The following is a 72,089-nucleotide window of genomic DNA, read 5'->3' as shown; positions in this document are numbered from 1 at the left end:
CTTGAAGTCCGAGATTGAGTTTCCTTGGAATTTTCTCCGTAGAAGAGGGTCGTACGCTTTGGCTGACAAAGAAAGTTAAGTTCTCGTTACCTTAGTTTCTACAGGGTTATTGGAAGAATTGGTTTTGTGGCATGCAAGTTAGTATTTTCGGGAAAGCAAACATGAGTATACAGCATAATTCACGTACTGTTGCTACGAAAGGACATCAAAGACCTGTCATGTGTGGAACAACCAATATAGATCTTAGGTCACGAAGGATACGTATTGGTCGATGAGATTATTTCTCAAGTTAAAGTCTTATGGCGGATTTTAATCTGGTCGAGAAAGTGACGTGGAAGCTCGAGGCATAAATCTGCAACCAATATTCTTATGCATTTCTATGACGTATAAAATTTCGAGGATGAAATTTTTGTAAGAGGGGAAGATTGTAACACCCCATCCCGAAGTACACCGAAAATTTCTCAAATTTGACCAAGGTTGACCGGGTTTGACCGTCGTTGACCGAGAAGGGGTCAAATGTTGACTTTTTGCTCCCTGTGGAATTGCACATTGGCCGAGATCCCATTAAAAAGTACACATTGTCACGAGTTCATAGGCTGGTAGCACGTCGAAAACGGAGCTATAAATTGAAAGTTATAAGCAAAACAAGTTGAAGTCAAAACTGTCAAAGGGGTGCCCGAGTTGACTTTCTGTACGTGCAAAGTTGAGCTTTGACTCATATATGGTTGTGAAGTACTCATCGATACGAGTTCATAGACTAGCGGTACGTCCGATTTGGACATGTTGTTTGAAAGTTATGGACCTATAAAGTTTTTTAAATACAGTATTATTTTAATATTATTTTTTAAATATATGAATAGTATGTCACGTGTGACCTATAAAGGATGCCATGTGTCACAATGAGGAGATGCCACATGTCAACCATATTAAATAATATTATCTTAATATTATTTATTTATTTTATTATTTTATTATTTTTATTATTTAAAAAAAAAATTCTTTTTTCCTTTCGTGGGGAATTACCCACGAAAAATGGCTTTCTTTTTCTTTTTCTTTTCTTTTCTTCTTCCTCTTCTTCTTCTTCTTCCTTCTTCCTTCTTCCTTCCTTCTCCCTCTCGGCTTCACCCCGTTTCTCTTTTTTTCGACCATATGAAGCCACACGCGCCTGAGGGGGAGAAAGAGGGGGAAGATTCCGGGCAGTAGTCAACCATCACCGGATGCGGCCGGATCGGGCTTCGTTGCCGACGACTGCAAGATTTGGCTCCATCGGCGATCCGGCCACCACCCGGCCAAATTGATACTCCTTTCCACCTATTTTGGACCTCCTGAGCTCAATTTTGAGGTCCATTCAGCTCGATTCCCTGTCGTTTGAGAGATACAACAAGTTGAAATTCGGGCGAAATTTCGTGTGCATTCTACCGGTCCCTGCCAATCAAATTGGGTCCTGACATCTGTTGGATCATCTGTGGACAAATCTGTGGCATAATAGATTGGGCCATATTACTGAAAAAGGCTTACATTATTTGAATAAACAGGGTGTATTTGGTAAGGATATGATCAGCAAACTTGATTTTTGTGAAAATTGTGTTTTAGGAAAACAACACAGGTTGAGTTTTAACTTGACTACAAGTAAAGCTAAATTTGTGTTAGATTATGTACATGCTGATTTATGGGGCCCTGCCAAAGTACAAACTCAAAGTGAAAATAGATATTTTTTATCCATTATTGATGATCATTCTAGAAAAGTGTGGATTTATTTGTTGAAATCCAAGGATGAAGCTTTTACAAAGTTTAAAGAATGGAAGCTACTTGTTGAAAATCAAACTAGTAAACTTGTTAAAGCTTTAAAGACTGATAATGGTTTGGAATTTTGTAATAATGAGTTTGATATTTTTTGTAAAAACCATGGTATTTTAAGGCATAGAACAGTGAAGCACACACCACAACAAAATGGTGTAGCTGAAAGGATGAATAGGACACTGCTTAACAAAGTAAGATGTATGCTTGTGTCTTCTGGATTACCAAAATTATTTAGGGGTGAAGCTATTATGACTGCCATGCACTTGGTTAATTTGTCTCCATCTACTGTTTTAAAGTTTAAATCCCCTGAACATGTTGATACAAACCTAGGACGACCTGCTCCTAAACCCGTATTATATTAGCCCGGATCTTAATTAAGTTCAAGTTCTAATGGAATGGACCTCAAACCCTAACCAACATGTGGTTAGAAACCTTGGTATAATGTAGACGCCACAATAGGGGATGGAAAACCTATTGATAAGTCAAGCTAAAACAACCAATTCTCTAATGGTGTTTTAGGTGTTCTCAAAGAACAAAGAGATAATTAATCTCATAAGTATTTTCTTAATCAAATCAAAGTTGTATTCTTATTGAAAAATAAGCCTTTAAATAGGCTACAAAGCCACGAAATAAAACTCTAAAAACAATGGGAAAACCAGCCACCACACATAAAGAAACCTAGTTGGCTGAAACTATACTTCCTTTCCTAATCTAAGTTTGATTAATTAATTCCTTTATATTAAATTAGGAATTAATTAATTTACAATGGAAAGAATAAAATAAAAACCTTCCTAAAGTTATTTTTCCAGAAAATAAATAAATAAAAGCCAAAAAGTAATGGTAGTTTCCTAAAACAAAAAGTAAAAACAAATTAGGAAACTAAAAATGCTAGCCTTTTTGATCAACTTGACTTTGATCAATCTTTGACCTCTTTGAGCTTCAAATCAGCTTCTAAATGCTTTGTAGGATGCCAAATAAGCTGAATATGAAGTCCCACACGTTGCCCATGCTTGGAAGAATAAGAAAAGGCTAATACAGTAAAATACAGTAAAGCCAGCAAGCAATACAGCAAATTCGGCCAAATTGTTGATGCTGTTCGTACAAGCCCTTTTTGATTGCATTTGAGGCTGATTTAACTTGATTCCATGACCTCTTAGGCATATGTATTGAACCCATAAATCATTGGAACCATTTCATGCTTCCCGGACTCCAAAAATGTACCAAAACCGTCACCCGGGTCCGTATAGGCTTCCACCACTTGGATGCTTAGAGTAGGCTTTGTATCTTCAAGTATGGAAAAGCTTTGTTGAGATTGATTACCCTCTGTATAAATACTCCCAGGTTGCCCTTAAATCTCTTAATTTGAGCTCTTATGATTGGCCTAGTCTTCATCCGTGTCGAGTCAGCACCCCAGCGGGTTATCGGTGGAGCGGACTCGGGCGGAATCACATCACATGTTTGGTCTGGGAAGCAACCAGATTATAACAATCTTAGAGTGTTTGGTTGTGCTGCTTATGCACACCAATCTGAAGGAAAGCTTGAACCTAGAAGTGTGAAGTGTGTTTTCTTAGTTTATGCTCAAGGTGTCAAGGAATTTAGGCTGTGGATTAGAGAAAATTCAAGTTTTAAAGTCATAATAAGCAGGGATGTGATATTTGATGAAAATACAATGCCTTGTAAAGTTATTAACCCTGCAGGTACCCAATCTGAGCACAAATTGGATAAGAAATAGCTTGAGTTAACTAATGAGGTGGAGAACCAAGATGGTGATAATAATGATCAAGGTGCTGATGAGTTTGAAAGGCAGCCAGCTGATGAAGAGAGTGAATTAATTGGATCAAAGACACCAGCCACATCACTTTCTGATGAAGACATAATTGAAGAGCAAATGGTACAGCAGTCTCCAAGGTCGAATCAAAGATTAGTAGCATCACCTGATTATTTGTTAACAAGAGATAGAGCAAAGAGTCAAATTAAACCCAACAGGAGGTACAGCTATGCAGATTATATAGCCTATGCTTTGGTTGCATATTAAGATTTGGTAGACAATGAACCAAGGTCTTATTTGGAGGCTGTGAGGTCCAAGCAAGCAACTCAGTGGATTGAAGCTATGAAAGAAAAAATGAAGTCACTTCATGAGAATAAAACATGGGACTTAATACCAGCTCCTAGAGATGAGAAAATAGTGGATTGTAAGTGGATTTATAAGGTTAAAGAAGGGATTACAAGTGCTGAACCAGTGAGGTTTAAAGCCAGACTTGTGGCTAAGGGTTTTACACAAGTGGAGGGGATAGATTATAATGAAATTTTCTCTCCAGTTGTGAAGTATACCACAATAAGAACCATTTTGGCTCTGGTAACTGAATTCAATTGGGAATTGGAGTAGCTTGATGTAAAAACAGCCTTTTTACATGGAAGTTTGGAAGAAACTATCTATATGAGACAACCTGAAGGCTTTAAAGTTAAGAAAAAAGGTGGAGAGCTTGTGTGCTTACTTAAGAAGTCATTATATGGTCTCCAACAATCACCAAGGCAGTGGTACAAGAGATTTGATTCTTTTGTGGTAGAAGCTGGATTTACAAGAAGTGGTTTTGATAGTTGCCTATATTTTAAAGATACTATGAGTGATAGAGCTGTCTATCTTCTCCTGTATGTTGATGATATATTAGTGGCTGGTCCAAATTTGAAGATAATGCAATCGGTCAAGGAATTGCTGAAATCTGAATTTGATATGAAGGATTTAGGGACAGCAAAGAAGATTTTAGGAATATCAATTTCCAGAGATAGGAGAAAATCAGAGATGAAGTTGTTGCAAACTTCTTACTTGCAGAAAGTTATTTCAAGGTTTGCTATGGATAATGCTAAGGTGGTAAATGTTCCATTTGGAGGGCATTTCAAACTTTCAGCTGATCAATGTCCTACTACAGAGCAAGAAAAAGAGGACATGGTAAGAATTCCATACTCCAATGTTGTTGGTTCAGTTATGTATACAATGATTTGTACAAGGCCGGATCTTGCGTATGCTATTAGTGTTCTTAGCAGATATATGGCCAATCCGGATAAAGCTCATTGGGAGGCTATGAAACGGTTGCTTAGATATGTGAAGAAGACTTTGTATGGGGATTGATCTATAGAGGTAATCAAGAGAGTGTTGAGCTCAATGGTTATTTAGATTCAGATTATGCAGGAGATAGGGACAAGAGAAGGTCCATTTCATCTTATGCATTTACTTTGTGTGGGAATTGCATAAGCTGGAAATCACAATTACAACCAATTGTGGCATTGTCAACAACAGAGGCTGAGTATATAGCAGCTACTGAAGCTGCCAAGGAAGCAATTTGGCTTAAAGGATTGCTAATGGAGTTGAAGGTGCTTGACGCAGAGGTTGTGTTATATTCAGATAGCCAAAGTACGATTCATTCTTGCAAGAATCCTGTTTTCCATGAGAGGTCTAAACATATTCAAGTCAAATACCACTTCATTCATGACATGGTAACTCAGAAAGTCTTTACGTTGGAGAAGATACCAATTGAATTTAATCCCTCTGATATGGGAACTAAAGTCCTGCCTATGAATAAGTTTAATGCCTGCAAAAGCTTGCTCAGAATAGGAGCAGGCTAAACTTGGTGAAAGTTAAAGATTGCTAGGATGGTGTTGTTAGTTTCTGCATCTGGTAATGATTTGAGGATTAGGTGGAGATATGTAAGATAATAATCCTCAAATCAAGCCATTTATTTATGTGTTTACAAGCTGCTGGTCAGAGAAGAAAGAAGAGGAAATTTCCAGGTTCCAAAATGGCAACACTTTGCTGCACAATAGTTAATGAAGGATAGAAAAGTCATCTCATGTTTTTTTTTTTTCAGTTACAACAATTTGCTTGCCACGTAAGAGCTGTTGGAAATTAGTTGAATGCACCGTTTCTTGTTTCTGGAAATACATATATGTATTTTTTGGTCTTCTTCTTTATCTATCAAATATAGAATAGAAAAACAAAAAGTGGAAAAAGTTGCAGACCCGAGAGAAAGCTTTGTGCGAAGTGAGTCCCTTTGAGTTTTGGAAAACATTCTTTCTTGTTTCTTTGTATTCTCAACATGGGTTTGAGAGAGATCTCTATGGAGATTGAAGAGTGAATGGGTGTATTGGGATCTTGGGTTCTTGGTTTGGGTTTTCTTGTGTGAATCCACCATTGATGGTGTGTGAGTAAGCTTGTAAACACTACATTTACATAGTGCAGAAAGCTCAACACCTGAGCAATGAGGACGTAGGTCGTTTTTGGCCGAACCTCGGTAAATTTTTTGTGTTCTTGTTAGTATTTTTCATTTTGAAATTAGTTCCAGAATTTTACAACATTTCTATTAGTATTAAGCCTCGTATTTTTGCCACCACTTTCGGTAGAGAACAATTTCTGATTTTATTTTCTTTAAAATTTTGATTTTTTACTCTTCTAGAAAGATGAACATTTTAGATTTTGCTGGTACATCTATTCTACATCCCTCCTCAAGTCCAATAAACCAACCAGAATAAATATACTTTTTTCTCTTTAGAATAATAATAATAAGAATAAGAATAAAAGGAGAGTAGCTACGAGACATGATACAAGATAAGTAGGAGCACTAGTTACTTCTATGGTTACCAGTTGACATGCCAAACAGGATACTTTTAGCCAAAGTCCTTTGAAATTTTATTATATTCTTAATTAAATGACCTACCAACCCTTAGATCTAAAGATTTGAAAACTACCGCTCATCGCCACTATAAGATTATATCCCATACGTTAAGTCGGTAAGAACATACCTGCATAGAAGAACCCAGGAAGGTTTTTCTTCATTTTCTCGATTCCTGCTATCACTGAATCATAATTATACTCATACAGAGGAAATGCTTTCTTCTAATAAAAATGACTACATTCATATACTTCAAACATTCTAGATAAATCGCTTCTAATGTATTTTGTTTCCAATATTAATAGCCAGAACGGAAAGAGAAAGTACTTCACAAACTTGGGTTCTCCCTCTGCTCCTAATAACTGCCAAAGGTCATAGATGACAGTTTGCTTCAACTCGTCACTATATCAATAGCAATTAGAAGTGAAGAAATGAGTTGCATAAGACATATAGATATAGAACCTGACAATTTTAATAGGAAAGAGAAAATAACTACTAATAAAAGCTTACTCGAAGCAAAAAGCATTGGAGCTTCCATAAGTTGAAGAATTAGCTAGTTCCTTATTTCGACTTTCCCCAACAAAGGTTGTATAAAGGTGTAGGTCATTAGGTGCACGATCCGGAAACATCATGCAAGAAAAGAGAGTACCTGTGCAGCAGAATGAGTAGAGTATATACGTCATATTAAACAAGCTTTTCCATCATAAAGGCCATAGCCAAGCATTACCAAGGGTCTTTAAGCCATTATTCTGCTCTTTAGAAGGAACAAGAACTCCAAATCCCTCAAGGGGTCTCTTAACATTCTCCTTCTTGAAGGTGGTGATTATAATTGATAGTGACATATAACTCAACTGCAATATGGACAAACAATAATGCTTTAAGCTTAGTATAAATTGAGAAATTATCCACACACAAGAATCCTTCATTTGTGAAGTGAATTTTTAACAACCATACAAGGCTCACTTCCAAAGTTCATAATGGTATAAGGACTAAACGAAGGGTGACACCTTATAAAACATTACAATGTAATATTGTCATAGCATTCCAACCATAGACAAAAGGAAAATTTATATAGTATGCAAAAATCAGTATATAAGAAATGCCATAGATATTCAGGTGAAATAAATTGAGTGGGAAGGCTCCTCTTTTCACAATCTTCATTTCTTTGACATTACATAGTGGAGCCTATGGTAGACAAATTCATCCAAATTAATACAAGTTTCCTTCATAATTACAATCAGTAAATTGAAAATATGGCAAGTATGGTATTTACTATGTACTGAGTTACAAGTGACAATGGGTATGCACTATGCAATCCTACATATGTAAATGGTACATGTTAGGAAAGATATAATTGTGTGTTAAGGAGTATTCCAAATTTCTGAACAGATTGAAGTCTCACGGGGCAAACCTGCCCCAACAGATTACTTCTTTCTTTATATCCTAATTGATTATGGAAGAGAGATAAGAGAGTCTAGCTGGTACTTTCTTTCTTTCTTGTCTCATTTTCTTTTAATGAATTCAGAATCTGTTGAAAAGCAGTCATGTTAAGAGATTGATCGATATTATTTAGCAAGTTAACTAGGACTAATCATACTAACCATTACGATTACAGCATCTACAGATAAAGCTTGTAAGCGGTTGTCATGTTTGCAAACTTGGATTCTCTCTCTGCTCCTAATAGGTGATAGCTTGTTGAATGTCCAATAGAAATAGAGAAATGAGTTGCATAAAATATATAAAAGCAAATAAAAAACCCTTGCATAGGAAAGAGAAAAGAACTAATAACATACCAAAGCTGAAGCACAATGAGTGGAGAGATCTTGCTTGCTTAGTCATAAGAGCTGCATAGCTAAGCATGGGAATCTTTTGTATGTGAAGTGAGCTAAAACCCACTTGCAAAGTCCATAGGGGTTCAAGGCCTAAACAAACATAATTTGCTAATACAATGTAACATTAGCACTTTTTTTTTTTTTTTTTAGTGTTGCAAATTTTTGTATATGTGTTTACATTTTCATATAATGTTGGAGAACCCAAAGAAGATATTTTCCCATCAACAGGAAATGCTTTAATTCTTCTAGGAAAAAGGGTTGCCATTTTAAGAATACTTCAAGCAATTTTCCAGATGATTAAACCCTCTTAGTATTTTCATTCCAGTATTAAAAGCCAAATGGAAAAGAGAGAGCACTTTGCAAACTTGGATTCTCTCTCTGCTCCTAATAGGTGATATGTGAAGTTCCACATCGGTTGGAAAGAAGAACGAAGCATGCCTTATAAGGCTAAATACCTTTCTTTTGTGGACGCGTTTTAAATCCGTGAAAGCTGGGTTGTAAGAGGATTCCTTAGTGCCAAAGCCGATAATATTCATATATGCAGATGGTCTGAACTGTTACATGATAACTTGCTCATTTCTAGAGAAATGAGTTGCATAAAATATATAAAAGTAAATAAAAGCACTTGCATAGAAAAGAGAAAAGAACTAATAACATACCAAAGCTGAAGCACAATGAGTGGAGAGATCTTGCTTCTCAATCATAAGAGCCACATAGCTAAGCATGAGAATCTTTTGTATGTGAAGTGAGCTAAAACCCACAAAGTCCATAGGGGTTCAAGGCCTAAACAAACATAATTTGCTGATACAATGTAACACTATCACCTTTTTTTTTTTTTTTTTTTTTTTTTTAGTGTTGCACATTTTTATATAATGTTGGAAATTACGAATTATCCCTCTCATATTTTTACTGGATTCTCAAATTTGCTATCATTGAAATTGTTAAATAACTTTTTGACTGCAGAGATTCCTCAAGGAACAGGTAAAATAGGAGCATTAATAAAGTCTATTGATTTTTCCAGAAAATCCTTCCAAGTATATCAAATTTGAGTTTTTTGAGCCATTTGGACTTGTCCTACAACAAGTTGAGAGGAAGAGTACCATCAGGCACTCAATTCCAAGGCTGAAATGCTTCCTTGCTTTGTCTAAAACAGTCTATGTGGTATTCCATTCACCCAGAATTGTGACACAAATGTTGAAGCCCCCACTCATTAGAAGAAAACTGGAAAAAAATAAAAATAAAATATGGCGCAAGAATTCCACAAAGCTATATATTGAAAATTAAAAGTATAAACACAAAAAGATAGATACTTCAATTAAAAACCTAATGGTAGTAAAAATGTAGATTAGTATTCATCACAAAACTATAAATTATCCAAATCAAAATAATAATCTATTAGACGATGTACTAACCTTATTTGGAGGGCCAAAATATCATCTTGGAAAAACAAAAAAACCAAGTCTTTAATAATATATTAAAAGTATAAAAGGATATATATGAATATAAAAATAAAAAACGCTCCATGCTATAACATAGTTTATCTCTTAATAATATTCTCAATATTTGTTACATCAATATAATTAATTTCAACATAATTTAATTCATATGATCAAAATAAAAGAAACATAACTTAATTCATTAACGTTTAAATGTTTGCTGAGATACAATTAGTAATAGAACTTCAACGATAACACTTTGGAGTTTTATGAGATTTTTAATCATCAATTTTATTTGAAATTCTGAATGGAAAGGGAACATTAACAGTATCTTGCTTGAAAGTGTGATACCAAATATAAATAGAAACATGTGAGGTCAATAACCAATTTTCTTTATAGTACAGCCTACTCACATCAATAGTACACCAATACACCAATGCACTGCACGAAAACACAGAGGTCGTTTACAGCTCACATAAATTTTATGACCAAAATCAAACCCTTAACAGGTGCTGAATCATGTCCCACAAAATTAAAAGAAAACTGGTTAATTTTTTTGTCACCCAAATTTAATGGTTGGAGGTTGGAACACATTAAAATCAGAAGAAATTTCTTCGGAGACACCAAAAAGACACAAAGAAGACTTAGAAACTTCTTTCATACAAGTTGATGAGGGGATGGACAACTTGCATGACCATTGCCCACGCCACAAATCCATGGACCATTTTATATCCACATAAATAATAGATTTGGATTCTCTATCAATAATCTTTAATTGTTTTCCAAAATTTATATTTAATTTCAACATAATTTAATTCATATGAACAAAATAAAAGAAACATAACTTAATTCATTAACGTTTAAATGTTTGCTGAGATACAATTAGTAATAGAACTTCAACGATAACACTTTGGAGTTTTATGAGATTTTTAATCATCAATTTTATTTGAAATTCTGAATGGAAAGGGAACATTAACAGTATCTTGCTTGAAAGTGTGATACCAAATATAAATAGAAACATGTGAGGTCAATAACCAATTTTCTTTATAGTACAGCCTACTCACATCAATAGTACACCAATACACCAATGCACTGCACGAAAACACAGAGGTCGTTTACAGCTCACATACATTTTCTGACCAAAATCAAGCTCTTAACAGGTGCTGAATCATGTCCCACAAAATTAAAAGAAAACTGGTTAATTTTTTCTGTCACCCAAATTTAATGGTTGGAGGTTGGAACACATTAAAATCAGAAGAAATTTCTTCGGAGACACCAAAAAGACACAAAGAAGACTTAGAAACTTCTTTCATACAAGTTGATGAGGGGATGGACAACTTGCATGACCATTGACCACGCCACAAATCCATGGACTATTTTATATCCACATAAATAATAGATTTGGATTCTCTATCAATAATCTTTAATTGTTTTCCAAAATATATGCATATAAATTTACTGTATAATTTGGTCTCGCATTCTTCATAGAATACTTTTTAGTCTCTATACAGGAGATTAATTTGGAGTTTCTATGGACAACACTCTCCAAAATCATACAAACTCACTTATTCATTAATTCCTGCTTTCTTGCAAGGCTAGCTACTTTTAAAATTTTGCATGGCCATCGATGGTTCTATGATCATATTACAATTTCAAATACTATTTTCTTCAGGTTCTTGATACTCCTATCTTGCAGTGGCACCTCAAATTCGAGTTGCATCAGAGCAGAGCAAGAGGCAAGCTCTTTTAGTATTTTTTTTTTTCCCATAATAATTAATATGTAACCAATTTTGAATTAGAATAACGCACGGGATCGAGACCTTGGATATAACATGCTGTCATTTCTCCATTCTCTAATTAATTAATTAAATAGTAAAAATTAATAAGTAAATTATTGATGGATGGCGAATATGATAGGAAAGTAATGGAAAACAACTGTCACATCAAAATCAGAAGAAAATCAACCCCTCAAATCACACCCTCCCCCTAAAAAAAAGATTGAAGACCTTTAGGTACACGTTATTTTGGTGCACTCAAATAAGTCTTCATAGACTTTTTGAATTTCCACTTACGAAGAAGATTTTTGAATCTCCATGCAAGCAGGAGATTCCCTGATTTTCTTGCAGGGAAAATGAACAGCACTCTCCAACTGCAGGATTCTCTCAAATCCAGTATTCCCTGCTCATAAACTAACTTCCACTTAGCTAAAAAGCTAGCCTATAAATTTAAGTATGCATGCAGGAATTTATTTTGATTTACTTTTATATTGATAAGGTTAATTAAATTTCTTTTTGAACCAAGCTATTATTCAGGGAAACCACAAAACTAATATATATATATATATATGTATGTATATATTAAACTTCTCTCTCTTTCTCTCTCCAAAAAAGTGTTCGTATTGGAAATTTGATAGAAATTGCATGATCCGGATGCAGACTACAGGAAAACACACACATATTATGAGCAGCTTAGACATTTTAAAAGTGTAGTGTAGTGGATCAAATTCTGATATTGTATTAACAATTGTTTTCTGCAATATAATATTAAATATGCGAATTATATGTAATAATTAAATATTGCACTTATAATTTAGTGGCTAACTCATCTTGTAGTTGGCTATGTACAAGTATTATTGAAAAATCATAGATGGTAATATTAATTTTTTTTATTTTTTAGTACTATAAAAACTTAGTATAGGAAAACAAACTCATTATTGACAGCTAATTAAATTGTCATGTACTATGTAAATTCATTATTGACAGTTAATTAAATTATCATATACTATGTAAATCACATTGGATTTTTCTTTTAAAGTAAATGAAAATTTATGCATTTTTTTTGCCGCCATTTAATATACAGTAATTATATACTTACTAAATTTGTTAACCAAAATTTAGTGAACAATGAGTTGGCATATATAATTGGTTTTTCCTCTCATAATAGAAGGACATCAATAATCTATCAACCACTTATATATTGGCACACCATTATTTGTCAAAATTTTAATTAAAAAAATTAATATGTGTAGCATTGCTCTTTAGCATATAGTGTCACATTATTATCATGCACAATAAGATAAGCTAAGCAACATGCTAGATGAACATTGTTAAATATTGTATCATATATAGTTAATTGCCAAAATAAAGTTGGCTCAGTTGGTATAGCTCCCACTCTTGCGTATAAGGTTGTAAATGATCTGAAACCAAAAAAGCATAATGTATAATTGGTTTAAGTTGGACAAGACAACTACTTACTATAGCTATGTTTGCCCTTCATATGGCATGTGAAATAGAAAATTAGAGGAACTAAATATTTTATATATGCTATATATATGTACATATAAATTAACTTTGTTTAAGTAGCATGATGCTAAATTGATTTGCATTGATCATGATGATTTTAGCCTACTACGTATGCGTAAACAAATATATTTTACAAGTTTTTGTTTGTTCACTTTTTGATTGACTGATGCTCTTTATAAGTTATAGATTTTGACCACCTATATAAAGTATTTGATTTTTTTTTTTTTTTTTTTGGGGAGTACTTGTTATACGAAATAAAAGGTGGTCTAGCATATATGAATCTAAACTAAATTGAAAAACTATATAAAATTAGAGGCAGGGCATCCGAAGAAGTTTATAAACAATTAATTTGTTTCACAAAATTTTAGTTTTAAATATTGAATTTGACAACCACTTTATATAATAATTTTTTTACTACAACTTTAAATAATTTTTATTATAATTAATTTTTAAAAATTCTTATATTTATAACAAAAAAACTTTCAATAAACTAAAAAGTCTATCATATTTTAATATGTATGCAGGAATTTATCATGATTTTTTATATATTAATAATGAATTAACTATTGCAACCCAATGCATATTTCATTCACACATTACAAAGCTATTATTTGGCAAATTAAAAAATAAATCACATATTCACAAAACTTTTCATATATTCATCTTGGTGTTCCCCCCCCCCCCCCCCCCCCCCCCCCCCCCCCCCCCCAAAAGGAATATTCAAAGTTGTGGGGGCTCAATGAGGGAAAACTCATATTTTCATATTAAAATCAAGCACCAAAAGGTGCTGAATAATATTCATAAGATTAACTAAAAGCCCACTTGCTTTACTTTGATGCGACTTAACAGTAAAAAGACATATACTGCATAGTTACCCAAAAAAAAAAAAAAAAAAATCATTCAAAATGAATTTTTTTTTTAAATCCATTTTGATTTATGTATGTTGGAAAAAATAATATGATCAAAAAACTAGAGTGACACATTTGACTAAACATGTAACACATGATATCAAAGTAGTAAAAAGCAATAGTCGCATCGTAAAGACAAAAATAAAGAAGGGGAAAAAAATATAGAAATTAAAAAAAGGAGAAAAAACAAATATAAAGGGAAAAAAGAAAAAAAATTAGAGGAAAATAAAAAGATAAAAAATAAAAAATAATTAATTAATTAAAAAAAGAAAAAAGAAAGTGAAAAAATAAAAGGAAGAAAATGTTTTCCGGTCTGTTTGGCGCAATCAATTCAAATGCGATTTTATTTTATTTTATTTGCTGAAACAAATGAGATTTTTCTACATATATCCCATGAAAATGCTACATCAAACACAAGCTAACAATCAAAAACACAAGCTATGACTGATTTATGTCCTGTCTCCCTTCCCAAAAAAGCAAAATGCGATCCATTCCATAATTCCCATTCCCCTCCTTTTTGTTGCTAGCTATGGATTTTACCATACTTGCTGCTGCCATTAGTTTCTTTGGATTTTTCATCATCCATATTGAATTAAATAACACATTGGTCATAAAATGGTTAATTTTTCCATATCATCCCAATCATTAAAATGATGTCAATCTAAATATTGATAAATGGAACTCATGATATATGAAAGTAATGAGAAGCAATTGCCACAACCAAAATCATTATTTCAAGATGCACCAAAAAAAAAAAAATGAAAACTTCTTGATTCAAGTGTTGAATTATGCACTTCTCCTAATTCGTTTAAGATCTTGAGATGTAATAAAATCAGAGATTTCAATTGCAAGCACAAAAACACACAACATAAACATAGAACATAAATTGAAAGAGACAATAAATTTAACGTGATCTGACAATCAATACAATTGCGAAGTTTGAAAGATATAGAATGGTTAATAGTCCAACAAAATTAATTAATTTGTGCTTCAGAATCTAACATTAAGTTGTTAGATATTGGACAATATGCATGACCAAGACAAATCCATCGAACATTTATGTCCACAATTTAACCATGAAAGATTTGGTTAGATTCTCTATAAATTTTCTTAACCATCAAAGACTTGGTCAAATTCTCTATAAATCTTCATAATCATCCAAAATGTGTATACAAATTTCTAACGTATAACTTAATTCAGAAGATTTTGGAGTTGGGAAATGGACAACACTCTTCAAAAGCAAACACAATGTGCATGTTTACCTATCTATTTCTTGGTGTTTTCATGCTTCTATCCATTAATAGTTCCATATGTTCAGCAATGGCAGCTGTAATGTGAATTGAAAAATTTATAGCAGTATAACAACTCCAAAATTTGTGAAGATTTTGATAAAATTAATGATCCTATACTTAATGTAACATGGAAATATGACCTTAAGAAATTTTTGAGAATTATGTTAAAAAAAAAAGAAAAAAAAAAGAAAGATAACTTCTTCATGCAAGTTTAGGAATGGACAACACACATTTGTGCCCATGACATATCCATGGGTGGACCATTCATGCCCACATTAAGCATCAAAGACTTGGATTCCTTCCAATTTTCATAATCATCCATAATATATTTATAACCGTATAACTTAATTCAGATCACTCAAATTCCTTATAGACTTATTTTAGTGGCAACAATATAATTTTGATAATAAAATATGTTTGTAGCTATTTGTCACTATATTTATTGCACAAGTACTCATGGACTTGATTCGCCAAAAATAAAACAAAAGTAATTATGTTTTTTTTTAATTAGCTACAAAATTTAATGCCATAAATTTTTTTTATCACGAGTGCATATAGAAGATTTTACATTTGTGGTTAGGAGCTCTGTCACGATAGCATAGTTTTCTTTGTTTTTTTCCTACTTTGGGAAGTGTGCTTTGATTTCATTTGAGAAGAAGAAAACATGTATATTATAATAGACATATCATTAAGAAACAACCCAACTACTTTGGCGAAGTTATTTAAATTCTGATGTACATAAAAAGTTTATCGAAACAAAATCACCATGAGTTTTATTGGAAAAATAATATGAAAAAAAAAAAAAAGAACTTACAACCATATAAAAATTGAGAATCATGTATATTCATAACATATCAAGTCATGAAAGGTATTGCGACGTCAACATCAAAGGAAATTTCTTCCTAAAAGGACTTGGATTAATTCATGGACCATTCATGTCCACTTGAAGCATCAAACTTTGATTAATTGTTCAGCACTTAAAAGTTGATAATGTAGATGATATTTTCCTTGCAGGTTATGAGTAAATCTATGTATACTTCGGATGGAAGCTTACCTTTGGTCTATGATTGAAGAATTTTCTCTGTTTTTCCTTTGCTTCTTTTTCAAAAGTGTATTGGGATCAAATTCTTATTTTTGGAAAATGATTATACCACATAAATTAGTTAGGGAACTATATATTTGTAAATATAAGGCAGTTGCTTCAGCTTGAACAAGTCAATTACTAGAAAAATAATTGAAACTTTTTATGTATTTTTTTGCCCATACAGTAATTCTACACTTATCAAATTTATTAATTAAAATTTTGATAAACAATGAGTTGGTATTATATAACTAGTTTTTCCTCCTATAATAGTAGGACATCAATAATTTATCAATCACTTATATACTATCAGACCATTATTTACCAAATTTTGATTAACAAACTTGGTTTGTTTAGCATTACTCTTCAGTTTGCACTATATCATTATCATGCATCATAAAATGAGCTAAGTAACCAGCCAGATTAATATTGTTGAATATAGTATCGTATTTGATTGGTTGTCAAGTAAAGTTAGCTCAATTGGTATATTTATCACTCCTATAGGTTGTAAATGATCTAAAAACAAAAAAGTATTATATAGAGTTGGTTTAAGTTGGATAAGAGAGCTACTTACTAGCTAAAATATTTTTACATTCTTTTATGTTTATCATGCTTTCTGAAGGTATATAATTTTGATTTAGTTCAAATCTAATTTGATTTAGCTTAATAATTTGAATATATAGCTGTATATGCCTTTCATATGGCATGTAAAGTAGAAAATAAGAGGCGCTGAAAATTTTGTGTGTGCTATATAAAAATTAACTTTGTTTGACTAGTATGATGCTAAATTGATTTGCATTTATCATGATGATTTTAGCCTACAATGTATGCATATAGGAATATATTTGAAGATTTTTTATTTTTTCACTTCTTGATTGGCGATGCTCTTTATAAGTTATAGATTTTGACCACCCATATAATTTTTTTTTTTTTGGTACTTGTTATACGAAATAAAAGGTGGTCTAGCATATATTAATGTAAACTAAATTGAAAAACTATATAGAAATTAGAGGCATGGCATCTAAAGAAGTATTAAATTGAAAAACTATATAAACAATTAATCTGTTCCACAAAATTTTAGATTTAAATATTAAATTTAACAACCAGTTTATATAATAAATTTTGATTACAACTTTAACTAATTGTTTAAAACTCTTATATTATAAGTAAAAAAACTTTCAATTAAACTAAAAAATCTGTAATATTTTAGTATGTTATGCATGAATTTTTCAATATTTACTTTTATATAGATAACGAATTAACTATCACAGTTCCATACATCTTTTTCGTTGCAAATTAAAAAATAAATTACATGTTCACAAAACTTTTCATATATTCATCTTGCTCTGTTTTCCTCCTTGTTTTTTTTAATTCAAAAAACATTCAGAGTAGTGGGGACTTGATATTGGATTAAAACTCATATTTTCAGATTAAAATCAAGCAACAAAAGGGTGCTGAATAATATTCATAAGACTAATCAAAAACCCATTTGCTTTGCTCTGATATGACTTAACAATGAAAAAACATATACTGTATAGTTAAAAAATATATATATATAATGAAAAAATCATTCAGAGTGAAATTTCTTTATTTGTTTTTTAATACATTTTGATTTATGTATATTGAAAAAAATAATATGACTAAAAAACTAGAGCAACACACTGGACTAAACATGTAACATATGACATTGAAGTAGCAAAAAGCAATAGTCGTATCAGAAAGATAAAAATAAATAAACGAGAGGAAGAAAAAGGGCAAAAACTAAAAAGAAATTAAAAGAGGTGAAAAAGCAAATATAAAGGGAAAAAAAGAAAACAATAATTTAGAGGAAAACAAAAAGATAAAAATAAATAAAGAAAAATAAATTAAAAAAGATAAGAAAAAAGAAATGAAAAAAATGAAAGAAAGAAAATGAAAAGAAGAAGAGAAAAAAAAAATCTAAAACTAAAAAATGACACCCAAAAAAAAAAAAATAAAGGAAGATAAGAAAGACTAAAAAACCAGAAAAGAAAAGAAAATGGACGAACACAAAAAAAAAAAAAAAAAAAAAAACACTCATGCTGCAAAAAGGAGGAAGACAAAGATAAAATAAAAATATATTATTTAGGGAAAAAAAAAAAGCCGGCTATGAATATATTTATTATTAATTTTTTAAAGAAATATTATTCTGAATTTTGTTGAAAAACTAAAAATAAAAAATAAAAAATAAAAAAATAAAGAGAAATAAAAAAAGGAAAAATAAAAGATGCATGAGTCCTTTCCCCCCTTTGTAAGGCGTGCCAAATACGTGCCGTGAATATTTTGTTGAAAAAATTAAAAAAAAAAAAAAAAAAAAAGGAACGCCCAGGTATGAGCATATTTATTATTATTTTTATTCATTTAAATAAATAGGATTCAGAATTACGGATAGGAAAAAATAAAAAAAGAGAAAAGGAATAGCAAAGCATCAGTCCAGTCCCCCTTTTGTGAGGCGTGCCGAACACGTGGCGTGAACATTCTCGGTGTGCCCGCAGAGGAGTGTAATGATATATTTTCAAAAAAGCAGAATGCCACATCAAACACAGAAAGCTAAAAATCAAAAACACAGAAGCTATGACTAACTTATATGTCCAGTCTCCCTTACTCAGGCGTGCCAATTGCACCTGCTTTGAATTTTCACAAAGACTTTTCAATATTCTCCATGTCCACGCTGGCAGAGGAAAAATTAAAAATTTGTACTCTCTTGATCTTAGCTATGTGATATTGGAGGCGCTCGAATTCCAGAATTCCTTGGATCTTTAAGGAGCTTAAGATATCTTAATCTCTCTTATACTAGTTTCAATGGAATGATTCCTCATCAACTTGGTAATCTCACAAATTTGTACTCTCTTGATCTTAGCTATGTATATACATATGCTAAGAATCTTCAATGGCTTTCTCAACTTTCTTCGTTGCGGTACCTTGACATGAGTTCCATTGACCTTGACGAAGCATCTGATTGGTTGGAGGTAACAAATTCACTCCCTTCTTTGGAAGTCCTGCGCTTAAGCTACTGCAATTTGAACTTCATTTTTCGTCCAATTTATCATGTCAATTTTTCATCTCTATCCCTCCTTGATCTTTCGGGAAACTATTTAGGGAACAATATTCCACTATGGGTTTCCAATTTGAGAAGTTTGACTTCTCTTTCCCTACGTAATATTACGTTTGGAAATGGAGGTCCCATCCCTGAAGATATTCAAAACTTAACTTCCCTTGTGCACCTTGATCTTTCTTTGAACTCTTTTAATACCTCAATACCCAGCTGGTTATATAGTTTAAGCCATTTGGAGGTTCTCAACCTTGCTGATAATCAATTGACAGGTACAATATCAAATGAAATAAAAAATATGACATCTATCATTACACTTGACCTGTCAGGGAATGAGCTACAAGGAGACTTGCCAACATCATCCATGGCTCAACTTTGCAAATTAAAAGAAATTGATTTGTCAGGCAGAACATGGAATCAATCCATATCCCAAATCCTAGATAGTTGCTCCGGATGTCTTTCTGATAGCCTAGAGGTCCTAAATATCAGGGGTGGTCAAATATATGGTCATATAACCAATAAAATTGGGCAGTTCAAAACTCTGGCCGATCTTGATCTATCTTATAATTCAATTTCTGGTCCAATTCCAGCATCCTTGGGAAATCTTTCCTCTCTGACCTATCTTGATCTATCTTCTAATTCAATTTCTGGTCCAATTCCAGCATCATTGGGAAATCTTTCCTTTTTGCAAGTGTTAGACATTAGCAATAATCAGATGGAAGGCATCGTTTCGGAGGCTCACTTTGCTAATACAACAAGTCTGAGATATTTTGATGCATCTGATAACCCATTAACTTTGAAAGTAGGTCAGGATTGGGTTCCTCCTTTTCAACTAGAATCATTAGATATGGGCTCCTGCCATTGGGGCCCACGATTTCCAATGTGGGTACGGTCCCAAAAGACCCTTTCTTCTTTGGTTTTATCCAACACAAGTCTTGCAGATGTTCTTCCCGCTTGGATTTTCAACTTCTCTTCAGAATTACAATACTTAGATCTTTCTCAAAATCAAATGCATGGAAGGATTCCCACTCTGACGAATATGGGGATGCAGGAGTACTCAGCAATCGACCTGAGCCAAAACCACTTCGAGGGGCCCTTGCCTTTGGTATCTTCCAAGGTGTATGAACTAGATCTTTCTGATAATCTACTTTCAGGATCCATTTCTCAATTCTTGTGTAGCTCACCAAGTGAGCCAATGAATATGATAGCTCTCGATCTTGCCAAAAATCGGTTGTCAGGAAAATTACCCAACTGTTGGAGCAAATGGAAAAATATACAAGTCTTATATTTAAATGACAATAGCTTTGGTGGTGGTATTCCTTCATCCTTTGGTTCGTTGATTTTTCTGCAGTCATTGCATCTCCGTAGTAACAACCTATCTGGAGTCATTTCTGTTTTACAGAATTGTATTAATTTAGTTATTCTTGATCTTCGTGGGAATAAATTTGGGGGAAACATTCCTACTTGGCTTGGAACAAGTCCTTCAATGTTGAGGTTTCTTAGTGCTGGCTTCAATGAGTTCCATGGTCATATACCTGATGAATTATGTGCTCTCAATTCCCTACAAACCTTGGACCTTTCAAACAACAATCTGTTCGGCCCAATACCAAAATGTTTTAACAATTTCTCTAGTATGGCAATAAAAAAATACAATCTGTCTAGCCATACTGGCAGTCTTTTCGTAGACACTACTATATTACTCTTTGTAAAAGGTAAGCCAATTGGATACACTAAGACACTTTCACTTGTAAATAGCATAGACTTGTCTGGTAACTCTTTGTCAGGACACATTCCTTTAGAAATTACAAGTCTCTCAAATCTGCTCTCATTGAATTTGTCAAACAACCTTTTAGATGGAGAGATTCCTATGAGAATAGGTGATATGCGAGAACTGGAGTCCATTGATTTCTCTATGAACAATCTTTCTGGTGAAATCCCTCAAAGTATGTCGAGTTTGAATTTCTTGAGCTATTTGAATTTGTCCTACAACAACCTCAGTGGAAAGATCCCAACGGGCACTCAACTCCAAAGCTTCGATTCATCAAGCTTTGCCAACAACAATCTATGTGGTCCTCCCCTCACTCTGAAATGCAGCACAAATGGTGAAGTCACTGTTGTTGAAAAGAATAGAAAAGAAGACGACCATGAAATGTCATGGTTTTACATTGGCATGGCTGTTGGATTCATTGTAGGTTTTTGGGGATTTTGTGGTTCTCTTATTTTCAATCGGACATGGAGACATAGTTATTTCAGGTTTCTCGACTGCATCAAAGACCAGATCTATGTGGCTTCAGTCCTAAAGCTGAGATGGTTCCGTGAAACGATAACAAGTTGTTACAACAATCAATGAATTGTGCCATCTTCTATAAGGTATTGCTTCTAACATTATATGTCTTTAGAATGTTATTCATTTGCTTAGGTACTTATACTCTTTGATAATTTCACTCTTTTATTACTTGTTGTCTTGACATTGGGATTAAATGAAATAAATAAAAATATGCAGGGAATAATTGCAATGTTCAAAAATAAAAAAATAATTAATGGGAGCTATTTTATCACCTTCAATTCTCTATGATGCAGGACAATATGTACCTGTCTAGTGTTTTCCTCATCTTAACACACCTTCACTGCCTTAAAATATTTATATATCAAACTAATATAATTATTTCCTCATTACAAAATAAATAAATAAATATATATATATTTACTGTTTTCTATTTAAAAAAGCATCTATTAACATAATATTATAATTAGTTATAGCTAGGAAATTAATTAATAATAGTCAATTTGTTCTTATTAATGTATATGCCAAACTTATATTAGCGCATCATTTGCCAAATATCAAATTGTAACAGAAAATAATGAATTGTCCACGGTGGATTGTACATCCTTTGCAGGTATATACGTTTCAGATGGAAGGTATCCCTTAGTCCAGATAGAGCACTTGGAGTAAATTTCTGATATTATGGGATTACGTAGTTTTCTACGAGCAGTTTACTCTAGTAATTTAGACTTTTTTTTTTTTTTTTGGGGTTCCTTTTTTGATTCTATGTACTTTAAAAGTGTGTTTTTTTTTTTTTTTTGGGTTCCGTTTTGCTTCTATGTACTTTAAAAGTGTGTTTGAATCAAATTCTGATGGTGGACAAATATTAAGTTTTTGTATTAAATAAGGAAACTATAATTTTATAAATATAAGGCATTTACTTCAAATCGAACAAGACGATGCTATAAAATTTTTACTATTTTTTAATTTTTTTCATCAGCTTTAAACTTGTGAAGGTAACTTTGTTTTAATTCCTTCAACTTTAGAATATTAATATGGATTTATAGCTATACATGATATATATATATATATATATATATATATATATATTTGCATAGTAAAAAACTAAAGGGATAAATTAAGGTTATGTATAGTCTGCATAGAGAAATATTTATTAGGATTCATGTTTAATTAATTATGGAAGTAAGTTATTTCATTGAATACCATGTGATTAGAGAAGTACATGAGCAAAAAAGCTTATATGAAAGCAGAATTTTTATTATGTTTTCTCTACGTACGATCTTCAATTTATACACATGTTCTAATCTTAATTACATATGAACTAGCTTGTATCTTTGCATTTCCGTTTATCTGTATTGAATAAATGATTTGTAAACTTGATCAACGGATACCATCCCGTATTGGCAACGAGAAAAGTGCATATAATTACTAACCCAAAGCAGGGGCGTACTCTTTTTAAAAGCCTTAGCTTGACAAAATATAAATTTTACAACAAGTCCAGCATTTTGGCCTATTAAAAGATACAGATTGTGAACAGAAAAAATATTATTCTGACCAATATAAAGCATCTAAAAGGTGCTCAATAATGTAGTTATTCATTATCTTTGTTCTGAAAACTTATAATTGTAGTTAAATAAAAAGGAGATGAATTATATTATTCTCCGATTAAGTGTAAAAAAGGTACAATATATAAAATGTTGTCAAACCTATTAACAATATTCTGCCTTCACACAAAATAGGAGCACTAGTTATTTCTGCAATAAAAGTTTTTATGCCTTCAAATATATATATTTATCACACTATCCTAACACAAAATAGTCGACGCTACTTGAACAATAGCCATATTGGTTGATTCTACAATTCCTTGTTTGTTGGATAAACAAATTCCATAAAAGCATTAAGTTTATAAAAGATTTATTAGTTAGTTCCAGTTTTTTCTATTAGTATTAAGCTTCGTATTTTTGCCACCACTTTCAGTAGAGAACAGTTTCTGATTTTATTTTCTCTAAAAATTTTGATTTTTTAGCTTACTCTTCTAGAAAGATGAACATTTTAGATTTTTCTTGTATAAATCTATTCTACATCCCTCCTCAAGTCCAACAAACCAACCAGAATAAATATACTTTTTTCTTTAGAATAATAATAATAATAAAAGGAGAGTAACTACGAGACATGATACGAGATACGTAGGAGCACTGGTTACCTCTGCACAAAGGCTCCTTCCCCAAGTTACTTGCCGTCTGAAGAAGATTCCAAATATGAGACTACAAGTTCAGCTGCCTTGCACTCGGATGCTATTGCTTTGCCAACAGGCAGTCCACCCCTTTGGTTAGCTGTTGATATGCCAAACAGGATACTTTCTTTCTTTCTTGTCTCATTTTCTTTTAATGAATTCAGAATCTGTTGAACAGCAGGCATGTTAAGAGATTGATCCATATTATTTAGCAAGTTGACTAGGACAAATCATACTAACCGTCACGATTACAGCGTCTACAGATAAAGCTTGTGAGCGGTTGACATGTTTTGCAGCAAAAGAAACTGACCAGTTTTCCCTTGCAGACTTCCCATCAGGACAATAAGATAATGATAAAACCTTCGAGTTTAACTTAATCTCATCCACACCAATTTCTTTGCTCAATGTATCAGCAAGTGTCTGCAAAAGATAGACCAGAAAACAAGGATAACAAAAACAGCAAGTAATTAATATCAAAATGGAAAAATATATCCATATTCAACAAATAAAAGGAGCACATTACATAGTGAGGAACAATTATAACCTAAAACCGGATACCTGCATTCCACCCTTGAAAGAAAATGAACCACATTGATGCTTTGTTTTTTTAAGGAACCCTTTTTTTCTCCACTTTTCTCCTTTCTGGAAGATAACTTCGATTGAATTGCCCCAGCAATAAAAGAACCGAACCTGAAAGAGTAGATGATTTGGAAATTATCAACTACCGCCAATTATGACACAACCATCAATGGGCTACACATAGAACTAGAACAGCTCACAGCTCATTCACTGTTAATTACACCAGCACAAATAGCAGCAATTGTAGGAGAAAACAAATTTCCTTCTCTATTATAAATATATAAAGTGGTTACAAGCAGGAATTAGTGAGGAACAGAGATAATGAAAGTGGCAGTCATGTAAGTTTTAAACAAAAGGAAACCTATGAGAAATACCAAATGACTTATTATTGAACGTGAGAAATGTTAAGAGATTTAAGGGGTTCAAACTGCTGAAAATTTATCGAATAAAGACAACTGATAATGCAGCAACAAAAACTTTACAAGAGTTGCTGCTGACCTTTAACATTTCAGCAACACCAAATATGTTCACAACGCACAACGAGTTGAGATAAATAAAAAGATATTGAAGTTAAATGAAACATAATGTTTCAGTCCTGATCTTCCAATAAGCTAATACAGGAAACACTGCTATTTTGTCCATGATATTCTAAACGTAGGATTGGAAAAAGGGTAAATTTTGGACAGAACAACTGACACTAGCAACACCCTATTCAATGACAATAGAACAACATGCAAGAAATTGAGGGACGTAACAATACAATATTTTGTATGTAGAAAGGAAAAGCACAAACATGAAAAGGAAACTTTGGTAACATACCTTTCCTCTAGATTCCATAAATCCGGAAAAGAATAACACATCTGTTACAAAAGATGGTAACACATAAAAAATAAAAATAAATTATTGCAGGACATACAAAGATAAAAATTAGCACCAAAGTGCCTTGACACTTTCCATAGCTAACGTAACAGTTTGTCAAAGCATAATTTAGGTTTTCATTCATCTCAACCTCAACCAGATGAAAAGAAAAGACGTATGCATAAGCATAAGGTACCATTGCCAGTGTCAGTTAACATTGATGAACTGAAAAACAGTTGCTTACAACTAAGTTTAAATTTAACATCCAAAGACTGAAAAATTACTCACAGAGAGATATTCAGGATCTCCAGTGCTTGTGCCCTCAACAAAAGGGTCAATGAGATAATCAACAACCTTACACATGAAGAATAATATTAATAACAACAACATGTCAACAGAGATGATAATACAGTGAGAATAAAAGGGCAGGTACTTTGTCATCAACAATTCCAACGATTTTGCCCATAGATGTGCATAATCAAGTCATCAGAAACATCCAAAAAATTAGCATGCATATTTTTATGGTCAAGCTAATCTGAAGCTGTTCATACCTCTTTCCCAAAATAACGTTGAAAGAACCCACCCACACTGCATAAAATCAAGTAGAAAGCTAGCAAGTTAAGGAAATCAAGTTTTCAACAAATAACAGAAAGAGAAAAATCAAAAGTGCAAAGATTGTAAATTGTGTAGAACTACAAAAATCATGGTTACCACCTTTCTTGACTATGATCAGAAACATCTGAGGAGCTCCTTTTCTTCCACAAAAATGGCTCCAGAATGATCTGAAACTGCAAACACAGAAATGAAGTCCATTTGGATAATATTCACAAGGTATTAAAAAAAAAATTATAAAACAAAATTAAGAAAACAACAAAATATAATGAAAGAACACTGAAAAGTATAATAGCCATAATGCCCTGATATATGAAGAACAACCTTGGATTTTGTGGAAAGAATGTTGCTCTTGATCGATGCAAGCGCATTTGTAGGTATCTAAAGTGAAAAATTGAAAATAGGTAGAAGTCACAGTCAGACATAGACAGCAAGGAAATCAAACATAAAAACTAGAAACTATTTTATGCGTCTAAATTAATGCTAGAAAATTCAAACTCAATTACTAATATAACAGCAGCTAAAGGACATACCAGCACTGGTGATCCATCTCTTACGATATACTGTTTATTCTGTGAAATTGGCTGTAACAAAAGAAGAAAAAAACTAATTAATTCATGGAAGTACTACAAGATAACGAGGACTGGCCTGCATAAACTTGTAAACTAACACACAGTAAAAAAACATATTGCTTATAGTTCACCATCTAGCAGTCCAGTTAGAGTGAAATAAGCTAATGATACAATCCCACTCTCTAGCTGATGAGACTCAAGCCACATCTCCAATCTTTCATATTTCCAGATAAAAAAGGAATAAATCCTTACAAATTGCTGTTTTCTCTAAGTCCAAGAATCATCAAGCAGATTTTGGACTTCTATTTCACTCTGAGTCTGGAAAAGGCACAACTTTTAATATCAGCATAGGCACCACTGCAATAGTTTAAAGATCACAATAAAAGATTCATGGTACCCAGAATGAATTCAACTTGTAGGTTCTTTCACGATATATTTACTGTCAACATATGCCATTGTATTGGCTCTTTCATCCCAAATTAGACCATCATGAGAAACACTTCTCAACTTCCCCCTAGTTCTTCCCTCAGTTTCAAACACCATGACATTCAAACCATGCGATTTCAATTTGTAGGCCGCTGCGAGCCTGCTTAACCACCAAAAAATAAAGGCAGAAAAATTTTGGAAGGTAAACACTAACTATCCGAATAACAAAATAAATAATAATGCGAAAAAACAATATTTTCAATAGCATGACAAGTTCAACAATTTCAATCAGAAATTTGACGGGAAACAAGCAACTAAGCATGTTATAAGCATATTAAACAGACAACTACTGGGGTTAACTAAAGAGAATCTACAACATTGAATTTGAACACAATAGGAGCAAATCAAGATATGTAAAGTTTCAAATTCTCTTAATACGCAACAATTTTTTCAAAATATTATTACTTTGTATATATATATATTTAATATTGACATTTACATAGCAGATGGGTATTTTCAGTCCATTTTTTTAACCCAAAAAAAAAAAAAGGAAGAAAAATACACACAACGCACACAAATAATATCACTTAGAAAAAGCAAAACAGGATAATTTACAAAGTTGATGGAGATCAAACACCGTGTTTGACACACATATAATTCAGAACATTTGTATTATTTAAACCCAACACTCAAAAACCCAGCAAAAGCTAAAATGCCCAAAAGTAACCAGCATTACCTAACACCGGCACCAACAACAGCTACTCTTTCAGCAGAACCTGAAAAATGACGAATAAATAAATAAATATATATATATATATATAGCCGAAACTCTGTACGAAATTTGAATTTAAGAAAACAAAAAGAAAAAAAGCACCCTAGTTTCACTGAAAATTTCCTTAAATGCAATATATTGTGCTGGTTTTCAAAACTATCATGCATTTGAATGTTCTCAGAATTGACATTCAAAAGATGAAGAATTTTTCTCCATAATTTTGCAATGTTTAATTGTTCCAAAACCAATACTTTTTTTCGGAGTTTCTGAGAGAAAAAGGATTACTTGACTCATCTTGTGTTTTGGCAGAGGCCATTTTCTGTGTGCTCTTGGCTTAGTGTGCTCTCTGAGTGGATCTTCTTCAAATTCTGCGACTATTTTTTTATTTTATTTTTATTTTTTGGTCCGCAAAACCAAGGAGCATTTGATTGTTACTTGTGCAGAAGGGAAAAAAGACCAGACCGGGTAAGCTGGCTTGGGCCTTCATTTGCTATCAAAATTATTGATAGCTTTTGTATACATTTATCCTGAACAACTTTATACACCCATCTTATTTTTGCACTCGATTTTCGTTCAATTATTTTTAGGTCAGTTATAATAAGTTAATAGATTTTTTATAATATTAATCATATTTTTATCTAAAAGAAGGGAAAATAAACAATTGCATGTTAGATGTTGTAAGAGGGATTGACAATATATCTATTACTTGGAAGATAAAAGTCAAGTATGAAAATTATAAGTTTAGACAATAAGATTTTTACTTACACAAAAATACTATATTATGGTCGATTTTTATCAGTAATTATTATAACTACAGATTAATGTATATAACCATTTTATTGAATAGTTAATTTTTAAATGGTTGATTATTATTTTTGTATTCATGCTTACAATTACTATAACATTGGTAATAATTGTCTCCAAAAATTAACAAACATAATTATTTATTTCTTATTCTCCGTGCAATAAAAAATATAAAAACTTAACACAACAAATTGTCTTGTCATTGGGATGTTTATCATTCTTGTCATCATCATTGCTAAACTCCTAATGATATTGATAGTTTGGGAATATAAGTGCAAATTTTGCATATAAAATAGAGATTAATTGTCAACAATATTTGAGAAAAGAAAAAAAAATTTTAAAAATAAAATAAAATAAGCACAAAATATAATTCAAATTTACACTTTAAGATTTATTGAATGATTATTTATATATGAAAAAGCTATTGTTTCATATGAACAAAATCAAACCCCACCAAAGGAATTGTTTAGGGACTGCATAGTCTCTTTATCAAACATAGGTTTCTCAAAGCCAAGCCCTTTTGATGTTCTCCATGCTTTGATAATTAACAATTTTTGGCTCCTTCAATCATCCCTTATGTCAAGGACCAAAATTACATTTGAGTGTTGCATTCATGTTTCCCTTTTTTTCTCATTAAAGTAAAACCAAATGGCTAAAAAAGAAAGGGAATACAATCTAAGGAAAGAAATAGATGTTCCTAATTATTAATTATTCCATTAGACATAAATCAAATATCCTTGGGTTTGGGAACTTTGAGGGACAAGCAAAAAATTTGAATTTGAGTTAGTTCATGATTAAATGGAGACAAATATGCCTTCAAAACAACTCTTACTTCCAAGAGGAGCTAGAGATGGAGAAAATGAACCACTTATGGGATGCCATTTGGATAAGGATTACAAATTTGTCTTGGTTGAAACAAAAAAAAAAAAAAAAACCGAAGTTGCAAATTGAGTATGGGAAAGATGGGGAAATTGATTTCAGGTCCACAAAAGGCGAAGAAAATTTTGCTTGTGTTTGTAGGCAAAATGAAGATGCATAACAAATTGGTCCTACGAAAAAAAAAAAAAAAAAAACACACACACACATTTGGGCAGAAAACCTTGGGGGGAATCCAACTTAAATTCTAATGATTGGGCTTTGGTTATGCTGGGGCTAATAAACTCTGAAAATGAAAAAGAAAATGTATATATATATATATATATATATATCCATGGTTTTTGACCAACTTAGCTTTAATTTGAGGCTGATTTTATAAGGTGGTTAGGCTCTACCAAATACCAATTGAATTTTTCGGTTTGTTTATTGGAAATAGTTTGAACAAAATAACTTTAATATTTTACCCAAAAAAAAGTGATTTTAATATTTTTGATTCAAAATTTAAACACTATGCAAGACAAGATATATATTATAGGGACTACCTCAGTAAAATTGTTCGGTTCAAATCTCATCCAGTGACAACCGAAAAAAAAAAAAAAAAAAAAAAAAAACCAGAAATCTTTTATTGAATAAAAAGTTAAAAATAAATAGGAAATCAACAAATAATTCATTTGCCGTTTGCAAACAATATTTGAAAGTACAAAAGCTTCATACCACAATGCCATGCTCACGTCAAACTCTGTAAAAGCCAAATTGAGTGAAGTTAGGGAAAAAACCGAAAAAAAAAAAAAGTAGTCAACTTATATGCATATATCGATAATATTGTTCATATACAAATTTTTTACCCTCTTTTATATGCAGTTGTATTGTTTTGGATTCAGTATATAAAATGATTATATCATATATTATTATAGTAAACAGGTATGAATAAAGTTCATTTAAATAGTCTAGATGGTGAATGATTTTTAACATTTTAGATGATTATATCATATAATATTATAATAAATTGGTATGAATAAGTTTATTTAAACATTTAGATAGTAATGAGCCAATAGTTTTAATCCCTTTTTTTTCTAATTTTTTTTTCAAATATACAAACAAACTAAATGCTAAAAAAAGGCAAAATGGAAGTTAAATTCATATAAAAAAAAATGGGGAATTAAATTAAGCAGGCATGAAGCATGTCTGTACAAACCAGAGAGGAACCCGAAGAGAGTGGGGAGAGATGTAGTAGATGGTCAAATGTTCCAAATTTGTTCCACGAGCGCATTAAAGAGGTTCATATGAACATCCCATCCCATGTATATCATTTAATAAAACCCACCAAAAAACTTCCATGTATATTTCCTTCACATCACTCCTAAACACAGTTTTAGCCTTTTTCACATACTATTCATTTTTTTAATTTCTGTTATTAATTAATTAATTTATTTGTTTGCTCCATTGTTGCAATGGATTCTGGATCGAATCATACGGTCCAATTGTTGCATATTTGGAGACACCAACCCTGTCCTATTTAATGTTTTATAATTTAAAAAAATAAAAAATAAGAAATACAAATAGGATATTTTTTAAAATGTCTATTACTTATTTTTTCGCATTATGGGTTTGTTTCAATTTTTGCCATGGGAGTCCACTCACCCATTCCATTTTGTGTATACGGTGAACCTTACTATGATTATCAATACAAGAGGAAATTAGAAAACAAAAAATAAAGAGTGTTTTAATTGTTGTAATTTAATAAAAATATAGTTTAATATATATCAATCCAACAAATAATTATAAGAGATAACAGAAGCATAACTGCAAAAAGAAAAATAATAAACAAAAGATTGTAGTATCATTATGATATATTTCATTTTGTCTAACTCAATACACATGTAAAAAAGTTTTTATTATGAGATGTTTGGATAATGGTAAAGTTAGTAGAATTTTAAAATTTTTAAGAAAAGTGAAATTTTCTTTGGTTTGGATAGTTTTTCGAAGGAAGAATTTATGAGACCCAGAAGAAACTAAATCTCACAATATGGAAAACAGAGGTGGAAAATGGATCAAAGGAGGAATTTGTGAGCCCCAGAAGAAACTAAATCTCACAATATGGAAAACTGAGGTGGAAAATGGATCAAAGGAGGAATTTGTGAGCCCCAGAAGAAACTAAATCTCATAATATAGGAAACTGAGGTAGAAAATGGATCCTTACGAAGAGGTATCTTTATGAAATTTCCTAAAAATTTGATTTTATATATTTTTTTAAATATAATTTTATCCTTTAGTTTTAATGCATAAATTTATTTAATTATTTTTCAGTCTTATTTTCTTCTCTTAAACCCTATCATTCTTTATTTAAGAAAAAAACAAAAAACCTACCATTCTATTTTTTTTTTTCTTTTTCATCTTGATCCCTGCAAAAGATTCAATATCAGTATACTCAACATCATTTTGAAGTAAATTAATTATTTTTTATATTTTAATATTTTTTATATAATTTATATTTTAATATTTTTTATATAATAACGGTACTGTTAATATGTCCATGGTAGAACATCATGAACAGCACCCCCTCCTTTTTTCCCCCACTCTTCCGCCCCCTTCCTTTTTCCCTACGCTCTAAAAAACAAAAAAAAACAAAAAAAGGAATTTTTATGTGTTCATCATAGAAAGAAGATGTATGCAATTTAACTTGAACAGAGCCCCTTCTTGTCCCCACTCTTTCACCCCTTCCTTTTCCCCACTCTCTCCACAAAATGAAAAAAAAAAAAGAAAAAAAGATTTTTTTTATCCATCATTAAATGGAACAGAAGAAGTCGCCAACGTGATCTCCTCCATCCCTTTTCCTTTCCACTTCCCAAAACAAAAAATAATAATAATAATAAATAAAGAATAAATTTTTATTGTTTATTGAACGGCGTGTATGTCAATCTGGTTTCTTTTACGTTTGGTTCTTATGTTTCTTCTTTTGTGTTTTTTTTTTATTTGTTTTATTTTTATTTTCTTATCTTTGCTAGAATTATATGTGTAATTAAATATATTTTTTGTATTATGACAGTACATTTTAAACATGACAAGATTGATGGTATCGAAGAGAAAAAAAATAATTTTAATGGTAGAGGGTCTAGATTTTTATTTGATCTTGTTATAATACTTTGTAATATTATGATTGTACTACTTGAAACCTATAATATTAAGCATTTTAGAAAATCATTTTCATTATGGCATTCTTTTTTTCGTATTAACAATTTGTATAAAATAGTGTACGAGGATGATTTGACATGTAAATAACAACTTCGCATGGATAGATGTACTTTCCAAAAATTATGTTATATACTTAGAACAATTGAAAAGGTTCGTGACACTAAAAATATAAATGTAGATGAGATGGTTGCAATGTTTTTATATATACTTGCTAATCATGCCAAAAATAAGGGAATAAAAAATAGATTTATACGTTTGGATGAGACAATTAGTAGACACTTTAATAGTATATTAGATAGCGTCATACAACTACACAAATAATTGCTCAAAAAACCTGAAGCAATGATTGAAAACTCAACTGACAACAAATGGAAGTGGTTCAAGGTATAGATTCATTAACTTTTTATTATTATTATTATTTATTAAAATATGAAGAAAAAATATTTAAACTATTTTGTTTTCTTTACTTGTAGAACTGCTTAGGGCCTAGATGGAACATATATCAAATTACATGTGCCTGTCCTTGGAGTGTGCTCTCACAACATGCAATTCATATATATACAACCTGGCTGGGAAGGTTCCGGTGCAGATTCTAAGATACTTAGAGATGCAATTACTAGAAGAAATGGGTTAAGAGTCCCACATGGTATGTTTCTTTAGTAAAATATTTAATAGTACTTCAAATATATATATATATATATATATTTTGTTTTGCTAATAGAATTTATATATTTTTATAGGTTATTATTATGTTGTTGATGCTTGATATCCAAATAGTGAAGAATTTCTTACTCCACATAGAGGACAAAGATACCATCTAAATGATTGGAAAGATGGGTATCAACCTACCACCAAAGAGGAATTTTTTAACATGAAGCATTCAAGTGCTCGAAATGTTATTGAAAGATATTTTGGGTTATTAAAGATGCGTTGGGGAATTCTTAGAAGCCCAAGTTTTTGTTCCTGTGAAGACTCAAAATAGGATAATTATGGCTTGTGCTCTTTTACATAATTTTATTAGGCAAGAGATGTCAACTGATCCTTATGAGTTTCAATTAGATGATTTAGAAAGAGAATGGGTTTAAGTACAAGGCGAGGTTATCGAATTTATAGATGCATCAGATTCAAGTCAAACATTTAGGTCAAATTTAGCAACATAAATGTGGAATGAGTGGCGGGGCATGACTCACTAGCATATATTTACTTTATGTTTGAAGAATTTGCTATGTATTGTTTATTAGCAACATATAGTATTTTAAATAATATTATTTTATTGATTCTATATTTAAATATTTTTTGTCATATTTGTATTTGTTTAGGATGGATGCAAATGATTCAACTTCCAGTTCATGTATGCGATCTAAAAGGGCCAAAACCAATTTCACTTGGAATGCTCATCAAAATCTACACTTGTGGAATGCTTGGTTGAGTTAAGTTTAAATGGGAAATGGAAAGCTGACACTGGATTTAAGAATGTATGCGATCTAAAAGGGCCAAAACCAATTTCACTTGGAATGCTCATCAAAATCTACACTTGTGGAATGCTTGGTTGAGTTAAGTTTAAATGGGAAATGGAAAGCTGACACTGGATTTAAGAATGGTTATCTTATTGAGCTTGAAAAAATGTTGAACACAAAATTGCCAGATTGTCAAATTAAGGTAGACCCACATATTAAATCACGTGTCAAAACTCTCAAGACACAATGTATGGCTATTCATGAGATGTTAACACAAGATAGTGGATTTACTTGGTGTGACACAAACAAATGGGTAGTTTGTGAGAAAGCTGTATTTGATCAATGGCAAATGGTATAAGTTAATTTCATTATTATTTTTATTTATTTAATAGTTCAAAATTTTATATATTTATTTTTTATTTTCTTTTTATTTATGCATTGTAGTCTCATCCGGCAGTGAAATATTGGTTTATGAAACCTTTTGTACACTATGATTTATTAGCTAATATATATGCAAAAGATCAAGCAACAGGAGCAAAATCTTATTCACTAGCAGGTGCAGAGGAACAAATTGAAACTACATCGGCAATGGAGGTCAATGATGGTTTAGAAGATAAAATGGAAGATCTTATATTTAAAGATATGCAATATAATTTTAATGCACAACAAGATTCTTTAAATCCAACTATTCCTACTCAAAATCCATCAACATCTACAAATATTCAAAGATCACACAAAAGGAAAAAATCTTCTCCAGATATATCTTCAAGTGTACGTGAAATGGCCTCTTCAATTTCTTCTCTTGTTGAAATTTCAAAAGATTATATGAAAGTTGTTACTGTGTCTCTCAACCAAGATTCATATCCTTTAGCAAAGGTGGCTACAATTGTACATAATATGGAAGAATTAACTCTTCAAAAGAAATTGGATGCAACACGAGTTATTATGAAGGATCCATCTTATGTCAACATGTTCTTAACTTGTCTAGAAGAGTTGCATTTCAATATGATTGCCTAAATATTGGCAACTCCATAGGCTATTAACGTCTTATGTTTTCTTCTTTTTTTTATTTTCTTTTTTTTTTAAAGTTCAATAACTTAGGCAATTTTAATTTATAGGATTTATTAAGTTGACTTATATATATATATATATATATATATATATATATTTTTTTTTTGTGTCAAACGCATATATGCTTTAATGATTTAATCATTGATACATATTATTTTATAATTTTTACTTCATTTTAATTATTCATATTGTTGCCATTATATAATTTACAACAATATATTTATTTATTTATTATTTTTTGATATTAGGGTATTTGTTTTTATTTTCTATTTTAAAATATAATTTATGAGGTGTCATAATATCAGTTGTAATTAAGACTAATTATAAAAAATATTATTTATATATTTTAGTTGAAAGAAATTATATACTTTAAAATATAATTACAATAAAAAAGAATAATATGATTTATACATATGTAACTTTGAGGGTATTTTAATAATTTACATTATTTTCCTTCTTGTTTTCCTTGTATTATCCAAACAATGTTAAAGAAAAAAGATAAAGATTGTATTAGAATTTCCATAACTATCCAAACACTATAAAAAAAAAAATAGAAAAATCATTTTCAAGAAAACTGAATTCCAGGAAACTAATTTTCAAAATTTAGTTTTTTTCAACTACTTTCCCTCTTATCAAATACTCCATTAAAGTAAAAAAAAAAAAAAAAAATCATGCAAACAAAGGAAAACCAACTTAATGCTAAAAATAGTCCCAAAAAAAAAAAATGGAGATTGTTGCCCCTTAAACTTTACATAGATTTGCAATTTATACACTATATTTTATATTTATTATCTATGCTTTTGAATTTGCAGTTTTTTAATAGCAATGTCCTCTAAATAGGTTTCTTTTATAGATTTAGCACCATCAAATTAAGGGGGTATTATTGTAAAAAAAATAAAATCTCAAAGAATATAAATATAAAATACAAATAAAAAATTTATCGATGCCAAAAACCTACCAAAAAAAAAAAAAAATACAAATAACAGTTGAAAATGAGATCCTTTAAACTTGCCACCTAATAAGGAAATGTGTGTGCGTTTTTAATGCAAAAAACAGAAGCTGTCGCCGATAAAATTGGCATTTGGCATTTGACAAGGCAACCATGCATGCTACGCAGATGCTTGGTTTTGCTGCAGTAAAAGAGACTTGAGCCTCCGACTAAAAACAAAAATCAAAATTAATCATTTTTTAAAAGTAAAAATCAAAAAGAGCTGAGCCTCATCTTCTTCCACATTTAATAATTTTTTTCCCCTGAAAATCTAGCTTTTAGTTCTGTTTAGTTGGTAGTTGCAAAAGTCATCAATTTCTAGGACATTGTTGGATTCATTAGTGGAAGAATCTCTTGGTCATTGTCAAAAATAATAATAATAATAATAATAATAATTAAAAGTTATAATTTCTATGAAAGTGAGAGATAGGTGCACAGCAGTATATACATTCCACAAATTTCCTGACAGCCACGCAAGTCATGCCTTTTTTTCCCCCTCATGTCTATGTGCCTGCTTCCTAATAAAGCTTCTAAAATATCTTCCATCAACCCTTCGTCACTTTATCAACCCCTCACTTTGTCCTCTACAGCCTAAGAAAAGAAGGTTACAATGTGAGCATACAATTTCAGACGCACTCTATATACAGCCGCGACATTTCCCATTGCCCTCCACGTGCACCGTAAGAATTACTTATATCTGCCACGTAGCAGGTAACGTGGAATCAGCTCCTTCGTTGTTAGCTAAAAAATTGAATAATATTATTTATCACCACCGATGCTAATTGTTATTATTTTAGATAGTAATAGATCCATGTATACATAGATAAAAAAAAATTTATAGAATAATAAATTCTATGTATATATAAAAATTATTTTAAAATTGAATTCATCATCGTATAGTAAATTCTACGTACTGGCTTTGTACTGTATTTTATATCAGCCATGCCTTTGATTTTGTTTTTCCATCCCCGTGTGGGTCGTCAACGTACCTGACCGTAGCAGGCCTACTACAAACATTAAAGCAGCGAAAGATGGGTCACTGTAAAGACCAGTTGCCTCCAAAATATATATACATATATATATGTTATCAAATAGAGGCAGAGCCAGTGCTCGAACCAAGAAAAGTCACGTGTATTATTTGATGATTTAATACGAGTCACTATATTAAAATCGAAAGTTCCAAAAATGTGCATGCATTTTGATATGTGTTTGATATCATTTTGATATATGCATAATGGGGTCCATTACCTATCCTTTTAAATTTGTGAGATGAATGGCAATTCAACATAAAATAGAAATTTTATAATTTGTGAGATTTTGTACTTTGTTTTTTTGGTGAAATATTAGATTTTGTATTACAATCTTGATATTATAATGTTTTAACCTATTATTTGATATGTATAAAATGTGATTTCCATAATTTATTAATAAAAAAATATTATTTATCATTTATGAGGTGTTTGGTAAAACAAAAAAATATTTAAAAAAATTTATTTTCAAAAATTTATTTTTTGGAATTCAATTTCCAAAAAATGAATTTTTTGAGATTTTTGGAATTCTTTCTGCTTTCTGCTCCCTTCGTCACTGTCAAATAGAATAATTTTCTAGCTGTTAGGTGTAGGATAAAATATCATGGGATGAAAAAAACAGAGTATCCCCTCACGTTTTAATTTTATTTCAGATTATCCAAACAATATAACAACTTCTAATTTTTTGAAAATTTTGAGACCTTTATGTTCTTATTTAATGAAACAGATTTATACAACTTTAAATAAATTTTTAGAACTTATTTCAAGAATTATTGATATTAATCTGAAATTCCAAGCTCATTATTTAATGAAACAGATTATGGCTTTATACTCTATTCCAATGAATATGTTATGAGTTTTTCTGTGAATTATAAGTGTTTCCCTTGAAAAATGCCCCCCAAAAAAAAAAATAAAAAAATGCATATACTATCCTAACACCAAATACACGAGATTTCTAGAACAAAAATCTAGATTGTCTGATTCTGCATTACCCCATTTGTTTGAATATCCGTTAGCCCTTGTGGTTAGTTTGATGAACAAAATTTCCAAAAAGCATAAATTTTATAGTGATATTATGTCAAGTTTATTTTACTATTAAGCTTCGTATTTTAATTTTATAGCTACCACTTTCAGAAGAGTTTATGATCTGCCAGCCTCTTGAATCAAATATGGAGATTCAAACCCATCACTCATCGCCATTGCAAAATAATATCTCAAACTTGGAGTTGGTAAGAACTAAGAACATACTTGCATAGGAGAACCCAAAGAACAGTTTTGCCCATCAAGAGGAAATGCTTTATTCTTCCAGGAAAACGGGTTGCCATTTTAAGAATATTTCAAGATATTTTCCAGATGATTAAAGCCTCTTAGAATTTTCATTCCAGTATTAAAAGCCAGATGGAAAAGAGAGAGTACTTTGCAAACTTGGATTCTCTCTCTGCTCCTAATAGGTGATAACTTGCTGAATGTCCAATAGAAATAGAGAAATGAGTTGCATAAAATATATAAATGTATATAAAAACACTTGCATAGGAAAGAGAAAAGAACTAATAACATACCAAAGCTGAAGCACAATGAGTGGAGAGATCTTGCTTCTCGGTCATAAGAGCCACATAGCTAAGCATGAGAATCTTTTGTATGTGAAGTGAGCTAAAATACACTTGCAAAGTCCACAGGGGTTCAAGGCCTAAACAAACATAATTTGCCGATACAATGTAACATCATCACTTTTTTTTTTTTTTTGGTGTTGCCCATTTTTTTTTTAGTGTTGCCCATTTTTTTTTTTTGGTTTAATGACATTCTCAATATTTATTATATCAATATGTTTCAATATAATTTAATTCATAGGATCAAAAAAAAAAAAAAAAAGAAACATAATTTAATTCATTAACGTTTAAATGTTTGCCGAGATACGACTAATAACAGAACTTCAAAGATTACACCTTTAGAGTTTTATGTGATGTTTCTGTCATCAATTTTATTTGAAATTCTGAATGGAAAAGGAACAGTAACAGTATCTTGCTTGAAAGTGTGATACTAAATATAAATAGAAACATGTGAGGACTATGGTAGAAACTTGTGAGATCAATAACCAATTTTCTTTATTGTACACCTTGCTCACATCACACTGCAAGACCCACACGTGAGGTCCACCTGCATGTAAGGCTTCCCATGTATCCATCCACTGACAAATTTTTCTAAACAGTATATATTCATATTAGAAATTTGATAATTACCAAAAAAAAAAAAAAAAATTAGAAATTTGATAGAAAGTACTCCGTGGCCCCAGTGCACTAACATACATTTTCCGACCAAAATCAAGCGTTTAAAAGGTGCTGAATCATGTCCCACAAGACTAAAAGAAAATGGTTAATTTTTCTATATCATCCAAATTTGATTGTTGCAAGTTGTAACACATCAAAATAAAAAAGAAAATTTTTTGGAGACAACAAAAAGAAACAAAGAAGACTAGAACTTCTTTCATACAAGTTGATGAGGGAATGGACAACATGCATGATCCATTGACCACGCCACAGATCCATAGACCATTTTATGTCCATATAAATAATCGAAGATTTGGATTCTCTATCGATGAGTCATACTCTTCTTCTAAAATATATGCATATAAATCGCAGGAGGCTAATTTAGTTCCCACAAGACTATAAGAAAATGGTTAACTTTTCTATATCATCCAAATTTGATTGTTGCAAGTTGTAACACATTAAAATGAGAAGAAAATTTTTCGGAGACACCACAAAGAAACAAAGAAGACTAGAACTTCTTTTATACAAGTTGATGAGGGGATGGACAACATGCATGACACATTGACCACGCCACAAATCCATGGACCATTTTATGTCCACATAAATAATCAAAGACTTAGATTCTCTATCAATAATTCATAATCTTCTTCCAAAATATATGCATATAAATTTTTACCATATAAATTAAGAGAGCCTCACTTTCTTCATAGAGTACTTTTAAGTCTCAATGCAAGAAACTAATTTGGAATTTATATGGACAACACTCTTAAAAATCATAGAAACTCACATATCCGTTAATTTCTGCCTTCTTGCAAGGCTAGTTACTTGTAAAATTTTGCATGGCCATGGATGGTTCTATGATCATATTTTCAAGTACTATTTTCTTCAGGTTTTTGATACTTCTATCTCATTAATAATTCTATATCTTGCAGTGACACCTCAAATGCGAGTTGCATTAGAGTATAGCAAGAGGCAAGCTCTTTTAATATATATTTTTCTCATAATAATTAATATGTAACCAATTTTGAATTAGAATAACACAAGGGATTGAGACGTTGGACACAACATGCCATTTCTCCATTCTCTAATTAATTAATTAAATAGCGAAAACTAATAAAGTAAGAAGGGAAAAAAAAAAAAAAGATTGAAGACCTTTAGGTACACGTTATTTTGGTGGAAATTCTAAACATGGACCAAATCTGTGGACCATTCAATTTGCACATGAAGAAGCATCAAAAACTATGATTCTCCACCTGTTTTCATAATTATCTGTAATATGTATATAAATTACTATCGTATAATTTGAGAACACTCAAATAAATCTTCATAGACTTTTTGAATTTCCATTTTCAAAGAAGACTCTTGAATCTCCATGCAAGCAGGAGATTTCCTGATTTTCTTGCAGGGAATATGAACAGCACTCTCCAACAGCAGGATTCTCTCATATCCAGTATTCCCCACTCATAAACTAACTTCCACTTAGCTAAAAACCTAGCCTATAAATTTAGTATGCATGCAGGAATTTCTCAGGATTTATTTTCATATTGATAACCTATTAGCCATCTCAGTTCTGGATTTTGATCAATAAAATTTTTATTTGGGAGGTTAATTAAATTTCTTTTTGAACCAAACTATTATTCAGCGGAAAAAAATACATAATCACAAAACTAATATATATATATATATATAAATATGTACGTATGTATTAAACTTCTCTCTCGCTCTCTCTCTTTCTCTCTCTCTTTCCAAAAAAGTGTTCATATTAGAAAATTTGATAGAAATTGCATGATCCGGATGCAGACTACAGGAAAACACACACATTATGAACAGTTTACACATTTTAAAAGTGTAGCGTAGTGGATCAAATTCTGATATTGTATTAACAATTGTTTTCTGCAATATAATATTAAATACGCGAACTATATGTAATAATTAAATATTGCACTTATAATTTAGTGGCTAACTCATCTTGTGGTTGGCTATATACAAGTATTACTTATAAATCTTAGATGGTAATATTAATTTTTTTATTTTTAGTACTATAAAAATTTAGTGTAGGAAAACAAACTCATTTTTGATAGCTAATTAAATTGTTATATACTATGTAAATTCATTATTGACAGTCAATTTAATTATCATATACCATGTAAACCAAATTGGACTTTTCTTTAAAAGAAATGAAAATTTTTATGCATTTTTTTTGCCCCCATTTAATATACAGTAATTATACACTTACTAAATTTGTTAACCAAAATTTAGTAAACAATGAGTTGGCATATATAATTAGTTTTCCTCTCATAATAGAAGGACATCAATAATCTATCAACCACTTATCTATTGCCACACCATTATTTGCCAAAATTTTAATTTAAAAAATTGATATGTGTAGCATTGCTCTTTACTATATAGTGTCACATTATTATCATGCACAATAAGATGAGCTAAGCAACATGTATATATAGTTAATTGCCAAAATAAAGTTGGCTCGGCTGGTATCGCTCCCACTCTTGCACCTATAAGGTTGTAAATGATCTAAAACCAAAAAAGCATTATGTATAATTGGTTTAAGTTGGACAACACAACTACTTACTAGCTAAAAGTTTCTTACAATCTTTTATTTTTTTATCCTGTTTTCTAAAGGTACTTAACTCTAGTTTAGTTCTAATTTAATTTGATTTAATGTATAGCTATGTTTGCCCTTCATATGGCATGTAAAATAGAAAATTAGAGGAACTGAAAATTTTATATATACTATATATATATATATATATATATATAAATTAACTTTGTTTAAGTAGCATGGTGCTAAATTGATTTGCATAGATCATGATGATTTTAGTCTACTACGTATGCGTACAGGAATATATTTTACAATTTTTTGTTTGTTCACTTTTTGATTAGCTGATGCTCTTTATAAGTTATAGATTTTGACCACCGATATAAAGAATTTAATGTTTTTTTTTTTTGAGTACTTATTATACGAAATACAAGGTGGTCTAGCATATATCAATCTAAACTAAATTAAAAAACTAAACTATATAGAATTAGAGGCAGGGCATTTGAAGAAGTTTATAAACAATTAATTTGTTTCACAAAATTTTAGTTTTAAATATTGAATTTGACAACCACTTTCTATAATGAATTTTTTATTACAATTTTTATTATGTATAATTAATTTTTAAAAATTCTTATATTCATAACGATAAGACTTTCAATAAACTAAAAAATCTATCATATTTTAGTATGTATGCAGGAATTTATCATGATTTACTTTTATATTGATAATGAATTAACTATTCTAGCTCGATGCTTTTTTCATTCACACATTTTCAAAGCTATTATTTAGCAAATTAAAAAATAAATAACATATTTACAAAACTTTTCATATATTCAACTTGCTCTGTTTTTTTTTTTTTTTTTTTTTTTTTGCTTCTTTTTTTGGTTCTTTAAAGGAATATTCAAAGTCATGAGGACTCGACGAGCGAAATCTCATATTTTCAGATTAAAATCAAGCACCAAAAGGTGCTGAATAATATTCATAGGACTAACCAAAAGCCCATTTGCTTTTCTTTGATACGACTTAATTAACAGTAAGAAAACGTATACTGTATAGGAGGAATTATTCAGTACACAATGTGTATTGACATGGCATTTGAGCTGGTATACATAGCCAATTACATTATAACATGTGTACTATTAATTACATATCATATTAAAGAATCCAAATAGGCAGCTGCATAGTTTAACGCCTTCGATTTTTTTCCCCTTCTCCATAAGACACCTTAAATCTATCTTCTACATTAGTAGTCTAATTCCAGATCTAATCTCTAACAAGTTTTATGGATTTTTTAAATTTTTTATTCCCATTTGTCTTTGAAGAGACCAATAAACCAATAAATGAGCTGATCATTTTTTAATTTTTGTTTGGAAAATATGAGGGATTTGACTTTAACAATCAAATATACGGCTCCATTAATGACAGTCAAAGACTCAACATCCCCACTGCAAATTTGCAGAACACCTTCATCATTCATTGATGGGATTCCAAAATACATTTTTCATGATTGCCTCCACACAAACAATCTTGTTTCCATTGTTTCTCGGTCAATATATCTTGTTATTTTAATGGCATAATTTATTAGATGGATTTCACATATATTAGAGAACCATCCACAAAGTTGAGAAAAAGCTATTGGTGCTGGAGACGATGATCCATGTCCAAGAGAAAGTGTATAGCCTTTTTATTTTATTTTTTAATTTTTTTGGCGAATAAGACGAAGTGTATAGCAGAACAAAGAAGAAGACGGAAAAAAGGAAGTGCCAACTGACGGAGTGAAAGATTAATGCTGATTTGGATTTTTTTTTTCTCTAATATACCTAATAATATATGTGGCATTTTGTAAATGGTTATGTGTACCAAATCAGCAAATACACCATGTGTATTGAAAAATTCCTCACTGTATAGTTACCAAAAAAAAAAAAAAAAATCATTCAGAGTGAATTTTCTGTTTTTTTTTTTTTAAATCCATTTTGATTTATGTATGTTGGAAAAAATAATATGACCAAAAAACTAGAGTGACACATTGCACTAAACATGTAACACAGGATATTAAAGTAGCAAAAAGCAATAGTTGCATCAAAAAGATAAAAATAAAGAAGAAGGGGAGAAAATAGAAATTAAAAGAGAAGAAAAAATGAATATAAAGGGAAAAAAGAAAAAAATAATTTAGAGGAAAACAAAAAGATAAAAAAAATTAATTAATTAATTAAAAATAAGAAAAATGAAAGAAACACTACAAGAAATTTGCCTTTTACTCACAAAATAAAATTGTCGGCAAAAGTATAAAATTCATCGCTAAAAAATTTACCAACGAAAATAAATTTGTCGGCAGCTTCGTCGCCTATGCCTCCTCTGCAATTGTAAATACCGACAAATTTTCACTTTTCCCCGGAAAAACCTTTTGCTTACAAAAATTTAATTTTCTCACTAAAGACTATTTCCAACAAATTCAAAATTGTCGGTAAAACATTTTGGCGACAAAATGTGGCATCAGAAAAACTATTTTTCATATTGGTGAAAATTTAATTAGCGACGAAATAATTTTGTCAACAATAAATAATTTGCCGTCAAATATAAAATTTGTCGGCAATACATCTTTTAGCGACAAAAATAATTTGGTCGGCAAAGAATTTTCCATATTTTTTTAAAAATTTTGCAAATAATTTTTTAAAATTTTATTTTCCTGTGATATTTTTTAGTCATTTTTACTAACACAAATATTATAAAAATATTCATATTGTATAAAAATAATTAAACAAAAAAGATACTTCATACTATTAATAGTAAAAAAGAACATGCATATTACTAAAATTTTATATCTACTACAATAAAATAAAAATAAAAATGTCAACAAGCAACTAATTGCATATGGATTTACTTTACACCATACACAATCAATTTCTCCTAGAATAACTACAATACACTGTTCTTTGAGAAACTGAATTACATATTGATGTGATTCCGCCCGAGCCCGCTCCACTGATAACCCGCTGGGGTGCTGACTCGACACAGATGAAGACTAGGCCAATCACAAGAGCTCAAATTAAGAGATTTAAGGACAACCTGGGAGTATTTATACAGGGGGTAATCAATCTCAACAGAGCTTGTCCATACTTGAAGATACAAAGCCTATTCTAAGCATCCAAGTGGTGGAAGCCGATACGGACCCGGGTGACGATTTTGGTACATTTTTGGAGTCCGGGAAGCATGAAATGGTTCTAATGATTTACGGGTTCAATACATATGCCTAAGAGGTCATGGAATCAAGTTAAAGCAGCCTCAAATGCAATCAAAAAAGGCTTGTACGGACAGCATCAACAATTTGGCCGAATTTGCTGTATTGCTTGCTGGCTTTACTGTATTTTACTGTATTAGCCTTTTCTTATTTTTCCAAGCATGGGCAACGTGTGGGACTTCATATTCAGCTTATTTGGCATCCTAAAAAGCATCTAGAATCTGATTTGAAGCTCAAAGAGGTCAAAGATTGATCAAATTCAACTTGATAAAAAAGCTAGCATTTTTAGTTTCCTAATTTGTTTTTACCTTTTGTTTTAGGAAACTACCATTACTTTTTGGCTTTTATTTATTTATTTTCTGGAAAAATAACTTTAGGAAGGTTTTTATTTTATTCTTTCCATTGTAAATTAATCAATTCCTAATTTAATATAAAGAAATTAATTAATCAAACTTAGATTAGGAAAGAAAGTATAGTTTCGGCCAACTAGGTTTCTTTATGTGTGGTGGCCAGTTTTCTTTATGTTCTAGGGTTTTATTTCGTGGCTTTGTAGCCTATTTAAAGGCTTATTTTTCAATAAGAATATAACTTTGATTTGATTGAGAAAATACTTGTGAGATTAATTATCACTTTGTTTTTTGAGAACACCTAAAACACCATTAGAGAATTGGTTATTTTAGCTTGACTTATCAATAGGTTTTCCATCCCCTATTGTGGCGTCTACATTATATCAAGATTTCTAACCACAGGTTGGTTAGAGGTTGAGGTCCATTCCATTAGAACTTGAACTTAATTAAAGATCCGGGCTAATATAATACGGGTTTAGGAGCAGGTCGTCCTAGGTTCGTATCATTTGGTATCAGAGCTAAGTTTTGTTCAGGTTTGATCTATCCTTATTTGTTTTACTTGTTTTGTGTTATTCTGCAATTTTAGCATTAGGTTAAGGTTGCATCCATCCCATACACGTTCTGCATCTTAAATAAAAAAAAAAAAAATTCATTCCTAGTTGAATTAGGTTTCCTAGTTTTATCGTATTTTTGCTTCTTAGTTTGTTGGTTGTTCTTCATCATTGTTCTTGTTAATTTTTGTTTTTGTTGATTTTTCTTTGCTATTTTAGTCTTAAATATTTGCATTCATATATTCAAAAAAAAAAAAAAAAAAAAAGAGTTTGCGGCAACATCTAAAAAAAAAAAAAAAAAACTGCACATTTGTGTTTATTTGGAGATCACGGGTTTGGTGTTTGTTTTGGAGTTGGAATTGCAATTTTGGTAATTATTCTTGCTACTGCAGTTGTTTATGTTCTGTGAGTGAAAAAAAAAAAAAGAAGAAGAGGTAAAGCCGAATAAAAAAAAAAAAGAAAAAAGAAAAAAAAAATTTCGGTTTGCTGGAGTTTGATTTGTTTGCTGGAAATTTGTTGGAGCTGCTGGTTTTTTGATTATTTATTCAATATTTGGGTTGTTGGAAAATTATTTTTGCTGCTGGATATTTAGATTTTGGGTGCTTAAATTATTTGGATTAAAATTAGTTAAAAGAATTGATACAAAACTTGAATTACAAAGAACAACAACCAACAACTTTTCTATATTTTTGTTGTTTTTGATTCTTGTTCGTATTTGAATTTCTTTTTCTGGAATTTTATTCTTGAACTCATAATCTACTACCATCTGGTGCAGTTTTCAAAAATTCCAACGTTTTCCCATTATTTTGTGTTTTCTTGTCTAGAAAGCCGAAAAATTAGGATTTGTTGGATTCTTTCGGCATTGCCTACTTTTTGCTTACTGTTTGTTGATAAGTTTAATTAAAACATACTAGTAATCTAATTGCTGTTTTGTGGGTGTTTTAATTAGAACTTTGAGATAATTCATTGAGTGGAAAAAGGCAAGAGTGTGTGAGCTTAAAAGAGGGTAGAAGTCGAAACTAGTGTGCAAGCACGAGTGTCGAGACCTTGTTTGAGTGAAACACGTGAGGGAGTGAATATTGTGAGGATTTATTTTATTTTTACAGTATTTTACTAACATGGCAGATTCTAGAATAAGAAGAGGAGATCCACCCTTGAGGATCAATGAGGAAGAGTCCGTAGCATTCCATGGCGATGCCCGAGCTACCGGGAGTGGAGACCAAGTGGACATGAGAGCTGTTTTGGAATCAATACAGCGGGTTAGTGCTCAAGTTGAGCATGTGAATCAAAGAGTGGGAAGACTAAAAGCCTCGTAACGAATGCCGAATACAAGAAATAGGCAAGAATTCCATAGAGGGCGAGGCCAAGGACGAGGAGGTCGCGAGAGACCGAGAGAGGAATTTGATGAGGAGCCATTCGATGGAGACTTTGAGGAATGTACGGACGAAACCTTTGCTGTCCAAGAGAGAGTTGGCCATGGAAGATATAGGAGGGAAGAAACAGATGACAATCTTAGCAATATCAAGATCAACATCCCACCATTCATGGGAAAAAGTGACCCCGAAGCATATTTGGAGTGGGAAGAAAAGATGGAGATGATATTTGACCGCCATAATTATTCGGAGGCTAAGAAGGTGAAATTGGTAGCAATGGAGTTTGGACATTATGCACTCCAATGGTGGACCAATGAGCAAAACACCCGAAGGAGAGTTGGTGATGACTTGATTACTACATGGCGACAAATGAAAGGAGCCATGAGGAAGCGATTCGTACCATCACACTATCATAGGTTGCTGCATCAAAGACTTCAATCTTTATCTCAACGACATGAATCCGTGGAGGATTATTACAAGGAGATGGAGATGCTTATGATGAGATTGAACTTGAATGAAGATAGGGAAGCAACCATGGCAAGGTTTCTTGGTGGTTTGAATCGTGAAATAGCCAATCAACTAGAATTGCAACAATATGTGGAATTGGAGGAGATGTTGCATGTGACTATTAAATTAGAGCATCAATTCAAGAGGAGGGGTGTAAGATCATGGTTTGGAGGTGTTTCCAACAGTGGAAGGTCCAATTCAAGTGGCTGGAGGAACAATCCCATCTATGAAAGCAAGCCAAAGCCGAAAGTCGAAGAAGAACGTTCAAACTGGCCAAGGAGACTAGAACCAAATCTGTACAAGCACCAAAGAATGAGGTAAAATTAGATCCTAAACCTTCTAGAACTCATGATGTTGTGTGTTTTAAGTGCCAGGGAGGAGGACACATTGATAGCCAATGCCCGAATAGAAGAATCATGGTGTTAAAGGGCAATGACGAGCTAGAATCGGAAAGTAAAGAAAGTGAGGATGAAGCCAAGCAAGAGGAGGAGGACTTGGAGGATGAACCCGAAACTTTGCAAGCATCCAATGCTGAATTAAACTTGCTTTCTAGGAGAGTACTTGCTGCATACAAAGATGAGGATGAAATTCAAAGAGAGAACATCTTCCATACCCGATGTGAAATTCAAGATAAAATTTGTAGTATGATTATTGATAGGAGAAGTTGTACAAATGTAATTAGTAACATTGTAGTTGATAAATTAGGCTTAATAACTATTAAACATCCAGAACCTTATAGATTACAATAGCTTAATGATAGTGGTGAAATAAAAGTGAATAAACAAGCCAAAGTAAAATTTAATATAGGTAGATATGAGGATGTAGTTTTATGTGATATTGTACCCATGATTGCTGGACATATACTATTAGGTAGACCATGGCAATTTGATAAAGATGCTACTCATTTTGGTCGAGAAAATAGTATTGTTTTCAGGTTTAAATGGAAGAAGGTCAAGCTGGAACCATTATCTCCTAAAGAGGTTTACAAAGACCAATTACAAATGCAACAAAGGAGAGAAGCTGAAAAGCTCAAGGAAAAAACAAGTATGGCACCAACGGCTTCACCATCCTTTCAAGAAGGTAAGAATGAGGTTGCTGATCAAGGTAAGGTTTCTAAGACTCATATTGAGTGGAAAGATCAAAGAAAAACTGAAAGAGAGGGGAAAGAAAGTGGCAAACCCGAGAGCTTGGAGAAGGAAGGGAAATCCAAAGGTTTGCGCCAATCTGAGAGAGAAAAAGAAAAAGAAAGAAAACAAAGGTCAAATAGCAACTTTTATTTGAGTTTAGGGGATATTAATAAGGTTATTGAGTGTAAGAAACCTTTGCTGGTCATGATTTATAAAGAAAATTATTTTAATGATTAAACTAACTTTGAAGAACTTGAATTACCAAGTTCAATGATTTCTCTTTTGAAGGAATTTGGAGATGTCTTCCCAAATGAAATTCCAAGTGGACTACCATCCAATCAAGAAGGAAAAGGTGAGCTTGCTGTCCAAGGTAAGTCTTCTAATACTCAAGTTGTGTGGAAAAATTTTAATAAAACCAAGAGTGAAAATTTTGGTGCAAAAGCCGAGAGTGAGGAAGGTGAGATGGCCGTGAGTGAGAAAGGAAAAGGAAGACAAGAAAGGAAAAATATAAATTTTTATCTTAGCTTTGGTGATGTTAATAAGGTAATTATGAATAAGAAATCATTAATGACCATGAATTTTAAAGATACTTATTTAAAGATGTCTTTATTGCATAGAACTTTATCTGCATTGTTGAGAGCTTTACTTAGTGGCAATTTGAAAATTTGGAAAATATTGTTTGCTAACTTTAAAAAGTGTAATTTTTACCATAATGAGCATGTATTTCTAGATTTTGTTGTAATAGTGTTTGACCCAGGAGAATTGGTTTGGTTGCACTTACGAAAGAAAAGGTTTCCTAATCAAAGAAAGTCAAAGCTCATGCCGCCTATGGATGGACCTTTTCAAGTTTTGGAGCCGAATAACAAGAATGCGTACAAGCTTGATTTACCGGGTGAGTATAACATGAGTGCTGCATTTAATGTTGCTGATTTAACTCCTTTTGCTGCAGGTGATGATCTTGATTTGAGGACAAATCCTTTTCAAGAGGAGGGGAATGATGTGATTCCGCTCGAGCCAGCTCCACCGATAACCCGTTGGGGTGCTGACTCGACACGGATGAAGACTAGGCCAATCACAAGAGCTCAAATTAAGAGATTTAAGGACAACCTGGGAGTATTTATTCAGGGGGTAATCAATCTCAATAGAGCTTGTCCATACTTGAAGATACAAAGCCTATTCTAAGCATCCAAGTGGTGGAAGCCGATACAGACCCGGATGACGGTTTTGGTACATTTTTGGAGTCCGGGAAGCATGAAATGGTTCCAATGATTTATGGGTTCAATACATATGCCTAAGAGGTCATGGAATCAAGTTAAAGCAGCCTCAAATGCTATCAAAAAGGGCTTGTACGGACAGCATCAACAATTTGGCCGAATTTGCTGTATTGCTTGCTGGCTTTACTGTGTTTTACTGTATTAGCCTTTTCTTATTTTCCAAGCATGGGCAATGTGTGGGACTTCATATTCAGCTTATTTGGCATCCTAAAAAGCATCTAGAAGCTGATTTGAAGCTCAAAGAGGTCAAAAATTGATCAAATTCAACTTGATAAAAAAGCTAGCATTTTTAGTTTTCTAATTTGTTTTTACTTTTTGTTTTAGAAAACTACCATTACTTTTTGGCTTTTATTTATTTATTTTCTGAACAAATAACTTTAGGAAGGTTTTTATTTTATTCTTTCCATTATAAATTAATTAATTCCTAATTTAATATAAAGGAATTAATTAATCAAACTTAGATTAGGAAATGAAGTATAGTTTCGGCCAACTAGGTTTCTTTATGTGTGGTGGCCGGTTTTCTTTATGTTCTAGGGTTTTATTTCGTGGCTTTGTAGCCTATTTAAAGGCTTATTTTTCAATAAGAATATAACTTTGATTTGATTGAGAAAATACTTGTGAGATTAATTATCTCTTTGTTCTTTGAGAACAACTAAAACACCATTAGAGAATTGGTTGTTTTAGCTTGACTTATCAATAGATTTTCCATCCCCTATTATGGCGTCTACATTATACCAAGGTTTCTAACCACAGGTTGGTTAGGGGTTGAGGTCCATTCCATTAGAACTTGAACTTAATTAAAGATCCGGGCTAATATAATACGAGTTTAGGAGCAGATCGTCCTAGATTCGTATCACATATTTATCCAAAATTTATTGATTATGAGAATATTAGTTTCAGAATTTTGAGTCAAGTAGGTAAAGGAATTTACATTGTTTGTCTATGGAATGTCACAGGACATTTAAGACCAACACCTTTGGCCGCACTAGCAACAAGGTTCAGCTCTTTAGCCTGCAAAATTTAGAATATAATATAATCAATAACTCTCATTGTCAATACCACCAAATCCAGGTATTATATAATTCTTCATAGGCAAAGTTTGTCTGAGCATAACACCTATTAGATTTTTTTCACTCCATCTACTTGGTGACCCACTAGATAGGTGCTACTTCCTAATAATGGAAGGCCAAGCTAGAAGGAGTTTAAAGCAGTCACTTTTTTAGTTTTTTTTTTGTCTTTGATTTTTCTTTTTTTTTCTACATGTCATGTCGATATTTTTCTATATCAATTATGGAAATTAGTAATAGAATAGTCAATAAAATATTATGATCAGTTTGAGGTGGACAATGCTCAAAAAAAGAGGTCGAAGGACTAAATTGAAATTCATGACAAAGTTGAAAAAAACATACTTGACAAGTGCCAAAAGAATTGCATTGAACAGTTCAAAACTTGCATAAAATATTTTAAAGTTTGCTAAAAGTTACCTTTCCATGGTTGAGAACCGAACCATTTCCTGCTACACCACAATATACTGTGCTCTTGCCCATAGAAAGTAATAGTGGTTTGCAGCCAAATAAGCTTCTCAGGCCACCAACCTGCATACATATTGCAGTTTTTTTTTTTTTTTTTTAACCATAAGTTGAGTACTACCAAGACAACATAAATTGAATAAAATACTTTAATTTTGAAAGGATCAGGAGCATCAAACCATGAAAGTGAGTGTCCCACCTTCTGCAGTAAGCACACATCCAAACACTGGAGCATCCAGCATTTTCGGGGTCTCCCAATGTATCTTTATCACACATTTTTTATCACGTTTTAGACAAATTATCTGACATAACAAGCCCAAATATGCAGTAAAGCATAACAAATAGCATTTCTAATCAAATTAACATTCTTTTACTTTTCTACATTAGCTGGATCCTTCTAATCAAACAAAAACAGATATAGATTGCTAACACAAACATAACTTTGTTTCTTGAATCCTTTTTCTTCTTCATAACAGAAACCACTTAACAAAAACATAGTTCAAATATGCAATGTTAACAAAACTACTCACACTAGCAAACTTTAATTAAACAAGACTTATAGAAAGATGAAAAACAGAACAACACCAACAGAAACCACTTGACAACCAAAAAACAAAAAAAAAAAAGAATCAGCACCTACAGAAATAGGTATAACAACAAAACAAAAAAAAAAAAAAATAGAAAGATGAAAAAACAGAACAAAACCAACCTGCAGAATGGCAACAACGACCAGCACCTGCAGGGAAAAAACAAGAAAGAAAATCAAAGAGAAATTCGAAGAGAAATTCAAAGAGAACTGCTAATTTGCTTCAGCTTTTGAAGATGCAGAGAGCTACATGAATATCTTGGTAGTTTTCCTAATAGACAGGGAATGGAATGTCAAAAAAAGAAAATTGCACCAAAGACAATGCAAAACCATCCCCGCAAAGCAATCCAAAGAAAAGGAAGAGTAAAGCAAAGAAACTACAACGAAATGTGCAGGCCAAAAAACATGAAAAATGAGATGGAAAAAACTGGGAAAGTCATGCAAAGAGAACTTTTTCCTAATGTCAAAGTACAATCCTTCACGCAAGCATTTAAGAAAGCAGAAAATTTAATATTTTTTGTCTTTTTCCTCATTTACCATTCACTTATTCACATAAACAAACAACGCACAAATTGAAAAATAAGAAAAAGAAAACGATGGCACAGAGAGAGACACAGAGAGAGAGAGAGAGAGAGAGAGAGAGAGTCACTCCTCGTTTCTTGTTTCAATGTCCCGCTGAGCCCGCATGACTGATCATTCACTGCCAGTGCATTCTTCATTCATTTATCACTTCACCAATTTTCAAATTCAATATTTTCCACATGCTGTTCCCAAGTCTACATTGTCTGGTATAACCAAGTAAAACTTTTAAGTCAATGTTTTACAGAAATTAAGAAAATGTAGAAGGAAAAAACGAACACTGGTTGCAAGCATCAGATTACCAAATCCTCTCACTTGCAAGGCTAAAGTAAGATAACCGCGAGAGAATATAAAGCTACATAAAATTATATTAAAATTATATGACATGTCCACAATGTACATGAATTTTTTATTTTCCCAGATATTAGGAATCTGACCTGATAATTCATTGTTGGAGATAACCAAGTTCATCAATCCGGTTATATTTCCAATGGACAAGGGTATGCTTCCACTCAAAGAGTTGTAAGAGACATCTAAATCTGTTAGCAAAGGCATTGCTTCACCAATGCTGGGAGAAATTGGCCCCGAAAACTTATTGTCCCAAGATACAACTCGGTAACGTTTGATGACCAAAGTGGAAGAGGACCCTGAAATCTGTTTGTAGTCAATTTGGCAGTGCTCTCTTTGTTGAATCTGAATGAGTTTGGCACCCTGCCACTTAGTTGATTATAAGCTATGTCAAGTCTATCAAGCTGCAAATTCAAATTCAGAAACTAGTTTGGTATGGTGTCTGAAATCATTGCATTGTTGAGTACCATAGGACAGATCACTTTGATTCTTAAGCCATGTAGGAAATTTGGGACCTACTCGGCTTGATCTGATGAGGAGGTAGGTGACTTTAAAAGGAGTTATCCAATCAGAGCTAATGTCAAAGACCAAAGAAATATTTGGGGATGCTTTATCCATTGTCAACTCCTTCAAGCTTGAAAGATTAGCGAGATGAGTTTCAGTTATGACCCCTTCCCACATGTTCTCTGAGATGTCTAATACAGTCAGCTTTGAGAGCTGTCCAAGACTCTTTGGGATACCAGTCAGTTTATTATTGGATAATGAAATTTGTTCCAAAGCTGACAAGTTTCCAATTGAGCCTGGAAGTGAGCCTTGAAATAAGTTATATGGCATTTGAAAGTGCCTTAAACTCTTTAGATATCCTAAAGAGTTCGGTAGATTTCCAGCTCATTGTACCCCAAATTCAATGTCTCTAATTTGCTTCTGGAGCACGTGGACAAAGTATCAAAAACATTAGTTATTTCACCTGTAATTTTATTTTGTGAAAGCTTCAGACTCTGCAAATTGCATAACTTTCCCCATTTTTTTGACAGCTGACCCTCAATGGAATTCAGTGAAAAGTCATGGTTTTCAAGAGAAGCCAAATTAGCAATTTTATCTGGAAGTGGCCCATATAAGTTGTTGGAGTTAAGGTCAAGGTAAACTAGGCGTTTGAGATTGAACAACCAGTCTGGTATTGCAGAGTTGAATCCATTGTTTGAGAGATCAAGCACCATAAGAGAGGTGAAATTAAGAGAAGGAAGAGTGAAAGGAAGGTTGGAAAGTTGACAGAAGGGAAAGTGCAATTCCAGGAGTGATGGAAGTCTGTTAACAATTTGGAGCCAATGTGTTGCAGACATGGACATGTCCCAACCTCCTAAATGAAGGTATTTTAAAGAAGAAAGACCGGAAAGCCAGTAGAGGCTACTTTTGGTTAACTCAAACTGATCAACGTTATTGAGATCAAGATATGTCATTCTCGATAGGTTTCCAAGACTTGGTGGAATAGTTCCACCAAAAGATGCACCAGAAAGATTGAGATATCTCAAACTCTGTAATGATCCAATGAAAGAGGGAGTTTGGGAACCTCCAAAATCATTCATGCTCAAGTCCAAGTGATTTAGATATTTCAAAACTAGCAGAGATGGATCAATCTTACCACTCAAAGTTTGCACTGTTCCATCACCATCCAAACTTTCTGAGTAGGGGCAGCGAAGATTGAGCTCGACCACATGTCCAGTTCTGTTGTTGCAACTTACTCCCTCCCATCTACAACAATTATCTCCCACCCATGATGAAAGCCTGCCAGAAGGATCTGTTAGGCCTTCCTTGAACTTGACAACCGCTTTCTTCTCAGCATCTATTCATGCTACATCAAGGTCACCAATGCAGAAACTGAGTTTGGTGAGAAACAGAATTCCACACAGAAATATGAAGAAAGACTTTCCGTTAATGAAAGTGCTGATGTGTTTCATGGTTGCCAAACAAGGATGCAAATTAGGCTTTTTTTTTAATTTTTTTTTGGCTGTAAGGCAAAATGAATAATATGGAAAATTGTAACTGATGTTGCTATATAGTTATAAAAAATCGATCATGATCTGGTTTTGCAGCTGTTTGGGAATCAGACTCAGGGCTTAATAGGCTTACAATAATTTTAAAGTGTATTTCTGCATATTCGGTTTAGATTGTAATGTCTTTGTTCCCTTTTAATGTAGTAATCAAACTCTTCCCCTCTTGTATTCGGCAAGGTGTGAAAATTGTAGAAAATAATGTCATATTAATGTAGTACACATGGAAATTAGGAACATTTAAGAGGAATATTGACTCAATGTCTCTTTCTGGTCTTTTGTTGGAAATTCCATTTTGGTTTTCCAAATTGTATATGGACTTTTCATTTCAGACCTTCAGCAAATAGTTTGTTTATTTACTAGTCTAATTTTCAACGAAATATGTCTGAAAGTATTCTTTTCCAAAATGATTATTATTATTTTTTAACCCAAATCCTTCAACCACAGGTTCTACTTCTTTCTTTTTTTTCCTGAATGATGTACAAGGAAATATTACAAAATGGTACTGCTTTAATCAAGGTGCTATTCTGGAATGGTACTGCTGCTTCTTATGCATAAGGTTGACCAAGCCTATATATATATATATATGCATATGCAGTATCTAATAAGTTATCATACTTAACAATACGAATATTTAATAATTCTGAATGGCCTATATTGTGTATTTCATCTTTCTGCTTTCAGAAAAAATCTGCACACAATTTAAAAAAAACACAAAAATAAAAAATTAACTTGTTATAACCTTAATTATCGCCTGGGATGAGTGACTTGCAGTTAATGATAATATTATTTAATTTCTTTTGGAGGAACATGGTTATTTAATCTGAAGCCTACAAATGCAGAGAAAATTGTATGTTGAGAGGTTGGGTAACGTCTCTGGACTGGGGTCAGTGAAAGGTATAGAGATATTCCTTGCATTTTCCAATTGATCCTTAAAGCGTGCAAGACACATTTACATAAAATATTTTAAAGTTTGCTATTTTATCTCTTGATGTTATTTTTTTCTTCTTCTTTTTCATATTGGAGATGGAGATTTGAACTTACGGTAGAAAAACAATTGGGCTATGCTACTTGATGTTTGAAAAATTTTCTTTTATTTTTACCGAACTTTCATATGTTCTTTTTTTTTTTTTTTTTTTTGGTTCCTTTTAGAACTCTTTTTATTTATTTATTTATTTATTATTATTATTATTATCATAATTGGTTTACTTTCTTATTCTTGCGATGACTCGCAGTCAATAAGGAGGAAGACTTTCTAAAAAGATTTTTTGATACGAGGTGTAACGAATTTTAGAGATTCAGATTAATGTAAAAAACGTGATTTGATGTTAGAGCATAGATAGGACTAAAACTTTTCCAAAATTGATATATATGGGCCCAGTACTTTTCTGTTTTTTGTTTTTGTTTGAGGATGCCTAGTACAAGAATTTCTTTTTAATTGCATTATTTAATTGTAGTAATCCATTATTTAATTGCATGTAACTTTTCAAAAATTTAGTCAGGCATGATGCAATAGAGATAAATATTACAAGTTTAAAGGGGAAGAATATTATTAGTTTTGCAACATGACAACTCAATGGCCTTGGATATGTAGTAAAGTTTTAATAAATAATCCAAAACTGGGTACTTAACTACTTCTATAATGTTTTGGGCTATTGATTTCTTAATGCTAAAGCATATTTTTATTTCCCCTTGATAACATTGATTTTATTTGGCTTTTCTCTCCGTTTTGTTTTTTGCATTTTTCTTTTCTTTTTTTTTTAACTTTTTAATTTTTTAATTTTTTCTTTTTTTGTAAATTTGTAATCTAGCGAAGATTTGCAGTCAATGAAGAAGAGTTTTTGTATTTCCACTTTAAGAAGTTGCTTTGATTTGAATATTAGAAAAATTGACCTGACCTAAAATTTCTAAAGTTAAATGGACCAAATACGAGACTTTTTCTTTCTTTCTTGGTGGGATCCCGAAGACTTGTGAATGGGACACCACACAAACAATCCAAAATTTTCCCACCGCAAAATTGACTTTTGTGTCCCTAAGGGGAGACCCTAAATGAAAAGACCAAAAAATAAAATATAAAATATAAAAATCACCAAATAGTTTAACAAATAACATAATCTTATCGGAAAATAAAAAGGAAAAATTTCATAACAAACGATTTTATTCCCATTCGTTCAACTAATTTTATGTATTAAGCAGCAAAACGTTTAATTACTTGACCTAGACGTATTTCTGTTTGTTTTTCTTTGATATTCTTCAAATCTTATGGCTGAAAAACACCAATACGCCAATATTGTATGCTTAAGCTTCATACAAACTTGACGCATTTCTGAAGTTGCTTTGACTTGAGGTGTGTAATGAATATTAGAAAAATAGACATGGCCTAAAATTTCTGAAGTTAATGGACCAGATACGGGACTTTTTCTTTCTTTCTTGTTGGGATCCCAATACAAGACTTGAGAATGCAACACCACACGAGCAATCCAAAATTTTCCTACCGACATTGACTCCCTACCCTACATGAAAAGACCAAAAATAAAATATAAAATATAAATATAAAAATCACCAAATAGTTTAACAAATAACATAATAACAAAAAGAAAAAAAAGGGAATTTCATAACAAACGATTTTATTCCCATTCATTTAACTAATTTTATGTATTGAGTAGCAAAAGATCAAACGTTATGTTTATTTACTTGACCTAGACGTATTTCTGTTTGTTTTCCTTTGAGATTCTTCAAATCTTATGGCTGAAAAACCCCAATACCCCAATATTGTATGTTTTATGTTCTTGATGCTTGTCGTACAAGCCATAGAAAAGTGTAAGCACATCCAACCGAGGATTTAAGAGACTATTTGTTCGTTTGACTTCATTTGGTTCACGCTAAATTTTATGGAAATACATTATTATTATTATTATTTTAAGGTGTTTGGTTAATTTTTGTGTAAAATCAACCAAAATATATCCATTTTATGACAATTTTCTTACGTTCTTATAATCATTTGCAATGCATTAAATATAAATAAAATAGTATAGTTATGCATGCCAAACGAGTCTTAAAATGTATATGACTTCTGCAAAGCATGCAGAGGATAATATTTAGTCTGTCAATCTTTACCACATCAAAAACAGTAAGAAAGTTTATGAATACTTTGATACCTACAGCGCATGCAAATTTCTGTCAAACTGAAAAGACAAAGGTAAACAGAGAAAGATGCAAAAATGTGGTATGCAACAGTTTTCCTCAAAGAGTTCAGTTTAGCAACAAATGCATCTAAGCCATGTCTGGATCACAATGAAAAGTTTATACAACTTAAGATACATCTACCAGATTTAGCCATTGCAGATGGGCATTCATACAGGTAATCATATGCATCTTTTCATTATTTACCATAACTATGTTATCACGTTGCATCATCTGAAAAGAGAAAAATTCCAGTTAAGTTACCAATAAAATACAAAAGTACTACCTAACAGCATACCCAAGCTCAAGAATATAAGCAAGAAAACAAAAGAAACACAATTATTTTATCTGAAAACTTCAAGACTAGAAGAGCCACTAAAATTCATTTATTGCATTTATCAAATAAGCAACACAACTTTACCTCCAATAGGCTTGTTATCTCTGTTCTTGAGAAGCATTTATAGAGTTGACATCCTTCTCTATATCCTCAATAGAAAATCCATTCCAAGCGATTCAAACGCATATGCAGACCAAATAAATATTTAAATGCTTTAATTCTGCAAGACAAAAGGACATGAGAAATTAAGACTAACAGTAGATATTGATAACTCTCAAGTAAAGTACCAAAAGAAAGGGGAAAAAAAAAAAATCTGCTAGTTTCTTGATTGTATGAACCTTTCTGAAGAAATAGCAGAAGCAGATTGGACAGCAAGATCATCTATTTGCATGGCAGTGGCTGTCAAAATAACAACAGCAAAGCAAAATCCTAGAGTAAGAATCAACACTGTTAAACTAACAACAGCAAAGCAAAATCCTAGAGTAAGAATCAACACTGTTAAACTAACAACAGCAAAGCAAAATCCTAGAGTAAGAATCAACAAAAAGTTGTAAAATTTTGAACATGCTAAAAAAGCTGAGAAGGAAAAGATGAGTGAATGTATAAAAGATCATGTGCTGTCAGGTTAAAATCAGGTGAAACTCATCTGCAGTTTTGCTAACTAGAAGGTTGAGGGTTAAAATAACAACAGCAGAGATAGCTGAGTTTTATGAAAAATTAATTAATTACTGGCTAGGAAGTTCCATATGATGTCAACACAATTTGATTAGCTTTACAAGCAACAACAATTTAAAAAAAAAAAAAAGAGCTTATGAAGCTCAAACAGATGCTTTCAATTGCATGTTGCTATCTTAATATTTCCCCTGTTTTTCCAAACAGGGGTCTAGAGTGGGGGACACATCTCCACTTAAAAGTTTTTGGGGGACACGTCTCCACTTAAAAGTTTTTCATTTCCTCTCTTTATCTAGAGGGACTACATAATCAGTTCGTATGAAGACAAGTTCTTTATTCAATCTTGAGGAATTAGGAGAATAAAAGTCACCATGTTGGGGTGCTAGTTTGCTTAAGAAAATAGTAGAAAAGCGTTTGCAAGATAAAGAAACAGTGACACATATGATGTGCAACACAAACATAGTTACCACCATAGCAATGTCTCCAGCAATACAGATAGGCAGTTTCTAATAATATACATTGCTTCCTACTTACTCTTCTATACTAGCTGTACCACTTTCAGATCTACGATTTTCACTTGGATGACTTCTGTTCTGCAATTGCTCTCTTTCGTTCTTTCTTGCTTGTGCTTCTTTATCTCAGTAAGGTCTTCATATATGTATATATATATATTGCAAAGTTTAGAACTTTCATAGCAGCCTTAACATCAGATTTTGAAACCTATACAGGAAAATTAAACATCCACCAGAAAATATGTGCCAACATGAATACAAATGAAATGGTAAGCAGGTGGAAAGGGCATGACCATGATCCATACAAACATAATTTATATACGTATAGAAGTGAAGATTTACCTCTCTTCTCAGTTTCAATTTAGCATGAGCAGTTGAGAGGCGTATGATGGTTTCTTAGATTAAGTGTTCCTCCAGTCTACAGAAAAGCAAGCATCATATCAGATGATATGGAGAATTGATCACTGTATTAATAGCGCCCAAAAAATTTTCTGGCTGATGATTAAATGCTACCTTCGCATTTGAACTGGAAGCTCTGAGGTCTGCAGATGCTGATGCAATCTCTTAGGATGCCTACAGACAAAAAACAAAAAAAAAAAAAAAAAAAAAAAAAAAAAACAAAAAAGAATGTTAAGACTTGGTCCTGGAAATACAGTACACTAGGCACAGCCATGGAAAAAAAGGCTGTAAGACTGTTAGTTTAGACTCGGTTACAGATTAAAAAAAAAAATTAAAGAAAAGAAAATTTGAAAACAATATATAGAAAAATTGTGATCCCATGGAGGAAAAATTACAGGTTAAGGCAAAGAACAATGTAATCAGATAATCAAACAAATAAATGAACATTAGCAAATCAGCACCTTGTCAGTCACATCAGGCTGAATTGTCTGTTTTGCATAATGAATGTAGTGTCTGAGTTCTTAAGGTTGAGCATATAATCTCTTTCTGTTCTCTTACTTTTGCCAAATACAGATGAATAAACAACAGCTTCACATTCTCTTCCATATTTAGAGCCCCAATTAGGTTTTGCCTCACCAATATAAAAACCAATATAAAAAAATGAAATTTTTTTTCTTTTAAAGAACGAAAAGAAAAAAATAAAAAAATAAAAAAAAAGGCCTAGCTAACCAACCTCCATCAGTTGCAGATTGATATCCATGCATTAACAAAACATGTTGTGATATTTGACGGTCAATATCAGGATCCATTTGATCCAATACAATAAATAGAAAATCAAACGAGAAAGCAATGAGTCTGGAAGTCCAATATTCTTTGTTGTTGTCAATGAACGATCATACTGTTCAAAATACACATCAAGAAATCTAAATAAACAAAATAAAGCAACCAAAGCATCGAACTGAAAGCATTTAGTGTTAGTTCAGAACAGCACACTATGATATTAATAACCATTTAACTATGCCACTTACAGTTCCATAAGTAGGATTTGCAGTAGCCACCATACTACACCAAGCATTAAGTGATGCATGGATAACAGCTTTTGGTATGGTTACAGTCTGCTGCTCCATAGCTTCATGGATTGGGACACAATCTGGATCATTCATCTTGTCAAATTCTCGATGCACACAACACCACAATCTGCAAGAACCATTGCACCTGCTTCTAGCCTTCTTTCTCCTGATTGCTGATAGATTTGTAATTTGTCAGACAATATCATAAAGCTGAAACTCCTATAGCCTGCAGGTGAGGCACGTACCTGTTTCTAGATCTGAAGTAAAAGCAGCTGTCCAACCAACACCAGAAGAACCTCGACCGGTGGTTGATATTGCCAAGGGAGCAATATTCATAATTGCTCTTGGAAGTTGACACTTGGCAACAGAAGGATCACCAACCATCATTATGTTAATGTCACTAACAGAACAAAATAGGGTTACTCAAATCGTTGTTCTAATGACACAACAATTGGGAATGTCTTTAAGGAAAAAGTTTATCTTATGCAGGACATTGGGAATGACTTGGCTTTTAAGGAAAGTATAAAGAGAAAGCAGGGAGGCTTGTAAGAGCCATCAAGAAGGGGATGATGGTTTGATCAATTCAATGTGGATCAATAACAACAAATGCCAATACCAAAAGGAAAAAGATGGAGACATCATAACTCACCCTCGTAAATGGGTGCCATTCTTTAGGTTCTTTTCCACTCCAACAAGCATTAATAGTATCAATGCTTTCATTATCCATGAGTGCCCACCTATGGAAGGCGCAAGTGAATTACCGAGCACATCAAATGCATCATCTCTCTTAACAAAACTCTCCATTTTCTTTCAGTCACCATCTGTCCAATTTGCAGTAATTGCCTCATTTTTGAGTCGATATTGTTAGCTATGAGAACAATCCTGCATGACAATTTTTACTAAATTCAGCATTTAAAATGGAAAACATCATAGTATAAGAGGATTCACCCGTAAATACCATAATGGATCTACAAGATTGAAACTACCTAAAAATTCTATTCACAATGCCTTTGCTTTTCCCTGGAAGAGCTTTGTAAATCCCGACAATAGCTACACGGTCACCAGGTTTGCACTCATCAACCAGGTCATCTTCAACTATGACATCCAACCAGGTCATCTTCAACTATGACATCCACCGTTTGTGGAAGCTGACCAGGAAGCAGAATTCTCTAGTACTTTCTTGCATTGATAAGGTTTGATGATTTTTGTACATGCAAAAACCCATATTCAGTAACCAATTAGTTGCCATTTTCATCCTGAAATGGTATTATTTTTTCTTCATGATAATACTTATACAATAATAGTATAAAAGTTAGGGGGGGAAAAAACAAGAAAAAAAAGAAAAAAAAAAAAAACTGAAATTAACCTTTTGGGATATATGGTTCCTGTGGGTAAACCCATATTGGATGTAGGATGGAATCAAGCTAGAAAAGACAGAGAACATAAAGGAAACAGAAAGATTTCATGTCTTACCAGAAAACCAGCACTAATAAAAAAGTCCAAGAAAAAAAGGGCAAGGGAAGCCCATCAAAGTTGGATCTTGGGGCAGGGGTGGGGAAAACGCGGAAATGAGTTCATGCCACGACGATCTATAGCAGATTTGCAAGCTAGTGGATGCTCTAGCCTTTTTTACAAGGACTCCCTTACTTTTTACAAATGTCACGGTATTCACGAGTGAGTAAGTTTCCAGTGGTAGGACAGAAGCGAACACCTTTAACAACTTTTGGCCTTACAAGAGAATCAATAATTTTCACTTAAACCAAATTAGTTCCTGGCATAAGAAAATCAACGAAATATTGCCGAAATAAACTCCTGTGATGAGGCGATAATCAAGCAATCATGCACTCAAGTAGAAATGTAAATTTGGCTGATAAAATTTATAAACACAAGCAATGAAACAAGGTGGCATGGATATTGATCCAATTTGCTTTTATAATATGGGCACTAATTAATATATAATGGAAAAATATTTCTCTCTAGATAATGCAGTTCTATCAACTTATTAAAGTAGATCATGTAAACTAGATTATTCTAATTGTCCAAGAAGTAAAAAAAAAAAAATCAAGTGGCCTATAGAAATGCAAATTACTGTAATATCTATAGAAATGCAAATTACTATAATTCCAACTCATTCACCATGCCCATTTATGAAAGTATAGGAAAAAAAGCCAGAGCGTTGTGAAATTTTTTCAACTCAAGGAAACTATCAACATTATATTGATGCATATTTTTTAAAACAAAAATAACCAGAACAAATATCAATTTTTTTTTTTAAATAATAATAAAAATAAACAGAAAACCATATGAGAGAGAATATATATATATACATTTGGTGACGATGCCCTGGACTTGTACCATTGAGCTATGAACTCCGAGAGCAAATCTGCAGAAGTAACACAATGACGAGCAAAAAGGTTTTAAAAAATCCCACAAGAAATTGCTTTCCCTTCTTCAAGTAATTTAGAGTTGTAATCGAATTCGCCTTAGCCATTTCCAAAGCCACTTCTTTAACCGCATCACAAAATGACTGCATGTACTCGCTTGGATTCTTAACAATCCTATATAAAATAAAATAACTAAATTAAATTAAAATTGAACAGGGCTTTGAAATGAAATACAGAGGAGGCATATACATTTATATACATGTAAGAGATAACTAAAACCTCGGGCCTAAGCCTTGGAAAGCGTAGAGATCGGACATTTTGACAATGAGCCGTCGGCGCTTGTGATCGATCATGTCCTTGATCTTATTCTTTTACACCTTTTCATTTTCAGAGTCACAGATTCAGAGTGCGTGATTATGAGAGTGTGTATTGTGTGTGAGACAGAAACAGAGACGCAGATTCAGAGTTTAGGAAACACATACAGTTTCTTCAAGGAATCTGATGAGGTCTTGCTTGTGAATTGCCATAACTTCTTCGCTGATATCCATTGTCGTTCACAGAGAGAGAGAGAGAGAGAACTACGGGAAATAACCACACTGAGAGAGCAGAGAGAGACAGAGGCAAAGCGATTTGTTTTTTTATGGCCACAAAGTTGGGGATATTTGCTTTTCCTCGTTAGCTAAGCCTCAATTGGCAAGCGATAACCAAAAAGTAGTAAAAGTCAAACCTCATTTGATTACATTATTCTTAAACTTGATTGACTCCGAAAGAAAGAAAGAAAGAAAGAAAGAAAAAAGAATTAGTAATAATAAAAGAAACTGAGATAATTGATTAGTTAAAGCTTGCATTATTCTTAAAGTAGGAAAAAGGATTATATATATATATATATCTACACGTGAAAGAATATGATGCAGTATACAGATTCACACCAAAACCGATGTTTTTTTAAAAGAAACAAAAGTTTTGTTTGTGTATATATATACAGCAAAACTATTTTTTTTAAAAAAGAAGTATCGATTTTGATATAGATCCACATGCAGAAATACTACACTATAGAATTTCTATATATATATATATATTTATATTTAAATAAAAAAATAGGAGGAGTAGTGCAACTTTAAGGTTTAAAGTTCATATTTTTTTAAGAATTCAAAATGTATATAGTAATTATGATGGGAAAATTACACTTTAATACATTTTATATTTGCTATTTCTTGTTTAGTGGTCAGTGAAATTTTTTTAACATCCGATGTCTGTAAGTTTAAAAAACTTAACACTTTAGTCCAAATATATGTCATTCTACATAACCCCGCTAAAAATGGTTATGTGCTACACAGGTGACATACATTATCCCTCAAATTTGAGTTTTCTTTTTTTTTTTTTCAATTTTGTCTTTTCTTTTTTCCAATTAAAAACCAAAATACTTGCTATAAAATTTGTTATTTAGATCTACATATACAATTAATTGCTTATTTCCAAATCCACAAAAGTTGTATATATCTCAATATTTCACCCTTTCTATAACATCATTAATTTTCTTTTATTTGGTATATAATTCTAATTCCTAATACCTTTCATTTTATTTGATATTTCTAATTTGATTAAAAATTTGTTAATAACCAAAGAAAAAAATTAACCCCATATAGATATAGTCAATCTCTCATACCGAAATTCCGGACAAATTTTGTCTGGGATTACATGTAGGCCTCCCGAACAAAAATTGATTGAATTTAGGAGTTGCTTGTTACACAAGCAAAGCTTTCATGGTATATTTACTTTATAGCATAGATCATTAATTACAACGTATATATACATAATGCAAACTATTATCAATAAAAAATGCAAGCTAAAGTGTGATGAGAGCTGAGAATAACAATGACTTGTTTTCCAAGTCACCCCCGTTCGTTTCTACGTGCAACCATTCCATGAAAAAATAAAATGTATTATTCACTCTTTAAACAAAACGAAACTATGCACCTCTCCAAAGATTTCTTAAGAATAAGAGTACCAAGAACCCATAATAAAGCCCAGCGCAATGCTTGATGAATAGAACTTCTATCCACATTAAAGAACATACTAGCTGCATTACATTGTGCGTAATCCTATATTAAAATATATAAACATATATTAACTCACTACACTGATAATTTATATTTGATTTACCCTTATCAAACTTACAATAAAACCTTGACACTACAACCCACAACTCCCTAAATACCGTTAATGAATTAAACAGTAAAGGAATAATTTTTAGAACCCCCAACTTTACATCGTGAATTCAATGTTAGTGTTCTAACTCGAAGAAGATTCGAACTAGAAGAGAATTTGACTCAATGAAGCCAACTTGTTAATTTGGGGTTAGGATTCGAAGGTTGGGTTCTTCTTCCAGTGTTTTAAACTTTTCAAGGTATTCTCATGTCTTTTACCTTTCCAGTCAATCTGTCTACTGGTATTGTTCGGTATTAAAAGAAGTTTAATGTTAACTGTTGACGGAGGGAGTGAATGACTGAAGCTTATATAATGGAATTCCGAGATTTGATTAATTTATGATTATTTTGGAAGATTAATATAAATTATAATTATAATATTTTGTAAGTGCATAGCGTGTTTAAGTGGGGGTGGGGGAATGCACTGTTAATCACATATTGCTAAATTATATTCTTAGGTTTTACTAATTCAAAGAAATTCATAAATAATTAAGCCAAATGGGATGTGTCTCTTTTATTTTTTACTTTCGGATGCCATCAATTAAGAAAATGGATTAATGAAATTAGCAGTCTCATTCCATGAACGTTTTCATTCTTAAAGCCAAAAAAAGACAGTCAACATTGGTGTGCATTTCCTTAGCATGTGATCTCTTTCCATCAATTCGTAACAACATCATCTTCCAAGAAAATTAATGATATGAAAATGTAGACCTTATTATCATGGAACTTTAAAAAAGAAAAATCATACACAAGAATATGCTCTTTTACAGGTGGGAAATGGAAGAAAGATACGGCACTTGTACTAATTTAGGAACCCAGATGTTGTCGTAGCATATCTAATAATTTCTTCTTCTTCATCTTTTTTTCAAATACTTAAGCTGTTTAAGATATTTTATTCATGGGTATTGCTGGAATACTAAAACTTTCTAACAGCTATTACAATACCCAAAAAAAGGAAAAAAAAAAAAAATCAAAATTGCTAAAATATTATTCATTAAACATGCACCTATAACTTAACAACCATGGATAAGGATATACCGTTCACTCTTTCAACAATGCAAAAGTAAGCATCTCTCCAGGACTGGTTGACAATCAAGGAGCCAAAAACACCCCAGAATCCCAGAACGAAACCTAAAGCCCTGCTGATCAAGAAGTCTAGCTTCTCAAACCTGTCTCCAGCTACCATCAGTACCATCTCTGTCTTCCTCCTCTATTATTGGAGTACTATTTGTGCAGCTGTCCTGACAATCAATTTTCGAACACCATCCAGAAAGGTAGACATTGCCTTTATAGATAGATGGGGTCATCAAAGTTTGAAATTGGTTAGCAGTTGGGATTTTTCCAGACAAGTTATTATATGAGAGGTTCAAATGATTCATAAATGTTAAAGGTGGCATGCTGACTGGAATTGGACCCAAGTGTTGGTTTCTTGAGAGATCAAGCGTTTCTGGCACTTTCAAGTTGTCTCATTTGGGATCTTCCCTGTCAATGATTTATCCATAAATTCAAAGTGCCGAGGCCTTCAAGGGTGGAGCTTCCCCGATAAGTTGTTGTTAGGGAGGTCAAGTCAAGGCTATTAAAAATACCTATCATTGGTTAACAGTAAGATAATATAGTTATGCGTTGTTTGAACTGGAGAAGAGCTTACCTCTCAGCCTCCACACAGCCTCCATTTTCAATAAATGCATGGCAGAAACAGAGTTCAGTAAGGCACAAAATTTGATATAGAATTACAAGTGAAAGAAGTTGAATGGAAACAGTATTGCTATGCTCCGTGTTTGTGATCATGGAAACATTCAAAATGGTTGGATGACACTCATTTGTTTATACATATGTTGAGTAAGAAATCTAACAAAACCAATTTAGAAAGTTGTCCAATAGTTTCTGGGATGACACTCATTTGATTATCCCTGGTTTTCAACATTCAACATATGGTTGGATGTCTGCAGCCAATGTGGAAGACTTAGATTTTGGAAGCTGATAAATGTTGTAAAAGGTGCATATATGGTTAGATGAGGAATATGGATATGGCTTAAAATTTTAAAAATTAATAAAATATATATATATATATATATATATAATATTGATTTAGTGTGACATTACTTATATTCAGATGTCTAAATGAAAGTTTCAATTTAATATAAAAGTCACAAATTAAATGAGAAAATGTTCAAATGTGTAAACGAAAAATGCAAGATAAAGCAGAGCTTGTCGGGACAAGTTATTTTCTAGCTGCAAACTTTATTATACTTAATATAGTAACTTACAAATACTAGAAAACTTCTGCTAAAAGTCGTTTGATGAAATATGTAATCTGGCAAGTTAATACTATTTCCGATTCAATCTGGTTCTCCTTCTGCCTACAAAATACTCTTTCACAATGTCAAGAAAGTGAAATCAGGCATCTCTCCAAGACCTCCTGATGATCAAAGTGCGCCAAACACCCCATAATCCAACAAAGAAACCCAAAATCATACTGATGACGAATCCTAGCTGCTCAATTATTGGATCACCAACATCATCATCTTCCTCTGCCTTTTCCCCGGGAGGAGCATCCACAATGCAGTCAGTTTCAAAAGCTTCCAAGGGGCCAACATTGCCTTGATAGATTGATGGGTCTTCAAGGTCTGAAATTGGTTGCTGGTTGGAATTTTCCCTGACAAATTATTGTATGAAAGATTCAAATGATTCAGAAATGTTAAAGGAGGCATGCTAAGTGGAATTGACCCAAAAAGTATGTTTCTTGAGAGATCAGGAGTTTCTAGGCTTTTCGAGTTGCCAATGTCTGCTGGGATGAGCCTCTCAAATGATTCCTCGATAAATTCAAAACCACCAATTTTATGAGGCTTGTTAGCTGCGCCGGAATCTACCCTGATAAGTTATTGTTAGAAATATAAAGGCTGTTAACAATTGATATAGTGGAGTACATATATTCCATCATTCTTCCTTTTGCCACTCTGTTGAAACTTCCATTGACTAATGCAGTATCACAATTTGCAAGCTCAGATATCATACCACTCAGATTGCCAATGCAATAAGGAATATGACCTGACAGAGTATTGTAAGAGAGATCCAATATATGAAGATTGGAAAGGCTGCAGAACGTTGAAGGAATGTCTCCAGTGAAGAAGTTGGACCCCATGCGTATATCAATAAATTTGGCATGGTTTCTCCTATCCATGATGGACGTTTCCCAAAAAATTTGTTATCACTAAAATCAAGACTAGCAAGATTGTACAATTTTTCAAAGAGGTAGTTCACCTGAAAGATTTTTGTTAGAGAGAACTAAAAGATGAAATTATGGTCCGTGTTTGACCAACTCCAGAAGTCCAAAATGCCAGCTTATTCTGACTCCTAACTTTGGTTTTTTGTTTCTTCTTTATTGGAAGCATGAGAAAAGATATAAAATTCAGGAATGCTAAGTAGAGCAAAAGTCTACCGTCAGAAGACAGTTATGTGTGAAAGACTTGTGGAATTTTTTTTTTTTTTTTTTTTGGGTAATTAAGCTGCTCTAAGCATTTGGTTTTGGAAATTGGACTGTATATATATATATATATATATTGACGAAATTGGAGTATATTAGAAGTTAGATACTCAAACATTTCCATACAATGGGACCCATCATCGAGTTTCTAAGATATTGCATTATTCTCAAAAATGGTAAATGGTGACCGTAATGCTTGACTCGGTCTCAGATCCCTAATTGATGTCACATTGTCTTAATTCTTCTTTTATTTTTTTACTTTTTTAGTGGCATGATCTAATTATGACTCTTTATCAATAGTTGGAAAATTATGAATAAATTCTATTGTAATTGTCTAGTTATTGATTTTCTCCCATGCACCAACGAAGACATGATTTTTAGTCACCCTTTTTATGATGATTTTTTATTTTTAGATCAAAAGTTTTATGACAAAATTTGATATTTATCATAAATAATATACAATTCTTTTTTTTTATTTTTTTATTTTTGCCTGCAATATACAATTCATTTTATCACGAACTAATTATACCTTACTACCCGTGGAAGTTAGCTGATTGACCATTACACTTGTGACTCTGAATCAGATAGTTATGGTTAAAATTTTGGCAAATTTCATTATTGCATTAGATAATCTCATGTTTAAGATCTGGCATAACATAGAACTTTTGATTTGTATTTATGATACTACTAAGAGATCCTTTTTTAATTGACCAAGAAAAAAAAAAAAAGCTGATTATAGCGTAAAACCTTGTAGCATGAGCTAATTAAACACAATCGAAGTAAAACATTATAGAAAAAAATTTAAAAAAATCAAAAATCGAAAACAGAAAGTCGAAAACATAAAACTGAAAACATATAGGTTACAACCAAAGGAGGGGTATCAGTTTTCTTTTTTTTTTTATTTCTTTTTAATTCTTTTAATGATTTTTTTTCTTAGCGTTTTGTGCAGGGTATTTTAATGATACTAGTTACGATACATGACAAATAATGGTAATAATATATCATGATTTGTCTAGAAGATTAACAATTTAATTCCAGAATGTTCTTATTCCTTCCAAAATTAAATGCTAAATTCAAGATTTAACTCATCCTAATTAAAAAAAAAAAGGACCTTCTTGAAGATCTTCCAAAAATAATCTATGTATACTTTTCTTTTCTTCCTTCTTTTTTTTTTCAAAAAAGATAATTGGGGAGGGAGAGGGCAAAATCAGAGTTTACTAAGGGACCGAATTCCACTAACAATTACAACTAAAAGAAGTTCAACGGATATGGTTATATTGGCCTTGCCACTCTTCATCATGGAAGCATGTAAAAATTGGATCTGTTTTCTGTACTGCAATTGGATATTGTGTAGAGTTGATGTGGCCGATGCTGCTGCTTTACCTACAACTTATTTAAAGATTTACCTCAGCTGGTAACTATGAATTCCTTCTTTTGGCCATGTTTGACTCATAAAATCTTTAAACCGTGGCAAAAAATGTAAAAAAGACCAAAAAATAAATGAATAAACAAATAAAATGTGGGAAGCTTTTCCACCCAAAATCCAATAACCAAATAAATAGGACCTTATAAATTTAAATAAGGTTCTTCTTTGAAACCAAAAATGGAAAACAAAATCATCATTGCTTTATTTTTGTTATTACACCAGATAATCAGCCTTGATACTCGGAAATGTACATTTATTTTCCACAGATCTCCTATTGATCTTTTGTTGGGTGTTTACAAGACTACTTGCATTTCCCATTTTTTGGTGTCAAGAAAACCTTCTAAGTCAATGCAATATCGATGAGTTGTAATGCAACTAGTCACATCTATACTTTTCCTCTGCTTTATAGTTGAGATTAAAATACACTTCATTGCTAAATAGAATTCATTGTTGGAGATAATCAAGGTTGGCAACTGATTTAGGCTACTTCTGAACAAATGGAATGCTTCCATTTTAAAGAGTTCCAAGCGATGTCTAACATTGATAACAATGGCATCATTTCGCCAAATCCATTAGGAACTGGCCCAGAAAATCAATCATTTTTCAAAGAGGACATGGTCCACCGAAGCAGTTTGAGCTGAAATTGACAGTTGAACCACGCTTATTTGAACCTTAATAATGAGTTAATTGCCACCCTGCACTTATGTTAGCATGATCAACTTCTAGTTCATGTACTTCCGAATTCAACTGCTAAAACCAATCAGGCATGGTGTCTGAAATCCTAGCATTGTGATTTCTACTTCTTTGACCACACATGCATTGTTAGACCTCTGTTTCCATGCATCTTCTAGTGATTTGTTGCTGTTAGAAGACTTTTGTCTTTCCACGTTACGGTTGCCCCCCATGTTCTTGTTTTCTTTGTTTGTTTCCTAATTTCTTGCCAATGGAAC

The 72,089-nt window shown here is 32.0% G+C and overlaps 4 protein-coding genes and 1 pseudogene across 40 annotated transcripts; 1 reads left to right on the top strand and 4 right to left on the bottom strand.

Moving 5' to 3' along the window:
- Positions 1-6,520: 6,520 nt before the first annotated feature.
- LOC132799492 (protoporphyrinogen oxidase 2-like) lies at positions 6,521-9,128 on the bottom strand. The gene is made up of 4 exons (XM_060811489.1): positions 8,066-9,128; positions 7,192-7,315; positions 6,975-7,113; positions 6,521-6,866 (listed from the first exon to the last, which is right to left on the bottom strand). The coding sequence occupies exons 1-4, from the start codon at positions 8,066-8,068 to the stop codon at positions 6,689-6,691; spliced, it is 444 nt and encodes a 147-aa protein (XP_060667472.1). The 5' UTR covers positions 8,069-9,128; the 3' UTR covers positions 6,521-6,688.
- A 9,617-nt stretch (positions 9,129-18,745) lies between these two features.
- Positions 18,746-22,540, top strand: LOC132799491 (receptor-like protein EIX2). 2 transcript variants are annotated; one of them, XM_060811475.1, is made up of 3 exons: positions 19,188-19,302; positions 19,658-21,755; positions 22,283-22,540. In XM_060811475.1, exon 2 carries the CDS (start codon positions 19,684-19,686, stop codon positions 21,733-21,735), a length of 2,052 nt encoding a protein of 683 aa, XP_060667458.1. In that variant the 5' UTR covers positions 19,188-19,302; positions 19,658-19,683; the 3' UTR covers positions 21,736-21,755; positions 22,283-22,540. The 2 variants fall into 2 exon arrangements, with proteins under 2 accessions (XP_060667457.1, XP_060667458.1); XM_060811474.1 differs by having other exon boundaries at positions 18,746-21,755; positions 22,283-22,454.
- LOC107434045 (protoporphyrinogen oxidase 2-like) lies at positions 21,335-28,135 on the bottom strand. 13 transcript variants are annotated; one of them, XM_060811476.1, is made up of 13 exons: positions 28,007-28,133; positions 27,686-27,725; positions 26,655-27,109; positions 26,485-26,535; positions 26,276-26,332; positions 26,054-26,127; positions 25,891-25,927; positions 25,628-25,693; positions 25,301-25,341; positions 24,461-24,592; positions 24,143-24,322; positions 23,873-24,069; positions 21,335-21,468 (listed from the first exon to the last, which is right to left on the bottom strand). In XM_060811476.1, the coding sequence occupies exons 3-11, from the start codon at positions 26,655-26,657 to the stop codon at positions 24,304-24,306; spliced, it is 480 nt and encodes a 159-aa protein (XP_060667459.1). In that variant the 5' UTR covers positions 26,658-27,109; positions 27,686-27,725; positions 28,007-28,133; the 3' UTR covers positions 21,335-21,468; positions 23,873-24,069; positions 24,143-24,303. The 13 variants fall into 13 exon arrangements, with proteins under 13 accessions (XP_060667459.1, XP_060667460.1, XP_060667464.1 ...); XM_060811477.1 differs by lacking the exon at positions 21,335-21,468 and having other exon boundaries at positions 23,781-24,069; positions 26,655-26,841; positions 26,921-27,109; XM_060811481.1 differs by lacking the exon at positions 21,335-21,468 and having other exon boundaries at positions 23,781-24,069; positions 25,891-25,949; positions 26,776-26,841; positions 26,921-27,109; positions 28,007-28,132.
- A 16,660-nt stretch (positions 28,136-44,795) lies between these two features.
- Positions 44,796-55,640, bottom strand: LOC107435791 (uncharacterized). Of its 24 annotated transcripts, XM_048461885.2 has the most exons (7): positions 53,507-55,606; positions 53,140-53,275; positions 52,614-52,640; positions 52,104-52,167; positions 51,860-51,970; positions 51,238-51,386; positions 44,796-44,913 (listed from the first exon to the last, which is right to left on the bottom strand). In XM_048461885.2, the coding sequence occupies exons 2-6, from the start codon at positions 53,175-53,177 to the stop codon at positions 51,303-51,305; spliced, it is 324 nt and encodes a 107-aa protein (XP_048317842.2). In that variant the 5' UTR covers positions 53,178-53,275; positions 53,507-55,606; the 3' UTR covers positions 44,796-44,913; positions 51,238-51,302. The 24 variants fall into 24 exon arrangements, 7 of the variants coding, with proteins under 7 accessions (XP_048317842.2, XP_060667475.1, XP_048317843.2 ...); XM_060811492.1 differs by lacking the exons at positions 53,140-53,275; positions 53,507-55,606 and adding an exon at positions 52,741-53,128; XM_048461886.2 differs by lacking the exon at positions 44,796-44,913 and having other exon boundaries at positions 51,187-51,386; positions 52,084-52,167; positions 53,507-55,626.
- A 1,881-nt stretch (positions 55,641-57,521) lies between these two features.
- LOC107405059 (DNA replication licensing factor MCM3-like) lies at positions 57,522-64,737 on the bottom strand (annotated as a pseudogene).
- Between the last annotated feature and the right edge of the window lie 7,352 nt (positions 64,738-72,089).

The sequence above is a fragment of the Ziziphus jujuba genome, chromosome 9 (assembly GCF_031755915.1).
Source record: "Ziziphus jujuba cultivar Dongzao chromosome 9, ASM3175591v1".
Taxonomy (NCBI): domain Eukaryota; kingdom Viridiplantae; phylum Streptophyta; class Magnoliopsida; order Rosales; family Rhamnaceae; genus Ziziphus; species Ziziphus jujuba.
Note: the sequence above shows the minus strand (reverse complement) of the source record. Positions and strands in the feature narration are given on the sequence as shown.

Coding starts and splice junctions, on each gene's coding strand:
- LOC132799492 (XM_060811489.1), bottom strand. Junction 7,114..7,191: donor TAATGGCTTAAAGACCCTTG/GTAATGCTTGGC, acceptor TCTGCTGCACAG/GTACTCTCTTTTCTTGCATG. Junction 6,867..6,974: donor TCCAATGCTTTTTGCTTCGA/GTAAGCTTTTAT, acceptor CTATTGATATAG/TGACGAGTTGAAGCAAACTG.
- LOC132799491 (XM_060811474.1), top strand. CDS start 19,141: ATGATTCCTCATCAACTTGGTAATCTCACAAATTTGTACTCTCTTGAT.
- LOC107434045 (XM_060811478.1), bottom strand. Junction 26,333..26,484: donor GAGATGGATCACCAGTGCTG/GTATGTCCTTTA, acceptor TTTTCACTTTAG/ATACCTACAAATGCGCTTGC. Junction 25,928..26,053: donor TCTGATCATAGTCAAGAAAG/GTGGTAACCATG, acceptor GATTTTATGCAG/TGTGGGTGGGTTCTTTCAAC.
- LOC107435791 (XM_060811490.1), bottom strand. CDS start 52,823: ATGGTTTTGCATTGTCTTTGGTGCAATTTTCTTTTTTTGACATTCCAT. Junction 52,641..52,740: donor AAAACTACCAAGATATTCAT/GTAGCTCTCTGC, acceptor TTTTCCCTGCAG/GTGCTGGTCGTTGTTGCCAT. Junction 52,168..52,613: donor TCGTTGTTGCCATTCTGCAG/GTTGGTTTTGTT, acceptor TGTGTGATAAAG/ATACATTGGGAGACCCCGAA.